Raw genomic sequence first — 69,857 nt, forward strand, 5'->3', positions numbered from 1 at the left:
TAAAGCCTAGCCTACATACAGATTTTGTACTGATGTAACTATTGTGGTTTGTGGTGTGTGTTTTGGGTTTTTTTTACTGAAATAATTATAGCCGTATATCCTCTAGGGTAAATGAAATTATGCCAGTATTAAAGTCCTTATTCTGGTGGAGCTTGTTTCCTTTCTTGTACAGCTTTCGATGGACGTTGATTTAACCTATTTTCTTCCCCACAAGCAGGATTTCCAATCTTCAAACTTCCTGTGATCTCCTGGATGGAGCAAGAGGAAGAGCCGTGCATCCTGGATATCCAGGGCTCCGAGGAAAGGGAGATCCAGAGAGACACACCCACAGGTGAGGAATGAGTGACATTGGCTCAGAGATTTCCCAGGAGTGAAAAGGAAAGCTGGGATCCCAGCAAAGCCACTGGGTGCCTCCCCGGTTCTGTTTTTTTCTCATCTCATCTCATTCAGTATCATCCAAGCAGGTGTCCTAGCCTCCTGGCACTCACAGCATAGGCCCCTGTATATTACTTTGCCATGGCATCCACACATTGACACAAAATCATGCTTCAAATTCCAATTTTTGTTTCACTCGTACGCTTGCAAAGAAATTCTTAAAAGCAAACCCATTATATTGATGCAGTGATGTCTACCTGACCCTGCCGACAACGTGAAACAATTGTGTGTTTGTGAATTGCCCCATTCATTGCAAAGGGGTATTGACTCTGAAACCTAACAATGGCAATTTAAATATTCAGACTGTTCACTATTTCACTGCTGATCATTTTAACAGAAACATCCAGCTAGTGTTCTTATTCCACTGTACCTGACTCCCCAAAAGCTACAGCTGCCTTTACCCACCTACCACAGCCTGCAGTCTTACTTCCCACACTGAAAAAAGTGGAATTAAACAAACAACTCGGGGATTAAATTATTTCTTTCCATAGTTAATGCATTCTTTTTAAAACTCCATTTAAAATTAATTAAATTAAGAAAATAAATAATGAATTTTGCATGCACTGGACCGCATGGAGAAGCCTGAGCAGGGCTGAGCCTTGTGGTCTGGGCGGTTTCCCTGGGATTGGTGGCAAACGCAGTGGCCAGGGGTTTGTTTGGCTAGCTCTGTCTGTGAGAGAGAGATGGAAAGCCAGCTGACAGGGACAGAAGAAGTTATATGCATGACACTGAATGGACTAGAGGAGCAGACTTGGAAGTAGTGAGCAAGGAAAGTGCCTATTGTTGTTGTTTTTTCTACTGTGTTCAGGGAAACAAGCCTTTGTGTGTATTCTTTGTAAACAAAGTGGATTGAACCAAAGAATATACCTGACTCATATGATCAATTTCTTCTCCTAATGGAAACAACCTGGCAAAACATGCATCCGATGAAGTGGGTTTTAGCCCACAAAAGCTTATGCTCAAATAAATTTGTTAATCTCTAAGGTGCCACAAGTACTCCTGTTCTTTTTGCGGATACAGACTAACACGGCTGCTACTCTGAAACCTGGCAAAACCTTGAATATTGTCTATCTGGTCAGGCCAAAGGGGCCAAACTGGTGTGAAGGTGAGATGGATTTTCCAGGAGAGAAACCGAGAGTTGTATTCCTGTTAAACCAAGCTGGAACAGATAATGGAGGTGCTTGCAGAAATCAAAGATGGCTAGAAGGAATTAAAACAAGACCTAAAACAGGAGCTGGAGCCTTCTCAAAAGGAATTAAAGCAACATCTAGAGGTTTCCCAGAAAGGACTGAGAAATGACCTGCATTCGGAGATAGTATCTTTGTTGGTACAGCAGTTACAACGTATTCGGGCAAATTTCAAAGCCCAGCTACAAAACATCCACTCCAGACTGGCAAGACAGGTCAGTGAGGTGACCAGCAAATTGACTATCATAGACCAAAAGGTTTTCCAGGAAATAGAGGAGACCAAGGAGGTTATAGCCAGCTTGGAACATGCTAACAGAGATGAGCTACAGCAAGGACTTGAGGAGCTAAAAGATCTCCTAAAGAAGGAATTTAAAGGGTCACAGACCACAGTGGAAGTCAGTTGCCTGGATAAGGAATCAGGCCAGCCAGAGAACTTGGGTAAGACCAGACATTTGTAACCCTCAGAGAGTTTGGACTGTCTGTCCCAGTCAAGTAATACAAAAGCCCACTATCTTTGAGGGAAAGCTCCCTGGGAGGGTTATTTGGCTCAGTTTAACATCCTAGCTCCAATGAATGTCTGGGGAGATGAACTGAGAGGGGGGTCTCTAGCAGCTGACTTGAGTGGTCCCGCTCTGATGGTGTGGCAGAACTTACCCGAGAAAAGAGACTGAGTTATCCAGATTTGGTACAAGCCCTTGTTTTCCGGTTTGGGGCTAGTCATCGATCTGAGCTGGCCAGGGCATAGCTAAGGGCTAGAAGAAGAGGGAAAGAAGAAACTCCACCTGAACTGGCAAAGGACTTGCAGAGATTTGTGTTCCTGGCTTACCCAGATACCAGTGAGGCCTTCCAGGATACATTAGCAATGGACCGATGTATAGATGCTCAGCTGGACTTGGACTTGCAGATCAAGATCAGCAAAAGAAGGCCAAGGATGCTCAGAGCAGGGCTGCCCAGAGAGGGGGGCAAGTGGGGCAATTTGCCCCGGGCCCCGCAGGGGCCCCCACGAGAGTTTTTCGGGGCCCCTGGAGCGGGGTCCTTCACTCGCTCCGGGGGCCCCGGAAAACTCTCGCGGGGCCCGGGCCCCCCGGAGCTTCTTCCGCTCCGGGTCTTCGGCGGCAGTTCGGCGGCGGGGGGTCCTTCCGCTCCGGGACCCGCCGCCGAAGTGCCCTGAAGACCGGCGGTGGGGGGTCCTTTCATCCCGGGACCCGCCGCCAAAGTGCCGGGTCTTCAGTGGCAATTTGGCGGCGGGGGCCCCCTGCCGCCGAAGACTCCAGGCCCCCTGATTCCTCTGGGCGGCCCTGGCTCAGAGAGGCTGTGGAATTTGCCACAGAACTTGAATCTTTCCTTGCAGGAGACCAGGAAGCAGCCGCTAGAGAGGAAGATGTTTCCCATGAGCTTTGTAAGTACAGCTCTATGTCTAATGTGCCTGCTGGAACAGAGGATTCTAATCTGGTTCATGACATTTTTGAGTGATTGGAAAAGTTGTTCAATTCAGTTTGTAAACCAATGGAAATTGGTAATAATGCAAAAATGATGGGTAACAGTTAATTTAAATACTGGTATTTGTGAAAAAAATTATCCACTAAAAGAATTGTTGTAAATTTAAGGCAAGCCGGAACTGAGCGTCACAAACACTTAGTGAAAATCCATCATCCAAACTGGGAAATGAGAAGCACCAAGATGAAGGGGGAAAGCTTGGAACTACAAGGATCAGCTCCACAGTATTTGCTAAGATCTGGGCAGTTAAACAACAATAATGGGAGTATGAACATGTAATATGATCCTGTTACATATTCATATGAATATGTAATAAGATCTGTGAAATGCATAAGAATAATGGACATTGGCTCAGAGATAACAGTTATTAGACCAGACGTGTTAACCATGTTACGGAATAGAGGATATAAAACTGAACCAGCTACGTGGTCCCAAATGGAGACAGTGACTGGGGAACATGCACCAGTCCAAAAGTAGGGAAAATTGGGTTTGAAAACTGGACCTCGGGAATTTGAGCAAGAAGTTGATAGCCAATAGAGTGGAGGATCTGACAGTTGGTTTGGATTTCATTATGGCTAATTACTGTAATAAATACCAGGAAAGCTGTCTTACAGATTCATTCTGTAGAAATTCCCTTGAAAGATGTGGCCTAGGTGAAACAAATTGTTTGTAAACAACTGGTTTGCTGGGAGCAAATTGTCCTACCTTCAGGGGGTAAAACCATAATAACAGCCACATGCGGTGGTAGCTTTCCAGCAAGGGGAAGATAGGGGGTAGTGAGACCTGCTTTAACACCCAGGGGGAATTCTAGCTGCTATAGTTCTTGTGGAACTGAAGCAGGAATGGATCTCTGTTCATTTGCTGAATGTTTCAGACAAACAGCAAATAGTACAAAAAGGGACCCACAGTGGCAAAATGAGAACCTATAGATCGAGTAAATGCCGGTATAGGGGAAAAAAACTAGAGAGGCGAAAGGGGTGAAGGTGAGCTCCCAGAGGCTATGTCTATACTACCGTGGTAAGTCAACCTACGCTACACAACTCCAGCTATGTACCTTAGGTCGAGTTACTGTGGGGTCTACACCGCAGGGGGTCGATGGGAGAAAATCTCCCATCACTTGCCTTACTCTTCTCGTCCGGGGTAGAGTACAGGGATCGACTGGAGAGCGATCTGCAGTCGATTTGGCGGGTCTTTACTAGACCCACTAAATGGACAGCCGGTGGATCGATCTCAGAGTGTTGATCCTGGCTCTAGTGTAGACCTGCCCAGAGTTTCTATTGAACTTGTTCCAATGCAGTGCTGTACATTTTAATGACTAACAGCAGAACGGTCTAAGAGACTTTCTGGTTAGGAATCTAATTGTTCTGAGTCTACAAAGATCTAGATTGTACTGCCCTGGTCCACCACAAGGTTGACATTTAGCAGCCACCTGACCATTTACCAGAAGCAAAAAGGGAAGAGGTTTTACAAGCCACTGAAGAAATGTATCCGGAAGATATAACTGAGCCTTCAACCAGTTCTTGGGCCTCACCCATAATGCTGGTTAAGAAATAAAGATGGCAGCACCAGATTCTGCGTGGAGTATAGAAAACCACTTCAAAGGATTCATTAAATAGATGATTCCCTGAATGCTATAGCAGGTTCACTTTGGTTTTCCACAATGATTCTTAAAAGTGGCTGTTGGCAAGTGGAAGTAGGAATGGAATTCACAGCAGGCCAAGGTCTGTGGCAATTTAAAGTGATGGCTTTCAGCACCCATCTAGATTGATCCCTGGTAGGAGCCTGTCCCATCCTTTCCTTGAGTGACATTGGAGCAGAATCCAGAGTCTGGAGGGATGGATTTGAGTCCTGGTTTCCACACTTGCCTGCTGTGGTTTAATTCTCTTCTTCTTTCGGCAGGTGACAGGGTGGCAAGTGAGGATGAGGTGAATCCTCAGCAGGAAGTGGAGCCGTGTGGGACGGTCTCGGGGCTTGTTCCAGCCTGCCAGAGCCAGGGTGGACCAGGGAGGCTGCGTGTGAACCCTCCGAAGATGAGGCGTCGCCGGTCTGCCCACCGTGAGAGGGGATTCATCAACCTGCTGGGCATCCTGGAGCCCCGGCGCCCGGCAGATAAGCCCTACCGGTGCACAGAGTGCGAGAAGAGCTTCAGCCAGAGCTCAAATCTCATCGAGCACCAGCGGATCCACACGGGCGAGCGCCCCTTCACCTGCAGCGAGTGCGAGAAGAGCTTCAGCCGCAGCTCTACCCTCATCGAGCACCAGCGCACGCACACGGGCGAGAAGCCCTACACCTGCCCCGAGTGCCAGCGCAGCTTCAGCCGCAGCTCCACCCTGACCGAGCACCAGCGCACCCACACCGGGGAGACCCCTTTCCACTGTCCTGAGTGCGGCAAGAGCTTCAGCCGCACCTCCAACCTGGTGAAGCACCTGCGCACCCACACGGGCGAGAAACCCTACGGCTGCAGGGAGTGTGGCAAGCGCTTCAGCCTCAGCTCCAACCTCATCAAGCACGAGCGCACCCACACCGGGGAGAAGCCCTTTGCCTGCGGGGAGTGCGGCAAGCGCTTCAAGAAGAAGACCCACCTGGTGTCCCACCACCGCACCCACACCGGGGAGCGGCCCTACGAGTGCACGGAGTGCGGCAAGCGCTTCAGCCAGAGCTCCACCCTCATCGAGCACCAGCGCATCCACACTGGCGAGAAGCCTTTCCGCTGCCCCGACTGCGGGAAGTGCTTCTGCGTCAGCTCCAACCTCATCAAGCACCAACGCATCCACACCGGGGAGAAGCCCTACGGCTGCAGCGCCTGTGGGAAGAGCTTCCGCTACAAGCCCCAGTTCACCCGCCACCAGAAGCTGCACCAGGGGGACGGGGAGGAGCCAGTGGCCGTCCTGACCCTGGGACCGTGGGCTGCGGCAGCCCCACTCATACAGATCACGGAGACTGTTTAAAGTGGGCAAGCTCCCACCCCGGGGATGAGGGGGATCAAGGACTAGAGTCAGCGTGTGGTTGAGCTCTGTTAGGAAGAGCTGGAATTGACGTGTGTTTCTCCAAGCTGTTTGGCCCAGCTCTGATTCACTTGCAGCTGGAGTTTCTCTGATTCCTGTTTTAAGAATATGGGAATTCCTGATGGGCTCGTCTAGCTCCGCATTCTTCCCCCAACACTCCCTGCCACTCCAGCGCAGACCGACGTGGTATTCCTTCTCCTGCTTTGCTACATCTAACCCTGTATCCCCACTCCTTGCTATTCCACATCAGACTAATGGGCCCATCTAACTTGATACGCCTTCTTCCCTGCTTCCCCAGATCAGATCAATAGGTCTGTCTAGTCAGTATCATCCCCCTTTCCCGGTGGATCAGAATATCTGAAAGTTTCCCATTCAGCTCCCTGCTGCCCCAGGTCAGCCCAATGGGACTGTCTAGCCCAATATTCCCCCTACTCCTTGCCATGTTGGATCAGACTAATGGGCCCATCTAGCCCAATATCTCCCACGCCCATCCCTGCAGCACCAGTTCAGACTAATGGTCCATCTGGTCCAGTATCCTACCTCCAAGAGTGGCCAATGCTAGATGCTGCTAAGGAAATGTTGAATGCACTTCACTGTGCTGTGTACCATTGAGGGAGAAAGCAGTTCCTTCCGGACTGCAACTGGCTCTCGGCTTCCATGATGGATCATGAGGGTCAAATGTCCTTGACATTTCAGTGTTTATCCTGTCCATTGTCACTGCAGGTGCTATTCTTATTCCTACAAACATCAAATCCTTTTTTTTTTAATGATTTAGTGAGATACTTGCCTCCATAATATCCTGCTGCAGGGAATTCCACAGGTTAACAATGTCACTTTCTATTGCCATTCCCTGTCAATACAGCGGAGGAAATCCCGCAAAGCAGGCTAAGTCCTTTGGAAGGCTGTTGTTTCTTAGGTCTTGACTACAGTTAGTTTGCGGCAGCAGGGTGTCAGTCTACTCTGTGCTAGCCTGCCACTGACTAGCTGTCCCTGTGGACCTTACTGACACGTATTAATAGTTCATTAATGCACTTTGATCTAGTTCAATTTCAAAGAAGACTTTCTGCCAACATTTAGTCTGCAGCAAGCTAGTGTGGCGTCGATTCACAACCCAGCTTGCCACAAACTAAATGTTCGTGTAGACAAACCCTTAGACTGTGGACAGCAAGTCCTTGAGCTGGCAGCCTCCGCTCTTACAGGATCTGGACAGGCATCTGAGGCCTAATGCCACTGCAAACGGAGCAAATGTCTGGAAGATCAGAGATTGAGTGGAAACCCCCCCCAGTGAAATGGACATTCTAGTTATTGCAAGAGGTGGGGACGTTGAGTAGGTAGCATGGCCTGAAGCCATCACCATTTGATGGTGTAGGAGTCCCTTACATGGAACGAGTTGACTGGGTCTCAGTCTTGTTCTTAGCAGGATGGGTGTGTCTGCCACAAAATCGCCATTACATTGGCACGAAGTAGCTCCGTTGTTGGCAGTAAGGCTAAAGCCTGAAAAGGGGCCGAATTCACCGTTGCCCCTTACGGAGGCAGTATCGTAATATGAGGCACAAAGGCGTTGTGTGTCCCTGTGCTACCCATTTGGGGGGATATGCCAAGAGCTTCGGTCTGGTGCCCTCCATTTCATCTTGTTTCATCCAAACGTGGGGCTGGAGCAGGATGTGGCCACGGCTCACAAAGCTGTGGGGAGCGAGGCAGAGGTGCCAGAGGGCAGAAGGAGCGTTTCAGATTCCAGCTCGGACTGGGATCCCCAGGAGCTCAGGAGAGGCCAGGAGACTCATGGCTTCTCCTGGGAAATTGGATGGAGTGATTTGTTAAGACAAGTGTCCTCTTGTCTTCTAGACATCAGCCATTGGGGGAAATAAACCATCTTCCTGTCTCAGATGGTTAGACTAGATGACCCTTGTGGTCCCTTCCAACCCTGTGGTTCTGTGATTCTATTTTTTTGGACAAACCCACAGGCACCTGCCAAGATGGAGCAAGTAGAAAGGTTTTTGCCTGTACACTGCACTGGTTCTGTCCCCCACCAAGGCTAAGAACGTGGTGCATGACTGGGCAGAGGATGCTGATGCTGTGTGAGAGCCTGTGAACTATGGGGAGATGGATTTGATCTGGACAGATGTCTCTCTATTTTCCTTTTTTTTACTGTAAAGCTTGGGAATTAATCTCTATTTGAATGGGGGGGAAGAGTTGTAGTGGGGAGTGCCTGAATGTTGAGGTCACCTAATGGCTCTCTTCAGCGACTGCAGAATCTCAGTTGCCTCCTGGACCTTCAGCCTGTAGGTCACTAATGCAAATCAGCCTAGGACAGTTGCAGTTAGCATTCCGGTGACCCCTTGTATGAAACGAGTCTGTTGAGCCTCAGTCTGCTTCCCAGCAGGCGAGCATCCACATCCCTTAATCACCAGCACTAATCCTTAGCTAAGGCTGAGGACTAAATGGACCACAGGGACTGAGCTCCCTTCTTGTTCTCCGTCCCCAAGACATCTCTTCAAGGCAGGGTTGAACCTGTTCTGAGAGTACACAGAGGATCCAGTCTCCAGGGCAGGGTGGGAGGGGCACAGGGTGCGTGTATTGGGCAAGCTCCATCTCACACTTCCCAGGCTCCTGTGAACGTGCCTAGAGAATCCAGTCTCCCAGGTCACCTTTCCCTGGGATTAAATTCACACCCAAATATAAACTCAATATTATTTTTAATAAAGCAAAATGTAAACTAGGGATAATTCAAAGAGGTTGCTTCTGACAGGAGTTAGCCCTGTGATTCTGGAGTGATGATCGCAAAGGTAGGTAGGTAGGTAGACAGGAGGTGACTCTTAGTGTAGGCTTTACTGTATATGGTTGCAAACCCCCGTATTAAGAGGGATTACTATATTAGACTCTTAATGGTTATAAAGACAGCATTCTTAGGCGCTTGATTGTGGTGTTACATTGCCATATAGACTAGTTCTTATGTGTTTTTACAGCCCTACTTTGAGATAATGTTACAGCTGAGATTTTAATTCTCACACAAAAGCCAGGTTGAAATTCAAAGCAAAGCTTTTGATCCTGAGTATTAACTCTACTCATTATGAATAGACACTAGAATAGGGTCCTTCCGTTAATATGATGGAAAAGAGGGGTGGTCTGAGCAGAGGACTGGATATCACGATTCCTGGGTTCTGATCTCAGCTCGATGAGAGGAGTGGGATCTAGTGGTTACAGTGTGAGGGGAAGGAGGGAGAATTGGAAATCAGGATCCCTGGATTCTATTTCTAGCTCTGGGAAGGGAATAGAGTCTGGTGGTTAGAGCTAGGGGTAGCAGGATCAAGATTCCTATGTTGTATTTCCAGTTCTGTTACTGACTTGCAGTGTGACTTCAGAGGACATATCTCAACTGAGTTATTCCTGATTTACACCTGTGTAAGTGAGAGCAGAATCAGACGCAGAGACCTTGCGATTTGATCCATGCAATGCACAGTTCTTTATATTTCGTTCTCAAAACACAGGAACATCCAGTTCCTCACTAAATATTCTGGGTAGTACAGTCCAACACGCATTTCCTAAACTAAAGAGTACTGTAAATAGACCTATGATTAGAGGACATTCCAAACACTAGATGGACAAATTGCTACATTACTTAGGGTCCATAGGCAGTGACACAAATGGCAACCTGATATTAAAGCGGGGAAACATTGCATATCCATTGTGGTAATGATTTAGCACATAGTGTCATTTAGCAGGATGCCATGGGAAATGACCCAGTGTTGAGTGATTATGTAATAAAGGATCATATTGTTTAATTTGATAAATAGGGGGCTCTTACCTGACCACATCAGTCTGGGTCATTCTGTCCAGTTCTGTTTTGTAAATGTAAATGTAACAGATTTTCTTTTTGTGAATTTTAATGTAAACTATGCTGACTTCTTGTTGGCTAGCCAGATTGCACATGCAGTACTGCCAACCCTAAGTGTTCAAAGTCCATGAATCCGTGTCCTCCATCCCCCAAAAGATAGGCTTAAAAACTCATGACTTTTTTAAAACATGAGAAATTTGTGGTTCTTTTTCTTTGCCTTCTTTGAGCCTTTAGAGGCCACCTTTTCACACTTTTCTCTGTAACCACAAAGGCTAGAAACTTATTTTTTGGAATGAAGCCTGAGATTTTTTACATAGTCAGATAAGTTCAGGAGTTGAGATGCTAAGAAAAACAACAAGTATTGTGTGACTTGCGATAAAATCACAAGAGCTGACAACACTACATACATGAAACATCCACTATATGAATCAATCTAACTCCAAAACCACTTGAGATGCTTATGATAACACAGGAGATTTAGCTTTAACTGTCAATACTACTAGGGCTAATCTCTCTGTGCATCGGACTCCTATGTCAGAGATGCTCTTGAATCCATTCATTAAATCAAATGTTACTGTGTCGTTTTGTGTTGGCAGACATAACTCAGGTTCTCCACTCTTGTGTCTCTGGTGGTTTTGTACTGACCGTATTCCTGCTTAACTGCTGCTGTTTTCTTTCTTTCTTGTAAAACATCAGTAGACTGTCACTGAAAATAAATGTGAAAGTCCCTGAAATGTCAGCTTTGTCTTGCAGTGCGCTGTGAAAGTGGTGCACCCTGGGAGAGTGGTGCCTAGTGATTAGAGCTGGGGTGAGTCTGGAGTCCTGGGTTCTGTTCTCAGCTCTGGGAAGGGAGTGGGCTCTGGTGGGTTAGAGCAGGGTGGGGGCTGGGAGCCAGGACTCCTGGGTTCTCGTCCCAGCTCTGGGAGGGGAGTGGGGTCTCACAACTAAAGAAGGGGGGAGCTAGGATACATGAGTTCCCCTGCCAGCTTTGGGAGGTGGTGATAAGGGGCAGATCATGCTGTGAAGGGTAACAGAGAGGAGGGAACATTGGGGGGGGGGGGGGGTTAAGAGAGAATGGTGCATGCTGGGATACCAGATGACAATGGGGCAACAGCTCATCTTTATTAATAACAGTGTATCCTGCAGGAACCAAAAGCAGTGAGGCCCTCTAGTCCTGTCTGTCTCCCTTGGTCTCCTAGCAACAGCTGCTCCCCCCCTTCCCCTTCATCACGTGACCCGGGGGCGATGACATCATCACCGGGTTCCCCCTGGAATGCTGGGCTGAGCCGATGGACCGGTCTCTGCAGGGAGCCCCGGCTGGAGCCTGGTCCCGCCCGCTGAGCGGGATTCCCAGCGCCTGCCCCGGTCGCCCACATGGAGCGCGGGGCCGAGCCGCGGGGCCCGGCTGGGCGGGGCTCTGCCGAAAGGGAGCTCCCAGGTGATGAATCAGTGACACCGGCTCGCAGGGTCCGGGGGAGGAGGGAACAGCTGGGACCCCAGCAGGGCTTCCCCCTTCCCCTTTGTCTGGCTCGGGACCTTATGGTAGGCTCCTGCCTGTCCTGAGGACCCCCATTCCCTGCCCCACCCCCCCAGGGCTCAGATGGGATGTTGGGGCAGAACCAGCCTCTCCTCTCCCCTCGGGGGAAAGGTCTGTCAAGGATTCGGTCCCTGTTGATTAGGGTCTTTTACATCCTTTGCCATCCCCTTTCTCCCTGCTGCAGGGTAGGAATTCCTTTCCCCAGCCGCTGAGCAGGTTACGTAGATCAACCTCCAATCGAGGGATCACCGATGGTGATGATTCATTAGGTGTATTACGATAGCCTCTATGAGCCCAGTCATGGGTCAGGGTCCCCCTGTGCAAGGTGCAGTACATTATGTAGTAGGTGTATTACAGTAGGGCTTAGCAGCCATTGTGCTGGATGCTGTAAAGACAGGGAGCAGACAGAGAGTACCTGCCCCAAAGAGTTGACAATCCAGCGCTTTGCTGGCCGTCAGAAGACACAATCACAGTGGTCCCTTCTATCCTGATAATCTATTAATCCTTCTTCTCCTGGCAGCTGTCGGGACAACAAGTAAAGCAGAGCCACGTGGGACGTCCTCCAGTGTCCATGTCCCGGGAAACCAGCAGAGAGACCCTCCAAGGAGGAGACGGATTAAACACGCTTGCTCCGAGCCGGGCTTCATCAACCTTCTGGGCATCCTGGAACCTCCCCGCCCTTCCGCCCGGCGGCCAGCGGACAAGCCCTACCGGTGCACGGAGTGCGAGAAGAGCTTCGGCCAGAGCTCAGTGCTGATCGAGCACATGCGGATCCATACGGGCGAGCGCCCCTTCGTCTGCGGCCAGTGTGGCAAGCGCTTCAGCCAGAGCTCCACTCTGCTGGGCCACCAGCGCACGCACACGGGCGAGAAGCCTTTCACCTGCCCCGAGTGCCAGCGCAGCTTCAGCCGCAGCTCCGCCCTGACCGAGCACCAGCGCACCCACACCGGGGAGACCCCTTTCCACTGCCCCGAGTGCGGCAAGAGCTTCAGCCGCACCTCCAACCTGGTGAAGCACCTGCGCACCCACACAGGCGAGAAACCCTACGGCTGCAGGGAGTGCGGCAAGCGCTTCAGCCTCAGCTCCAACCTCATCAAGCACGAGCGCACCCACACCGGGGAGAAGCCCTTTGCCTGCGGGGAGTGCGGCAAGCGCTTCAAGAAGAAGACCCACCTGGTGTCCCACCACCGCACCCACACCGGGGAGCGGCCCTACGAGTGCACGGAGTGCGGCAAGCGCTTCAGCCAGAGCTCCACCCTCATCGAGCACCAGCGCATCCACACTGGCGAGAAACCTTTCCGCTGCTCCGACTGCGGGCGCGGCTTCTACGTCAACTCCAAGCTGGTCAAACACCGGCGCATCCACACCGGGGAGAAGCCCTACGGCTGCAGCGCCTGTGGGAAGAGCTTCCGCTACAAGCAGCAGTTCACTCGCCACCAGCAGCTGCACCAGGGGGAGGAGCCGGTGGCTGTCCTGACCCTGGGTGGGGTCAACGTCCTCCTGACTTAAAGTACGTGAATTCCTTGGGCCTCCTGTCTTGGAGCACGGGAATTCTCTGTCCAGATTTCCTGCAGCTCCGGGAGTGGGGTCTAGTGTGGGGGGGGTGGAGGGGAGGCTGAGAGTCAGGACTGCTGGGTTCAATCCCTGGCTCTGGAAGGGGAGTGGAATTTAGTGGTTAGAGCAGGTGGGGGCAGGACTCCTGGGTTCTCTTCCTGGATCTGGGAGGGGATTGAGGTCTGGGGGTAGAGCAGGTGGGCTGGCAGTCAGGACTCCTGGGTTCTACCTAGAGTTCTTGGGGGGGGGGGAGGGGGGAGTGGGGTCTAGTGGGTTAGTGCAAGGCGGGGCCGCCAAGAGTCAGCACTAATGAATTCCGTTCCCAGCTGTGATGGAGTATTTGGGAATTTGTGTGGGGGAAGGAGGTTGGGAGTAGCTGAAAACTGATGTTATGGTGAGCCTTGGTTTAAGCTACCAGGACATCACCAGAGCTAACCTCCAGGTTAGTGGTTCAAATCTAGCTGAGGCAAGGTGCTCCCAGCCTGAGAGATACTAATTCAGTGTGTTGGAACCCTTCCCACAGCAAAACTGCCCTGGGATTCCCCTCCAATCTAGGGCATGGTGGTCACACACCTGTTCATGACTCCCCTGGTGGGGTCAGAGCTCCCGGGCTGGGAGCCTACACACTAGTTATTGTCACACTAGATAAAAGATCTTTAGAGTAGGCTTCACTTTATACAGTTGAGAACCCTTCCATTATAGCGACTAACAGACTGTAGACTCTCAACATTTCCAAAGGCAGTGTTCTCGGTCTCTTGGCTGTGTTATATTGGTTTGTATGCGCTCGTTGTGTGTTTGTGTGTATTGGTAAAATACTAACCCTGCACTGATAGCGTGCTGAGCTTGAGACGTATAAGTAGTTGCAGGAAGGTGAGGGGGGAATTAAAGTCTAAACTTCCCACCTCAGTATTAACCTCATTGCACCAAGTCATTGTAACAGGGTCCATCCATTGCAGCAGAAGAGAGGAGGAGTCTAAGTGCTTATCTGCATTGGCAAATTGACTGCAGTAGCTCCCTATGTGGGTTCTCTGTTCTGAGAGAAGAGGGATTTGATTCTAGAGTAAGGGCATGCTACACTTGCAGATGTAGAGCGCTTTGAGTTAAACCAGCCTTCGGTGAGCGCAGTAGGGAAAGCGCTGCAGTCTGTCCACACTGACAGCTTCAAGCGCACTGGCGTGGTCACATTTGCGGCACTTGCAGCGGCACTGGGAGTGGTGCATTATGGGCAGCTATCCCAGCATCTAAGTGACTGCAACGTGCTTTTCAAATGGTGGGGGTGGAGTGGAGTGTGACAGGGAGTGTGTTGTGTGTATGTGGGGGGCGAGAGAGTGGGGTTTTGGAGGGCGGAGAGTATGTCAGCATGTTGTCTTGTAAGTTCAGACAGCAGCAGACCCCTCTTTCCCCCCACCTCTCTCTCTCACAGCATTCCACAGTAATGGTTGCTTTGTCTCGGAGCAGATAAGCAGCCAGCTGTCAGAAACGGAGATTTGAAAGGGCATATCCGCATTCCTGCAGTGATTCCAAAACAATGACAAGAGTGGCCACTTGACTTAAGGGGATTATGGGGTGTTTCCGGAGGCCGATCAGAGTGCAGTAATGCAACACCCCGTTCACACTGTCGCCCGGGCGTTGTAGCCAAGGCACATCAAACATTACTCCACTCACCGAGGTGGAGTACCAGGAGCACTCTAACTGCGGAGTCAGAGCGCTCTACGTGCCTTGCCAGTGTGGACGGGTAATGAGCTAGGGCGCCCGGGGCTGCTTTAATGTGCTCTAACTCGCAAGTGTAGCCAAGTCCTAAGTGGTTCCCTTCAGAAGCTCACTAATTATTCCAGAGTAGAGTGGCCACCTGGGGAGCTTATTCCACATAGATTCTGGTCAGTTTCCCCATATAGACAAGCCTTAAAAGGAGAATTGAGAGCCAGTATTCCTGGTGTCTCTTGTCCTCTAAGGGTGGAGTGTGTGGTCTAGTTAGAGTAGAGAGGACTGGGACTCAGGACGCCTGGATTCTATTTCTGTCTCTGCTGCTGACCATAAGGGGGCAAGTAATTTCCTCGCTCTCAGTTTCCCCACTCTTAAATAGGGTGATAACACTACTGAGCTGAGTTTTTATTAGTTAATATTTATAAGCGCGATATAAGTATTAGTACTGTAAGTAGACCTACCACTAGAGGGCATTCAGTACACTATGTGGATGAATTATGATGTTATTTAGGGTCAATAGACAGTGACTCAAATTACTACCTCCTTGCATCTGAGGCTATGATGGAAAAAAGATGCATATCCCTGGTGTTATGTACTGTCCGGTGTTGTTTGGCCGAGTGCTATGCTCAAATGGGCCATTGTTGAGTGGTCACGTAGTAAAGGATCATATTGTTTATTCTAGTAATACTGGGCTATAGTCTTGGATCGTCCTAATTCTGTTTTGTGAATTTCAGCCTAGTGGGTTTTAGTTTTGTGAATTTAAATGTAACCCAAACAGATGTTCTGGTCATTGGCCAAACTATACCCATAGCTGTTGGCAACACAAATCAAAGGCCTAAAGACAATGCTTACAGTAATGTAAGAGATTCACTTTAGCTAGTTCTGATATACTGTTTGCTGGTCCATGAATAGAAACCAACAATTTAAACACATACTTGAGTCATTATGTTGGAATAAAGTTTCATTGTGTCATGTTTGGAGGGGGAAGGAACCTAGATTCTCTCCTCCCTGTCTGTGGTTTTCTTGTATTGACTGTACTCCTGGTTAACTGATAATGTTTTCTTTGACGTAAAACCTCAATAAATCATATATATTTCAAAATCCTTATCAAATTGGCAGTGTGTTTTATAGGCACTTTGGGAGGGGAAGTGGGTTGCAGCACGGGAGGCTGGGAACCTGGACTTATGGGTTATCTATCCCAGCTCTGGGAGGGGAGTGGGGTTGAGTGGGTTAGAGCGGGGGGGAGGGGAGCTAGGACTCCTGGGTTCTATGCAGGGGGATGGGGTAATAGTGAGGGGCGCAGGCTGGGCGATGGGGAGTGGTGCATGCTGGGACACGGAGGGGCACTGGGACAAGGAGCAATTCATGCTGGGATACTAGGGTGACCAGGTGTCCGGTTTTCGACCTGAACGCCCAGTCGAAAGGGGACCCTAGCGGCTCTGGTCAGCACCGCCAACTGGGCCATTAAAAGTCCGGTCGGCGGTGCTGTGGAGCTAAGGCAGGCTAGTCCCTACCTGTCCTGGCGGCGTGCTGCACCCCGGAAGCAGCCAGCAGATCCGGCACCTAGGCTGGGGGGGGGGCCACGGGGCTCCGCGCGCTGCCCCTGCCCCGAGCACCAGCTCCACACTCCCATTGGCTGGGAACCACAGCCAATGGGATCGGGGGGGGGGGGGATGCCTGCGGGTGAGAGCCACATGGCACAGAGCCGACTGCCGCACCTCCCCTTAGGAGCCGAACCTGCCGGCTGCTTCCAGGGCGCAGCGCGGTCAGCAGTGCCAGGACAAGCAGGAAGCCTGCCTTAGCCCCTCCCCCCCCCCGCTGACCAGCAGCTGCCGCAGGTAAACCTGCGTCCCAACCACACGCACCAACCCTGTGTCCCCCCAAACTCCTCATTCCCGGCCCCACGCCAGAGCCCACATCCCCAGACGGAGCCCTCACCCCCTCCCGCACCCCAATCCCCTGCCCCAGCCTGGAACCCCCTCCCGCACCCCTCATTTCCGGCCCCACCCGGGCCCTCTCATCCCTTCCCGCACCCCAATCCCCTGCCCCAGCCTGGAACCCCCTCCCGCACCCCTCATTTCTGGCCCCACCCGGGCCCTCTCATCCCTTCCCGCACCCCAATCCCCTGCCCCAGCCTGGAACCCCCTCCCGCACCCCTCATTTCCGGCCCCACCCGGGCCCTCTCATCCCTTCCCGCACCCCAATCCCCTGCCCCAGCCTGGAACCCCCTCCCGCACCCCTCATTTCTGGCCCCATCCCCAAGCCCACACCCCCAGTTACCCTCACCCCCTCCTGCACTCCAACCCCAGAGCCCACACTCCCAGTGAGAGCCCTGCCCCAGCCCAGTGAAAGTGAGAGAGGATGAGGGAGAGCGAGCCACCGAGGGAGGGCCTCGGGAAAGGGGCGGGGCTAGGGTGTTCAATTTTGTGGGATTAGAAAGTTGGCAACCCTATGGGATACCGGGGTGGGGGGCGGGGTATGATACACACTGGGACGCATGGAGATGGGGGGCAGGGGCGCGGTGCATGCTGGGATAGTGGGGGATGTAGGGATGGGGCGCAGCGCACGCAGGCACAGGGGGTCAGGGATGGGGCGCGGTGCATGCTGGGATTCTGGGGGACGCGGGGTATGATGGGATACTAGGGCCCCTCCCAGGCATCTCTCCCCCCCAGGCTGCCGCGGTCACGTGATGCGGGCGGAACGTCACCTCCGGGCGCCCGCCACGCGCAGGTTCTTGGGGGGGAGGTTTGTTGTCCCGAGCCACTTCCGGTGACGCAGTTCCGGCCTGTCATGGCGGCGGAGCCGGGCGGGGCAGGTGGCGGCGGCGGGAGCCCCCCCGGGCCGGACCCGCTGCGCGGGGCGGGCGGCGAGGAGGAGCGAGAGGCCGACGGGCGGGGAGCGGCCCGGCCCCCGAGCCCGGGGCCGCTCCGCGAGGCCGAGGTCACCGTGGAGATCGGGGAGACCTACCTGTGCCGGCGGGCGGACGGGACCTGGCGTGAGAGACCCGCCCCCCCCCCCCCCCCGCGGCGCGACCCCCTCTGACCCCGCCCCCCCCGCGGCGCGACCCCCCCCCTCGCAACCCCCTCCCGCGGCGCGACCCGACCCTCCAGCCTGGGCCCCCAGACCCCGCCCCTCGCCCTGGCTACAGCCCCTGCCGTGAGCCCCTCCCCCCACCCATCTCCGGGGGGGGGGGGGGGGTGTGGACGAGGCCTGGTCCGAGAGAGCCCCCGTCACCATAACCCGTGTTCCAATACAGAACCACAAGCCGGGACCTCCAACCCTCCCCCTTCGTCCTCTAGCTCTCCCCGCCCCTGGGCTGGCGCACAGAGGGGACCTGGGGTGAGAGACCAGCTCCTCTTCTGATCCCTCTCGCTGATCCCTCTGTTCCCCAGTACCACCTGCCATCAGACCTTCCCACCCCCTGTACCCAGCCGTGTGCCCACAGGACCTGGCGTAAGGCCTTTCCCACAGTGCATCCCAGACCCACCTCTGCTTCGCTACACCAGTATAAACGGACGTTAAACTTCCTCTGCTTCAAGCAGTTGTGAGATTTAGGACCTGTCTGCACAGAGATTTTGTGGGGAAGCTATTGCAAAATAAGCCAGAGTGTAAATTGAAAGCACAGCCATTATTTCATGCTAGCTCCATGGGTGGACGCTCTTGTTCCGCAGTAAGAATCCTAGAATATCAGGGTTGGAAGGGACCTCAGGAGGTCATCTAATCCAACCCCCTGCTCAAAGCAGGTCCAATCTCCTGGGGGGGGAAGAATGCTCTTCCCCCCCCCCCACCCCCCCAGGAGGACATGCCCTTAGCAAAGTGTTTGGTTATCCTTCTGTGGAATGAGGTTATCGTTTTCCAGGGCATTGCACCTAACCTGTTCCTGCTCCCCACAAGCATCTAGGCTGGCACTAACCTGGTGATTGCCTTGCAGACTCGGCCGAGGTAATCCAGTCACGACTCAACGAGCAGGAGGCTCGGGAGGAATACTACGTACACTATGCCGGATGTGAGTGCAGCTCTGGGTTCTGTTCCTGGGGAGAGGGATTCATGTAGGCGGCTATTTATTAGGCACACTACAGTAGCACCTAGGATTGTGGTGGTGTTCATTCCTTTCCCACCGTAGTTTATGTTCAGTAACTGCCTCATTTTCACCTTTAAAATGAGTTTCTCACACATACCCCCCAAATTGATGGAGAATTAGCCTGCAGAACTCCCCATTACAGGATTTCCTTGAGGCAAAGAGGACTTTGCCCTTCTGTAGCACCTGATAACTAAGGGTATGTCTACATTGCCTGGCTTTGGGAGGGGTGTGGTTTCTAGAGGGCTAAAACACCTGGGGATCAGGACTTCTTGGTTCCAGTGACCAGATGTTGAGTGTTTGGGGACATAGTGAGAGAGTCACTCTACAAAGTGAGGCTGGATAGACTTGTTCAAGGTTCCATCCTGTCCCATCCTAACCACAGTCAACAGGCGCCTGGATGAGTGGGTAGATAAGAACCGGCTGGCCCTCACCAAGACAGTCAAAGATGCGGTGCAGAAAAACACAGACCAGTACATGAACGAGCTGTCAGAGCAACCCGAGCGTAAGATCACACGCAACCAGAAGCGCAAACATGACGAGATCAACCATGTTCAGAAGGTAAATACATCCGGGGATGCTTTTGTGGCAGGGATCGGGGTTGGGGGGCTCAGTAAGGAGTGCTCTCCCCTTGCAGTCAGTGCTGGTCCCTATACCCTGTGCGGTGCTAGGGGGCGCTGTGCTGCAAGGGCTGGGGTGGAAGGTTCAGTGAGGATTCAACTAAAGTCTGTGTTACAGCACTGGAAGTTGCCTGATATTCTGCTGTTTTCCCACAGACCTACGCAGAGATGGATCCCACCACAGCTGCCCTGGAGAAGGAGCATGAGGCGGTGAGTGCCCCTGGGGCATTGGCGTGGTCTGGCATCTAAATGATTGGGACTCTGTCTCCTTGCTCTGATCGCTAACCTAGAGTGTCCTCCCTCCCTCTCCGCACTCCCAGATCACCAAGGTGAAATACGTAGATAAGATCCACATCGGCCACTATGAGATCGACGCCTGGTATTTCTCACCCTTTCCGGAGGATTATGGGAAGCAGCCCAAACTCTGGATCTGCGAGTACTGCCTGAAATACATGAAGTTCGAGAAGAGCTACAGGTTCCACCTAGTAAGTAAGGACCAAGTCCCAGTATTGTCGGAGCTGTGGAGGTGGGGAGCCCAGGGCAGTGGGTTGGAGTTGAGGGGCAATGGCGTATCTGTTGGGGGCGGGGGCAGCGGAGGCCCAGGGCTGGGAGAGTAGGTGGGGGGTTGGGATTGAGGGGCCCTGGCAGAGCTTTGGGTGGGGGAACTGACCTAGGGCTGGGCTAGCAGGGGGCTGCGTGTCGGGATTGAGGGGCCCTGGCAGTACTGTGTTGGCTTGGCCAGCGTCTGAGAGTTTCTCCATCTCAGGGCCAGTGCCAGTGGAGACAGCCCCCAGGGAAGGAGATCTACAGGAAGAACAACATCTCTGTCTATGAAGTGGATGGCAAAGATCACAAGGTGAGGCGGTGCTGCTGGCCATCCCATGTGTGGCCATTGGGGAATTCCCTGCTACCACGGTGCCTTTGTCCTCCTCTGAGGAGCCCGGCACGTCTCTGTCCAAACAAAGGCTGCAGGGCTGTAGATCAGAACTCCCCATCCAGGCCTGTCTAGCCTGTCCCCACCTGGGGCAGGCGCACCCCTGACATTGTTCCCCAGCAGAGATGGAGTCGCTCCATCAGGCCCACCTAACCCGTCCCTACCCAGGACAGGATCGTCCCCAGCGGTCTGCTCCCCAGGGCTCCCCCATTCTGGGCTCCCACTCCTTCCCTGTGGCTCGCTGCTTGTCTGTGGTGCCCCAAGCTGGGCGAGTCCTGTGCTGTCTGATGGCTGCTTTTCTCACCCCTGCTCAGATTTACTGCCAAAACCTGTGTCTCCTGGCCAAGCTCTTCCTAGACCACAAGACCCTCTACTTTGATGTTGAGCCCTTTGTTTTCTACATCCTCACCGAGGTCGACAGGCAGGGCGCCCACATCGTCGGCTACTTCTCCAAGGTAACGGCCTGGAGCCCACGCTGAGAGGCCGGCAATCTCAGGGCTGGGAGCTGGGTTCTTTCTGGTTTCTTTCCCCAGCTCTGGCAGGGAAGTGGAGTCTAGTGGGTTAGAGCAGGAGGGCTGGGAGCCAGGGCTCCTGGGTCCCATCCCCAGTTCTGGGATGGGAGTCAAGCGCTTAGAACAGCGGACTGGGAATCGGAACAACCTTTTGTCAGTTTGCACCAGTCCTCCCCCATTCTGCAGCGATTTGGGACAGATGTGAGTCATTTCTGAGCCCAGATGTGGAACGCTGGTTTCCCCCTCCTGTGCCAGTCTGTGCCCAGCCTCTCCCTCCCCCCTCGGTACGCTGCCCTGTCCTCCCCCACTCCTAGGAGCTCCGTTGGGGCTCTGCAGTAACCCAGTGTCTGTGCATCCTTTGTGCTCAGGAGAAGGAGTCTCCAGATGGGAACAACGTGGCCTGTATCCTCACCCTGCCCCCCTACCAAAGACGGGGCTATGGGAAGTTTCTCATCGCTTTCAGTGAGTAGCCCTGGTGTCTGCCTTTGTTGTGCTATCGGCCATGTGTGCAATGAGTTGGTACGTTCTCGGATGGGAGTAACCGGCTTCCCTCTTGCTCAGCCAGGGAGTGAGCTCCCTACTGCCCCCTATAGGAGATCCCAGCAGCACAGGGTGGGGATGATTTCTGTCCTGAGACGCCCCTCTCCCCCCAACCTCATTGCACACACAGTTCCCGGAGGGGAATGGCGTAGGGTCCCCGCACGCCCAGGCTGGGGGCTCTGATCTCTCCCCACCCCCTTCTTCATGCCCGTAGGCTATGAGCTGTCTAAGCTGGAAAGCACGGTGGGCTCCCCAGAGAAGCCCCTCTCGGACCTGGGCAAGCTGAGCTACCGGAGCTACTGGTCCTGGGTGCTGCTGGAGATCCTGCGGGACTTCCGAGGGACCCTGTCCATTAAAGACCTCAGGTGAGCGAGGGAGCGGGGCTGGGGGGCAGACTGCACCAGGGACCTGGATTGGAGAGCACCCCCCGTTGAGCTCTTTAGTGCCGCATTGGGGCCAGCACTGGCTGTGAGGGGAGAGCGCCCCCTGCTGAGCGCCGCCCCACTCTCTGCAGCGCCCCCTAGTGCTGCACTGGGGACAGCTCTGCCTGCGAGGGGCTCGTACCCCTGACTGAGCCCCACACCCACAGCTGTGGTCTCCCATCCAAGCCTTGAACCAGCCCTCCCTGCTTAGCACTCAGCCCCACCCTGGTGCAGGCCGTGGGTGCTGCCAACGCCTCTGCCCCCCTTTCTCGTGCAGCCAGATGACCAGCATCACTCAGAACGACATCATCAGCACGCTGCAGTCCCTCAACATGGTGAAGTATTGGAAGGGGCAGCACGTCATCTGTGTCACGCCCAAGCTGGTGGAGGAGCATCTGAAGAGCGCCCAGTACAAGAAGCCTCCCATCACAGGTACTGGGCAGGGAATGGGACCTGGGACCTCTCCCCTCTGGGGGGGCGCTGGCTCCATCCCGCCCGAGGGCGGGGGACTGGCTGGGGATTGGGACATGGAGCCTTCCCCCACTAGGGGGCACCAGCTCTGATGCGGCCCCAAGCTTGGGGGGACTGGTTGGCTCTTGGGGGTGGGGAATGGGACACAGGGCCTTTCCCCTGGAGGGAACATTGCCCCATTTGCAAAGGCTGTTGAGGTCCCTGGTGTGTATTTCTACTCGGCTTGCGTAGACCCAGAGAGCAGCGAAGCAGCATTAAGCCCAAAGACAATACGGCCCTGTTAGAGGCGGGCGTATACACACCCCATTGAACATTCCTTGGCTGCGTTCAGGTTTCTGGTTTCTCTGAAGCAGGACATTGTTTTCCCAAGGGCAGGTGACGGGCGCATCGGGTTATGTAACCAGAGGCTGGGAAAGGGGCACTCTCAGCGAGCCAGCTCCCTGCTTCCCTCTCTCCCAGGGAAAGCTCCAAGCTCTCCACCGGCTGCAAATGCAGGGATCGCGCACCCCTCACTGAAATGCGACCGCTCTGGGGTGGGACGTGCTGGCTAACAGCAACGCTGCACAGCTCACCCAGCTACCTCTGGGCTTGAAATGACAAGGTGGGATTGAAGGAGGAAGAAGAGGATGAATTTGGCTTGGAAACTGGACGGGAGACACTGATTACCCTGGAATCCTCTAATGCCATTGAAGTGTTGCTGAGCGGCTGTTAAACAGCTGCCAGAGCTGGCTGCATTTCAGTGCCGGGTAAACCATGCCCCTGCAGTGTTGCTGTTACCCAGCTGCCTAACCCCAGAGCTCAGCTCTGGGTGCGTTTCCTCTGTTCCAACACAGACTGCTTTCCCACGGGTGCAATCTGCTTCCCTGCAATAACTGCTAGAGGGTTTATATAGAGAATATTGCGGGGGTTCTTTATAAAATCACCGGAATAAACTTCTACTTGAAGTGCATTTATACAGCAGCCTTAAAGAGAGTCCAGCACTTCCCTGTAGCAGCCTTTAAAGAGCCAAAAAATGATTGGAGGGGTGGAGAAAGTGAGAGGCATAAGGAGCTTGGACTGCACCATCAGCAAGTTTGCAGATGATACTAAACTGGGAGGAGTGGTAGATCCGCTGGAGGGTAGGGATAGGATACAGAGGGACCTGGACAAATTAGAGGATTGGGCCAAAAGAAATCTGATGAGGTTCAACAAGGACAAGTGCAGAGTCCTGCACTTAGGACGGAAGAATCCCATGCACTGCTACAGACTAGGGACTGAATGGCAAGGCAGCAGTTCTGCAGAAAAGGACCTAGGGGTTACAGTGGACGAGAAGCTGGATATGAGTCGACAGTGTGCTCTTGTTGCCAAGAAGGCTAACGGCATTTTGGGCTGTATAAGATGGGGCATTGCCAGCAGATCGAGGGATGTGATCATTCCCCTCTATTTGGCATTGGTGACGCCTCATCTGGAGTACTGTGTCCAGTTTTGAGCCTCACACTACAAGAAGGATGTGGAAAAATTGGAAAGAGTCCAGCGGAGGGCAACAAAAATGATTAGGGGGCTGGAGCACATGACTTATGAGGAGAGGCTGAGGGAACTGGGCTTGTTTAGTCTGCAGAAAAGAATGAGGGGGGATTTGATAGCTGCTTTCAACTATGTGAAAGGGGGATCCAAAGAGGATGGAGCTCGGCTGTTCTCAGTGGTAGCAGATGACAGAACAAGGAGTGGGGGAGGTCTAGGTTGGATATTAGGAAAAACTTTTTCACTAGGAGGGTGGTGAAGCACTGGAATGGGTTACCTAGGGAGGTGGTGGAATCTCCTTCCTTAGAGGTTTTTAAGGTCAGGCTTGACAAAGCCCTGGCTGGAATGACTTAGTTGGGGATTAGTCCTGCTTTGAGCAGGGGGTTAGACTAGATGACCTCCTGAGGTCCCTTCCAACCCTGATATTCTATGATCAAAAGAAGACTGAGCGGTGACTTGATCCTGGTGTAAAAGTACCTCCCGGGGGAGAAAATGCCAGATGCTTACGGGCTCGTTAATCTAGTGGAGAAAGGCAGAACAAGAACCAAGGGCTGCGAGTTAAAACCAGACACATTCCAATTAGAAATAAGGAACCAGGTTGTAACAGTGCAGGTATCAGCCCTTGGAACAAACTTACACACTTGAAGGCAGAAGGGACCATCCTGAACTAGTCTGACCTGCAAATCGCAGGCCTCAGGACCTCGCCCACCCCCTCCTGTAATTGTCCCCTAACCTCTGGCTGAGTTACTGATGTCTTCAAATCGAGGTTTAAAGACTTCAAGTGACACAGAATCCACCATTGACACTAGTTTAAACCAGCAAGTGACCCGTGTCCCATGCTGCAGAGGAAAGCGGAAACCTCCAGGTCTCTGTCAATCTGACCTGGGGGGAAATTCCTTCCCGACCCCAAATATGACGATTTGTTAGATCCTGAGCATGTGGGTGAGACCCACCAGGCAGAAAGAATTCTCTGTAGTAAATCAGAGACCTCCCCATGTAGTGTCCCGTCACCGGCCATTGGGGATATTTGCTGCTAGCAGTCGCAGATCGGCTACATGCCATTGTAGGCAGTTGTGTCATGCCATCCCCTCCATAAACTCCTCAGGGCAATGCTGAAATGTCTGTCCCTTAATGGCTTCCAGTCCACACTGGGGGCTTTTCTTGAGGGTGCTTTAGTCGCTGGGTTTGACACGGGGGTAACGGGCTGAGAGTTTCTGGCCGGTGCTAGAGTGGGAGTCAGACGATGATCTGATTGGGCCCTTTTGGCCTGAGAGCAATGGAGGGTGGGGATGTTCCTAGATTCTGTCAAACTTTCCCCCTCCCCTTTTTCCCTCCTCAGTGGATTCCATCTGTCTCAAGTGGGCACCCCCCAAACACAAGCAGGCCAAGATCTCCAAGAAGTGAAGGAACGGTGGGATACAGGACTCCAAATGACCCCTCAGTTGCATGAGGATGTGGGCTGCACCCTGCCTGACCATAGAGCACCAGAGCAAACGTCCAGCTGGGAGGACTGGGCGACCCAGCCGGCTGTGTGTCGTTCATTAGGCCAGCGCCGATTCAGCAGGGCTGGTGTCCTGTCGCATCTCATTCCCCTTGAGCGTTGCACGGCAGAATAGGCCCATAGCTGAGTTTTGCCCTCCCTAACAGCACTAGAAAAGGGGGTTCCCCACACCACTGCCAGGGTCTGCTGCCCAGCTAGTCAGTTGCGTGCTGCACGCCGGTCAATATCACCTTGGTGGGCTGGCTAATTTGTCGGGGGGTGCAGGGAGGAAGTGGGGGTGCAGGCTGCTTCAGAGGCTCTGGTGGGCAGCAGCAGCTGAGTCGGGGGCAGGAGGAGTTACTCAGCTTGCAGGAAAGGGGGGGGAGAGATGTCCATGGGTGCTAATGGGTTAATATGACAGCATGGCATCGGGTGTTCTCTGCTGGGCAAACACTCCTTGTCCAGCTGATCCCCATGGCTGGCAATACGGGGAAGCAGCGCTGGGGGAAGGTCCTGGTATAGCTGTGCAGGGAGACTGGATCTGTCACGCATGCCATGGAACAGGCCAGAGGCAGTGTGAGATTCCCTTCTAACCTACAATCAGCTCTGGCGCTGTGCACCTCCTTCCCTGAGCTGGGGTCTCTGCGCGGGGGGCAGAACACCGTAGCCCGGACTTACCACCCCACACACACATGCCCCCGACATGCCCCAGCTGCTGCAGGTAGAACCCATTCTGGCCATGACGATGCCCCTTCTGCTGGGCCTCCTTCATGTGGGCGTCTCCCCACTAGGATCTCAGCTGGGTCCCCTCTGGAACCTTTCACGCCCCGGCTGCCACCCTGCTGCTGGGGTTCTTCCCCCCTGGCCTGCACTCCTTAGGCCAGGATTCCCCTCACCATCCAGGGCTCCCCATGCCCTGTCCCAGTTCTCTTTTCCCACCTCCACTGCTGGGATCCCTCCCTGATCTCCTATTCCAGACATCCTGGCCTCCCCGCAAGGGACTGGAGGAAAAGCAGGGACGTGGGGATGTCTGCTGAGTTTGGCTGGTCTCAATTCAGCAGCCAAGCGCTGCATGGGCCGAAGGCGTGGGGCGCCCTGGGCCAGGGATACACAGCAGATACTGTCTCAGGGCTCTAACCTCAGCACCGATCTCACACTCCTCCAATCCCTAGGCTGGGTCCACCAGCTGGAGGTGCAAGTAAGCGTTGCTGTCGAGGGGGCTGGAGCGTGGGGGAAGGGTTGGTGCAGACAGCCCCCAAGCCAGTCCCCACGGCTTCCCTGCACTCCTGCTCACTGCCTAGAGGTGTATTTTTTCTGTTTTAAGAAGCGTGTATTTTTCATAAATAAAAAGGAAAAGTCTGAACAACCCGTGGCGGTCAGGAAGCCTGCCTGGGACTGGTCACACAGAGGGTATGGTGCACACTTGAGCAGGATTGCCCAGGCAGGGGGGTGCAGATGGTGGGGGAGGGGATCCTGGTAGGTGCACAGCGTGGGGAGAACACCCTTGGGGGAGAGGGATCCTGGCCGGTGGGAAGCACAGAAGTTCATTCCAGGCTGTATTCAGCCGTCCCATCACTGCCCCAGCCACTCCCCTAAGAGTTAAGACCTCCCCGCACCCAGCCAGCTCAGTGCAGGTGCCTCCCCACCGAGACGCCTCTCCCTGACCCTGCCAGCAGGTTCCTTGGACCAGCTCCAACCCGGATTCACCGGGTGTATTAGCACTGCCCAGCCCTGGATTAACTGTTCCCAACACCCAACCTCTTGGCCAGCAAAACAAGGTGTAGCCAGATGTGGCCCATCCTTCGCTTTGTGGGGCAGGACCCCTGTAACTGAGTTCTGGGTGTCAGGACACCTGGCTTCTAGCCCCAACTCTGGGAGGGGGGTGGGGATTCCTGGGTTCTAGCTCCGCCTCTGGGAGGGGGGTGGGGCTGGGCGCTTGGATGCCGGGGTTCTAGCCCGAGCTCTGGGAGGGGAGTGAGGTTTAGAGGTTAGAACAGCACAAAACCTTTACAAAAAAAATAACAGAGCCTTTCCCATAATACAGGGCTAACACTCTCTTTATTAAACCCTCCCTCTGGAGTCAAACAGCTCTTCCATGCCCCACCCCTGACTTAGAACAAGCGGGAGGAGGCAGACAGTCCCATGTGCTAACAGCCCCTAGCTCACATCTGGGCACGTGTGATGAACTCCGCTCCCTTTAGAACCTGCCCTCCCTCAGTGACTCTCCCCAGGTGGAAAAACCAGCTGTGCTGGTGCCACACGGCCCAGCCCTGGGGGTTCGGCTGACTCTGAGGAGCCGAGAGCTTCCTGCCAGACGTGTCACATTAGATCCTGGCGGCTTGACTCATGCCGGGACTGAAACCCGGCTGTTTCTGCGTGACGTGGGTAAAAGGACGAGGGGAACATTTCCCAGAACACCCCTCTTCTGGGGCCAATCTGCCTCCTCCCAGAATCCTTTGGGGACAACCACAGTCAAAGGGCTGTCCGGGCAGACACCCTGAAAATAGCCTTCTGGGGAGGGGAAGTAGGGGGCAAAATCCAGTTCTACTGGGGTATCCGCCACCAAGTCGCTATGATCACAGTGGTGGATCCCGTGCCCTCAAGATCCCCTTCCCGCCTTGCATCTCTACACTTGGAGTTGGCGGGGGTAGGGTTACCCTGCCTGGACCAGGCTCAGAAAGGCCCAGCAGAGCAGCCAGGGGGCCAGGAGATGAGCAGCTGCCCTGGAGCACAGCCCCTCCTCAGAGACCGGCTCCAGATCCACGCTCACGTCGCTCAGCTCCACCTCTGGGACGATCTCCTTGATCCAGGCAGCATGGGCCGAGGCGCGGGTATAGACTCCGGGCCGGTTGGCGGCCCCACATGCTTCCCCCCAGCTCACCACTCCAGCCAGCAGCCAGACACTACCCACTTGGCAGGAGAGGGGTCCCCCGGAGTCTCCCTGGAAAAATCAGGGTGAGAAGAGGAAGATAGGGAGCTTGTCAGGCTGCCCTACGAGGTGTCATGGTGACAGAACCGGGCCTGGGAACGGGTTGGGGAGCTGCCTACCGCTAGGGCCCTGATTCTCACAGAGTGGGGCCCTGGGAGTCAGAGTGAGGCTGGACGGGTTGGCATGACCCTGGGTGCCAGAGTGAGGCTCAGGGGCTGGCGTGAGCCTTGATCCCAGAGCGAGACTCAGGCGTTGGCGTGAGCCTCGATCCCAGAGCGAGGCTTGGGAGAGGTTTGCAGGACCCTGTTGGCCAGAACTCAGGCGTCTGCAGTACCGGAGGCAGAAAGGACGTTGCCGTGAACAGGGCTGCTGCCAGCTCGGTGCCCTGAAGTCACGTCAATTCCCTGATCGTGACAGAGCAGCACAACACAGGAAACAAACAGGAACAATAAGGGGATGGGGCGGGAAACCCAAGTCTTTGAAATCTGGGGACCATCCTGCTGAGTTTGGGAGGGGGGCAAGACGCCCCTGGACTGCCTTAGCGGGGGTGGGGGTCCCATGCTGCGCTGACCTTGAGAGCAGGGGCGCTATAGGGCAGGGAGTACGTGAAGTAGCAGGCAGAAGAACAGCAGGCTGGCAGTGAGGATGTGGGAGGTAGCGTGGTCCGATGGCTGGTTGGGGGAGATTGGCCGGGGCCAGTCGGGATGGGGCTGGATGCCGTCATAGGGGCCAGGCCGACTGGTGGTGTTGGGACACAGCCCCTCCTCCGAGACTGGCTCCTGATTCACGCGCACGTCGCTGATCTCCACCGCCGGGATGATCTGTTTAATCCAGGCTGTGTGGGCCGAGGTGCGGGTGTAGACGCCAGGCCGGTTGGGGGACCCGCACGCGTCCCCCCAGCTCACCACCCCAGCTAACAGCCAGGCATTGCCCACACGGCAGGAGAGGGGTCCCCCGGAGTCACCCTGAAAGAACAGGGTGGGGAGAGGGAAATGGTATTAGGAGGGGGATTGGTGGCAGGAGTGGGATACAAATGACTGGTTATTACAAAGCTTAGCCGTGGTGGGTGGAGACTGGCAGAGCGGGGGTGGGGGCCTTGAGGTCAAAGGTCAAGGAGTGGCACCTAAGCCCAGAAGGGATGGAAAATCTACAGCCCAACCATTGGGCCAATGCTCATAGTACCCAGCACTGACTCCCAGTAGCCCCACCCTTAGTGCCATGCACAGATGGATGCCCAGCATCCCGCTCACCTGGCAGGCGTCCTTCTTGCCCTCAGCGTAGCCCGCACACATCATGTCGTCCTGGATCACGTGGGGATCTGCTGGGTTGGCGTTGATCTTGTAGAGGCAGCGGCAGGTCTCAAGCCCAATCACTGGCACCTCCAGCTGCTGCAGGGTCTTGGGATTGGGCAGGCTGACTGCATGGGGGAAAAGAAATCAGCCAAGTCCGAGTGGGCAGCTGACTCCTCAGTAAGGTGGGGAAAAGGGAGCCACCGGGGGGCGCTGTGGTGAGGGGGTGGGGAACGGGCCAAGGGACTCACTCCACAGTAGTCCAGGCTCTAAGCCAGACTTAGGGGGGAAGGGGGATTGATGTGAGTCCAGATCCCAGAGCAAGGCTCAGGGGCTGGTACACACCCGAAAATCATCCCTGCAGTTTCAACTGAACACACAATTCACCTTCACTTCCTCTCCAAAATTGTTGGCAGCTGTTATCCAGCTACCCCACCCCAGACACAGCTGCATCTCAGCACCAGGCGAGCCATCCCCCTGTGACATTGCTGGGCAGCTGTTATCCAGCTGCCCGACCCCAGACACAGCTGCATCTCAGCGCCAGGCAAGTCATCCCCATGTGCGACATCATTACGCAGCTGCCTCGCCCCAGAGCTGGCTGTATTAACCCTTCACTCACCAGAGGTAAGCACATTCCCCCAGCCAGTCACAGTGCAGGTCATGCCGCTGGGGAAGCTGACGGAAGCGGACGGCAGGCAGATGGGGCGAATGCTACGCGTATAGGAGACGGACTCTTTCAATTTCACCAGCGCAAGGTCCCCGCCGGAGCCCTCATCCGTGTAGCCGGGGTTCTTGTTGGCCTGCTCCACCCCAACCACCTTGATGGCAGCTGAGGGGCTGGTCAGCTGGAAGGCTCCCAGCGTCACCTCATAGTCGGTGATGGGGTTTTCCCTGTAAGGTGGGGGAAAGAGATGTGGGACCTCAGCAAGGAGAGAAGCCAGCACCTCAGGCTGCAGAAAGCTTCAGCTAATGGGGAATCTCCCTTAGATAGCAGCAATGTAGGGGCAAGGACACACGCCATGTGGCGGCAGAGTCTATGCTGTAGAGGGTAGTGGTACACATACACATTGGGAATGGGCTCTAGTGAGTTAGAGTGGGGGAGCCTGGGAATCAGGGCTCCTGGGTTTTCTCCCTGGCTCGGGGAGCTCAGTGAGGTCTAGTGGGTTATGGGGAGGGGGCTAGGAATCAGAACGCCTAGATTCTCATTCTATCCTCATTCTGGGACTGGAGTTTAGGTGGTTAGAGATGGGGTGGGGGCGGGAGTCAGGATTCCTGGGTTCTATCTCTGGTTCTAGTAGGGGAGTGGGGTCCAGCAGTTTAGAGTAGGGGCAGCTGGGAGTCTGTCCATAGAAACCCAATCAAACAGGTTTAGGGTCAGAAAGGGATGGAAGATGCAGACTCCTCCTGACTAGTCCAGTTTCCCACCCCCACCCCCCGCCCCAAGTAACTCTCAGAGCCTGGCCCAGCCCAGATGACCCTGTACTTACGGTGGGAAGCAGTGCGCTGCAGTGATCACCCACTGGGGGGAAATGAGGGAGCCGCCACACACATGAACACCCTGAAAATTCAGGCTGACTTGCCAAGGCCACTGCCCGGCCTGTGCGTCTGTGCCCCCCACAATCCGTCCCATGATAGCACTTCCACACGTTCCTGCACGGGAGCAGAGCAGCAGTGAGTGAATCAGAAACAGCCCCTCGCTCTAACCATTAGACCCCATTCCTCTCTTAGAGCCTGGGCTAGAACCCAGGAGTCCTGACTCCCCACCCCACCCCCTGCTCTAATCTGTTAGACCCCACCCCTCTCTCAGATTTGGGGACAAAACCCATGAGGCCCAAAACATATTTTTGGTTGGTTTTGGTTTTAGGTTGCTCAGCTTTTCCACAAAAGCATCTAAATTTTCTGTAGAGAACAGACCTTTCGGGGTGGGGGGAGAAATTTGGTTGAAAACCCAATTTTTGCCATCCAAAACGTTTTGAGAGACCATTTGCAACACAACTTCCCAACACAAACGTAACCCAGACTAAGGGCTTGTCTACACTTGAAACGCTACAGCGGTGTAGACGCTACCTAGACCAATGGAAGAGTCTCTCCCGTCGCTGTACTTAATCCATCTCCCCGAAAGGCAGCAGCTAGGTCAATGAAAGAATTCTTCTGTCGACGCAGCGCTGTCCACACCAGGGGTTAGGTCGGCTTAAATATGCCGCTCGGGGGGTAGATTTTTCACATCCCTGAGCGAGGTTGCTGGGTTGACCTAACTTTTTAATGTAGACCTGACCCCTCAGGGAGGATAGATGTTCATTCCCTTTCCCCTCTGGGGGGCGCCGTCATTCCCTTAGTGGCTGGCTTACATATGAGGTTAATGAGCCTACAATAGGTGCAAGTCAAGGGAGCTGCTCCCTTAGCTCCACTGGTAGCAGCTCATGCCTTAAACTCAGGAGATGGTGGGCTCAAATCCTCCCATCACTATGGGGGCTGGTTATACTGAACACAAAGATCCCCTATTGATGCTGACACCTGGCTACACAAATAACCACCAAGGAAAACGACACTAGCTGAATAAATGACTGAAGGGGGGGTTGGGGGGGAAATGATCAGGAGGAGAAAAGTGACCGTCAGGCTGCCCGTATAGGCCGCGTTCCCAGCCAGATCTTTACCTGATTGTCCGTAGGTCTCCTGTACACCTGTTCAGAGGAGGACAAAAAGAGGCACAATCAGGAATGCATCCCAGGACAACACGCATCAGCACCGGGGCCACGGAAATGAAGCATCTCAGGGGTAATTGGGGGAGGGATTAGAAAGGGGCACCTCCATTTCTGCTGGGGGAATAGATTGTCAGATTTCCAGGATAGGGCCCACTCAGTAGGCAATAATAAAGATGCTGATATAGCTATCAAGTAATAGCTAAGCTCTACCCACTGAATGTCACTCCCCTTCCAGAGCCCAGGCTAGAACCCAGGAGTCCTGACTCCCAGCACCCCCTGCTCTAATCCCTACAGAGACCCCTCTCCCTTCCCAGAACCAGGGCTAGAACCCAGGAGTCCTGTCAGACAGAGGGAAGAGCCCCACCTTCAGAGCCAGGAACACCAAGGCCCCTGGGTTTCTCCGAGCTGTCTCCTACCCAGCCCAGCCCATGTGATACAGCCCAGCCCCTGGGCCAAGGCAGCCACGTCACTGCAGACTGGCAGGGTTATTCCCTTTGGCCTTGTCTCTGTCTCCCAGCCCGCGCCACCTCCTTTCCCGGGAACTGCTCCCTGTTCAGAGGAAGGGCCCTGGTCTGCCAGCGTCATTCCAGATTCTCCAGCAAGTCGGCAAGTTGTCAGAGTTTCACTCCTCAAGGCTCTGCATGACTCAGGGGAACGGGACACGTGGACTTTTCCCTCTACGGGGCACTGGCTCCGATCCAGCCCCAGGGCAGAGCGACTGACTGCCTCAAGGCAGCAGGGAATGGGACATGGGGCCTTTACTCATAGACTCATAGATTTTAAGGTCAGAAGGGACCATTGTGGTCATCTAGTCTGACCTCCCGCATGATGCAGGCCACAAAAGCTGACCCACCCACTTTCCCTTAACTCAGCTGTTGAAGTCTCCAGATCGTGATATAAAGACTTCAAGTCGCAGAGAATCCTCCAGCTTGCGACCCCTGCCCTATGCTGCGGAGGAGGGGGAGCTAGCTTGGATCCGTATTGCTCTCAAACCACCCAAGCTGATGTCCCGTTCAGTGGCCTGTGTGAAGTGAATTTGCCAGATCTCAGCCCAGTTCTCAGGGGGCCCACAAGAGCCAGCCTCAGCCAGGGGCTCGATGGGCCGTATACGCCCATCTCCTTTGCTCCCCACAGAGAGGGCGCTTCTGATTCAGTATCGCCTCAAGTGACCTGCATTAGCCTGGGACCCAGTCATGGGCCAGTAGCTATGTGGCTGTCTGTCCGCCCAGCATTCCTCCAGCCTGAGCGGAGAGGCTAAATATAGAGCCAGACCCGCGGGACAGGTTACTTCGGCGTGACATAGGGACATAACCTCCTTTTCCAGAGGAGCCCGGGCCAGCTTCAGAGGCACTAGCAGGGGCGGTGGGAGCCCGGCCCAGCATTAGACACGACCCAGCCCAACCCACAGGCTGTACCTTGACTAGGTTCTGTGCCGTTACCCCAGGGAGCCACAGCCTAGCGGTGGCCATGGGGGCAGATCAGAGGCTGAGTTCTCTGTGCAACCCTAGGACAGGGGCCGGGCAAGCTCACACAGACCCTTGCTCACGTACCTCAGCCGTGGGAACATCTCCCATTCCCTGCTCCCCATCCCTCCTCATCCCAAGCCAGTTCCCCCTCCCTGGGGCCAGATCTGAGCCAGCGCCCCCTAGAGAAGAAAGGCCTCGTGTCCCATCCTCTGCCCCCCAGACTCAGCCAGTGCCCCCACCCTGTGGCCGGCTCAGAGTCACTGTAGCGGGGCAAGTCCCCGTGTCCCATTCCCTGCTCCCGTGAGCCACCTAGAGCCCTATTGCTTGCTGCATTGAGAACTAGGAGCAGACATAGCCTGCTGGGGGGGGGGGGGGGGAGGGAAGAGGGAGGTCAGGTGTTCATGTCTGTAGCTTGCAGACCAAGCTGAGCAAAGACTCACAACAACCCCAGGGGCTGATGGGCCATTTGCTGCAGTGCTTTGGGTTTCAGGGCCTTTCACACAGTGTCTGATTACAGGGAGTTTCAGGTGAACCTTAGGGAGTTTCACAGTCTCCCAAATACTGTTTGTACAAGGAGACAAAGGGGACCGGCTGGCTCAGGAGGTCTGGCAATGGGGCCTTACATCTGTATCCCTCTGCTCCAACCCACTAGGCCCCACTCCCCTCCCAGTGCTAGGAACAGAACCCAGGAGTCCTGGCTGCTAGTCCCTCCTGCTCTAACCATTAGAGATCACTTCCTCCAAACAGCTGGGAACAGACCCCAGGAGCCCCGCTGGCTTCGGATTTCATGCAAACGTCTCCAGACAGACAAAACCTCTTCCTAAATCAGGATTAACCGTCCCCGTCCCCCCTCCAAATCTGGATAACTGGGACCAGGGAAACCTGCCCTGCAGGCATGTACAAATCCTCAAACCAAGCAACTGCAGAACAAGCCAGAAAAAACCGGCAGGTGTTTTTCACTCTAATTCCAAAGCGACAGTGTCCATCACATCACACCTACCACACACCGCACACACACCCTGCGTGACACACACACAGCCTTGTAACAGGACACCAACGTCACCGGACACCTGTAACACAACGCGTGCATCACACACAGAAACACCCACCACCCCATCCCACAACACATGGATCACACAGCGCAGGCATCACACAGACACACACACCACCACCACATTGCATGACCACATACATCACAAACACCCACCCCACACACACTGCATCACACAGACCCACTCACCCATAACCCCCTTACACACACACGTGATTTTCAGCCCCATATTGCCCCCCCCCGAACAATTTGTATAGTGGGGGTGCTGAGAGCCATTGAACCTTGTAGATAATGGAAACCACTTGAAGCCAGGGGGTGCGGCAGCACAACCAGCACCCCTAGTTCCTGCGCCTATGGCCCTGGGGCACCAAAGGGCGCTCCGAGACCCAGCCCTGCCCGGCCTGGCCAGGTCCCAGCCCCACAGCTCCGCGCAGGGCGGGCGAGCTGGGACCCTGCGCTGGGCGACCGGGACAGACAGGGGCACTCGGAGAAGGAAGGAGCAGAGGAAAGGGGGGGAGGAGAGAAGGGGGTTTTGGGGAGAGGCAGAAGGGGGATTTGGGGAACCAGAGAAGGGGGGATTTGGGGAGAGGCAGAAGGGGGATTTGGGGAACCAGAGAAGGGGGAAGGTGGGGGCAGGGGTCGAGCGGCCCCCCCGCACTCACCCAGGCTGAGGAGGAGGCAGAGCAGCGCCCCCAGGGGCGCCCCCATCTCCTGGGCGGGCGGCGCGGGGTCCCGCTGGCGGTGCGGGGCGGTGCGGGGTCCCGCTGGCGGTGCTGAGCGGTGCTGGGCGGGCAGGTGCGCTGTCTCCGCACTGGCTGGGACACTGGGACGCGGCGCTCGCTCCCTCCCCTCTTCACGGCGCCCGGAGCCAGGGAAGCCGCCCAACCTGCTGCACAGGATCCACCTCCCGCCCGGGCCCGCCCCCGGCCCCGCTCCGGCCGCTCTGTCACCGGGCCGGGATCCGCTCCCCCGCTGTTATTGTAGGGTCTCTCATTACTCGGCTCTGTTATTGTAGGGACTCTTATACACCGTACACGCGGCTGCTTTATTGTAGTGTCCCTGATGGCACTGTCCATGCTTGTTATTGTAGGGTCTCTCCTTGCCCTGCTCTGTTATTGTAGGGACTCCTCTTACACTGCACTTATTGCTCAGTTGTTGTAGGGTCTCTCATTCCATTGCACACACCGCCTTGTTATTGTAGGGTCTCTCATTACACTGCTCTATTATTGTAGGGTCTCCCCTTGCAGGGCGCATATTGCTCAGTTGCTGTAGGGTCTCTCATTCCGTTGCACACGCCGCCTTGTTATTGTGGGGGCTCTCATCAGACGCCTCTGTTATGGTAGGGTCTCTCGGTGAGTCCGGGCACATTCCTGACTCTGGTTTCACGATCCATTAATGTGTGGCTGACTCACTCTCCTGGGCCGGAAGGGAAAAATTGTTTCCTGCCTTGATGCACGTGAGCCATGCCCCTGTCACCTCACCAGCACCCCAGGGATGGGGCCCCGCTGCATGGACAGGGGGAGGGACGGGCTCCAGTGATTTCCCTACACCACCCCTGAATTTCCCCAACCCCTCCCCCCCAGTTTTGTGAACTAGTTACATGCCAATTTAGTGACTGTCTGGAAATTTGAATTGAAATTGAAACATTAATACACACTTTAAAAGAATATACAGTGTATGATAAAATACATGTATCTGAAAAAGTATCATAGATTTCAAAAGTATGAACATAGACTAGCTTCCTTATACAGCTGTTGTTTTTTATGACAATGTCAGTGCATTCATTTCGGTGATGTTGGCCAATTTCAAATGATGATTTGTAAGCAAAGTCGAAATGAGCTCTCCCTGACAGCTAGTGATGAGCTGGGGGCTGGGGGGAAAGGCTTCAGGACCAGATTGTATTTACATTCACACCTAATCTACCTAGGTGTCCAGCAAACAGAGCTGTGTTGCCCAAGTGATAGATTTTGGCTGGGGTTGGGTTACAAATCACTTGAATGCGGGTGGGGGGCGGGGGGAATGAAATGTTGTTATTCGTATTGTATGAGTAAAGGGCAGTAGAACTGTACTCAGCCTGTGCTGATTGAGGGCATCAAGAGAGAGGGTGGGGACCTGTCCCTCTCCACTGTTTAAAGACAGAGCTGATTAGTCTCCATAGATAGTCTTTTGTTCTGTTAAGTGACCACTGCAGCTGAAATCACTGATAATCAGGTCTAAGTGCTTAGTCCTGCTGTGGGGACAGTGCTTCTGTGGAAGAGACAGCCCAGACTGCACTAGCAGCGAGGTTCCCCCACTGAGAGCTCAGCTGAAATCACTGAGAGCTGGTGGAACCTCAAGAGACCAACTCGCAGAGGTCACAGTGGCAGGTGGCAGCAGAAGGTGACTGCGCAAGGCCATTGGCAACAGAGCGATGGAGTGAACGGTGGCACAACGAACAGCAGTGGCCAGACCAAACAGTGAGCAGCTGGAGGAACAAGCAAGGTGCCTTCTTGCCCCCCACCTGGGAGGTGAACTCATGTGAAAGCACCTCTGAACTCTGAGTCTCCACTGACCAAAGACAACACCCGTGAGTGGGGTGCGGTGGAGGGGAAAGTGAGGGGCATGATAAATAAACATTTGTTTGTTGGACTATATTTTAGTGACTTTGCTCCAGAATGCTAGATTTGTGACTGGGAATAGAAACTTATATAAATATGTTTCCTAGTAGGCCAAGATTTTTAAAATGCGTTATTTGCCAAGGTTGTTATCTCACATCATTGCTATCTTGAGAGGTCATTATGTGGGGGAGTTTCTGTACTAAACATTTTTATTATTATAATTAATTTTTACATAAGAATGGTCATAGTGGGTCAGACTAATGGTCCATATAGCTTAGTGTCCTGTCTTTCGACAGTGGTCAAGGCCAGGTGCCCCAGAGGGAATGAACAGAACAGGTAATCATGGAGTGATCCATCCCCCGTTGCCCATTCCCAGTTTCTGGCAAACAGGCTCGGGACACTCAGAGCATGGTGTTGCATCCCTCCCCATCCTGGCTAATAGCCACTGATGGACCTATTCTCCAGGAATGTATCTAGTTCTTTTTTTAATCCTGTTATAGTTTTGGTCTTCACAGCATCCCCTGGCAAAGAGTTCCACCGGTTGACTTCATGTTGTGTGAAGAAGTACTTCCCCTTTTTTTTTTTTTTTTTTTTTAAACCTGCTGCCTATTAATTTCGTTGGGTGACTGCTAGTTCTTGTGTTATGTGAAGGATTAAATGACATTTCCTTATTCACTTTCTTGACACCAGTCAAGATTTTATAGACCTCTATCATATCCCCCCTTAGTCGTCTCTTTTCTAAGCTGAAAATTCCCAGTCATTTTAATCTCTCCTCCTGTTTCATACCCCTAATCATTTTAGTTGCCCATCTCTGTACCTTTTCCAATTCCAATATATCTTTTTTGGGATGGGGTGACCAGATCTGCACACAGTATTCAAGGTGTGCACATACCATGGATTTATATAGAGGCAATATGATATTTTCTGTCTTATTATCTATCCCTTTCTTAATGATTCCCACCATTCTGCTAGCTTTTTTGACTGTCGCTGCACATTGAGTGGATGTTTTCAGAGAACTATCCACAATGACTCCAAGATCTCTTTCTTGAGTGTTAACAGCTAATTCAGACTCCATCATTTTGTATGTATAGTCAGGGCCGGCTCTAGGTTTTTTGCCGCCCCAAGCAAAAAAAATTTTGGCTGCCCCCCACCCCAGCCCTGGGCTCTCACCCTCCCCACCAGTGCCCTCCCCCACCCGCACCCCCTGCCAACCCAGCCCTGGGCTCTCTCTTCCCCCCCCCACCCGCACCCCCTGCCGCCCCAGCGCTGGGCTCCTCCCCACCAGTGCTGACTCTGCCCGCTCCCCCCTCGCCTCCAGCCAGTCTGGTGCTGGCAGGGTCGGGGTAAGCAGCGAGGCTCCCGGGCCACGCCTCAGCCCAGGGTCCCTCCAGCCAGGGCTCCCACCTCCAGGACCGGCCGGGATCCTGGAGGGCAGAGCCGGGGGACCGCCCCGGCAGGGGGATGAGGAGCCGGGGCAGGGTAGCCCCAGAGGGAGCGGAGCCCCGGAGAGCGGGACGCGGGCCTCGCATGGCAGCGCCCCGCCCTCTATGGCCCCACTGCTGCTTCTGGCCGCCCTGCCGCAGTCTCTGGGCGGCTTGGGCCGCTTTGCCGAGCCCCAGCTGCGGCGCTGGGGGGCAGTCACCCTGCGGCACCTGCAGGCGGCTCCGTGTGCCCCGTGGGGCAGCCCCCAGCCTGAGTGTCCCCCGCTTGGAGCCTGCCCGGCCCAGCCACAAGGTGCAGGCGCTGCTCCCGCGGCACGAACCGCAGTGGCCCCAGGGCGCCCCCCGCGCATGACGCACTGCTGGTGCCAGGGCTGGCTCTAGGCTTTTGCCGCCCAAAGGAAAAAAAAAAGAGGCCGGAATACCGCCCCTGAAAATGTGCCGCCCCAAGCACGTGCTTGGTTTGCTGGTGCCTAGAGCCGGCCCTGTGTATAGTTGAGATTGTTTTCCAATGTGCATTACTTTGCATTTATCAACATTGAATATCATCTGCCATTTTGTTGCCCAGTCACCCAGTTTTGTGAGATCCCTTTGTAACTCTTCGCAGTCTGCCTGGGACTTAACTATCTTGAATAGTTTTGTATCATCTGCAAATTTTGCCACCTCACTGTGTACCCATTTTCCCAGATCATTTATGATATGTTGAACAGTAATGGTCCCAGTACCGACCCCTCAGGGATACCACTATTTATCTCTCTCCATTCTGAAAACCGATAATTTATTCCTACCCTTTGTTTCCCATCTTTTATCCAGTTACTGATCCATGAGAGGACTTCCCTCTTATGCCATGATGGCCTACTTTTCTAAAGTCAATTTAAATTAAATACATTTTTCTCAAACTGATCAGGCCTCTAGAGTGTATCAACATGCAGAAAGCCTTATAAGCCCACTTTCAAAGCCAATTTTAAAAGTACTTAATTAGGCTGTTAAGAATGCTGGAGACACAACACAGTTCATGCAAACAAACATGGCTGTGGCATACTACTTTCTATTTAAGCAAGAGACACCACACACTACAAACTGGAGGCCAATGTTAAGTGCATCCTGAAGTTGAACACTGGTTCCGAACAAGACCAGCAAATGCTCACTATCTTTCTGCAAGAAACTCAATTGACTGGCTAGATTAAGCATGCGGTGCAACAGTGAAAGACTCAACAGTTGAAAAAGTGAAGAACTCTCTCACCACATTCAAAACATTTGCATACATGGCTGATGAATGCACTGATGCAAATGGGCATCAAGTATTAAGTCATTGTGTACGCTATCTTGATGTCAGTGGTGTGATGGGTTAGATCACAGAAACCCCCTTGGGAGCTGCCACCCAATGTGCAAAGACTACCCCTGCTTCTGTTTTCCCTGCCAGCTCAGGACTCCAGCACCCTGTCTTGCTGAGCCGGACACTCCAGTCCGCTCTAACAAAGACTCAGGGTCTGAATCACTTGTCCCAAAGCTGCAAGTTTACCTGAAAACAGCTCATAGAAGTGTGCTTGTCTTTAGCACTCAGATGCCCAACTCCCAATGGGGACTAAACCCAGATAAATCCGTTTTACCCTGCATAAAGCTTATGCAGGGCAAACTCATAAATTGTTCGCCCTCTATAACACTGATAGAGAGATATGCACAGTTGTTTGCTCCCCCAGGTGATAATACATACTCTGAGTAAATTACTAAATAAAAAGTGATTTTATTAAATACAGACAGTAAGATTTAAGTGGTTCAAAGTAGTAACAGACAGAACAAAGTAAGTCACCCAGTAAAATAAAATAAAATGCGCAAATCTATGTCTAATCAAACTAAATACAGATAAGTTCCTCACCAGTTCCAGAATGCTCCCTTTTACAGGCTAATCTCCTTTTAGCCTGGGTCCAGCAATCTCTCACAACCACTGTAGTTACTGTCCTTTGTTTCAGTTTCCTCCAAGTATCCTGGGGGGGTGGAGAGGCTCCTTCTTTGGCCAGCTGAAGACAAGATGGAGGGGTCTCCCCCAGGTTTAAATAGACTCTCTCTTGTGGGAGGAGACCCCCCTCCTATGCAAAGTCCAGCTCCAAGATGGAGTTCTGGAGTCACCTGGACAAGTCACATGTCCCTGCATGACTCAGTCTTTACAGGCTGAAGCCATTGTCCACATGGTATCTTGCATGTTTCCAGGAAGACTTCTTATGTGGATTGGAGCATTCCAAGATGCATTGTTCCCCAAGTGTTTCCTGATCAGGTACTTAACCTGGCGAATTCCTTCCTAAAGAAGCTGACCAAATGCCTCCCAAAGCTTACTTAGAAACCGAGCAAGCATACAGCCCATATTCTTAACCTCAAGTAGAAAATGATATATATATGTACAAATAGGATGAATAGATATAGTAGACCATAACCTTTACGGAGATATGTTACCTGGCACAGGCAGCACAAAACACATTCCAGTTATGTCATACATACATTTATAAGCACCCCCTCCCCATAAAGCCTTATGGGGTACACTGTCACAAGTGGTAGGCCAGTAGATGCATTTCTAGATGTTCAAGTTATAGAAGACACATCGGCTGCATCTGTGACAACCCAAATCTTAGAAGAGTTAAGTGCTTGTCAATTGGACCCCAAACAGATGGCTGCTTGTGTATTTGATGAAGCTGCAAACTTCTCTGGAAGACATGGTGGAGCACAAGCTTTGCTCAGAGAAAAGTGTAACTCTAATCTCTCCTATACACACTGTAGAGGCCATCTACTCCAACTAGCACTAGTACGAGCTGCAGAATCTTCAAAAGACATTAAAAAAGCTATAAATTTAATGTCTTCATTATATTCTTTTTTCAGCAAGAGTCCAAAAAGACTGAATATCTTGGAAAATATAGAAGATACACTGGGACTGAAGTTCAAATTGGTCCAACCTGGGAAAACCCTCTGGCTTTCTCATGAGCGATCCTTGGCTGTTGTCTTAAAATTACTCCAGCCGTTATTACTGGCTTTGGAAAGTATCTACCAAGATGGGATGGATCTAAGTAGTGAGGCTGGTGGATTACTTTTGCTACTATGTTCAGAGAAGACTATTGCCATTCTCTCTCTCGTAAGTCTACTGTTGAAACCACTTGGGTCATTACACAATGCCATCCAGGCATCTGCTACAACAGTAGTAGATCTTTGTCCAGCAATAGAAGCTACATTTGGATCAATCAGAGAGCTATCCATTGAAAAAGTACTGGAAGAAGCAAAGACTTCAGTCCAGAAGTTGACTAATGAAGGCATTTATATTGAATCCTTAAGTGACGAAGACAAGAAGTGTTTGTTAAAACAACTGAAAAAGTACACAGACTTGATTCTTAAAACTCTACAACAGCAACTTCTAGATTCTACTCAACCTCTACGTAGCTTTTACAGATGCCTGTCCTATAAAACACCAACAGTTGAGTGGAGTGAGGCACTACCAGCAATGGGGCTGCCATGTGATCAGGACAGAATAGAGAATTTGAACACAGAGTGGAATATCATACGACAAATGAATGAAGATTTGACTTCAACTTCTTTTTTATCATCACTAGGGGCTCGACCCAATCTTTGTGTTCTGTTTCCTGGGATGAAAGAAGTAGGAATTCATCTCTTGCTACTCCCAGTCACAACAGCTACAGTTGAGCGATCTTTTTCATCATTGAATAGGATTTTGTGTTCTGAAAGAAGTCGCCTTCTGCCTGATCATGTGAATGAACTAATGAGCATATCAGTTGAAGGAATTGAAGTATCGGACACACGAGATGCCACCAAAGATGAACGCATTCCATTCAAGAAGTTCATTAACAGAGTTGTGCAAAATTATAACAAGAAACCAAGAAGGATGTAGACATAGTGCTTCATAGAAGGCTTGAGTAGCCAACATTAATTTGTGTGATGACTTTAAAACATGAGTTAAATCTAATAAAATCACCCTCACAGTCTCACCTCTCATCGGCCCTAACACCCCCCCTGTAAATTCAAACACCCCCCTAATTTCAATTCCTGGGGAAACCACTGACTGGATCACTACTGGCAGGGCCAGCCAGGCCCTCCGTCCCCCTCCCTCAGCCCTGCCAGGCTGCCTGGGGCACTGGGCCCTTAGCACTGTGCTGGGGAAGGAGTGGGGGAAGGTGGGTGGGTGTGGGAATTGGGTGTGGAATGTAGCATGTATATATGAATGGGGGGTGTGTGTGTGTGTGACTGCTGTGTATGAATGGTGTGTGTGTATGAATTGTGTGCATGTATGAATGCGGGTGTGTGAATGGGATCTGTGTGTGAGAGAGAATGCTGTGGGGGGTGGGGAAGGGTCTGCTGGTGTCAGTGTGTATGTGATGTGAGCAGTTCCCTTCCCATGGCCCCTGGGCTGGGCGCAGGGAGGGAAGGTGCTAATTGGGCTCAGCAGGGGGCGGGTTGGCTCTTTTCACACTTGCCCTGAAATGAAAGCCCTGATCCATGGGGAGAGGAATCCATCAGCCCCGCCCCCACACCTCACTTCCTTTGGGCTGGAGCGTGTGAACGACCTTAACATTGGGCCAGGGAGTGAATGGAGCTATGAGGCCAGGGCTGGCCCCAACGCTGTGCTGCGGGGAGCAGGCTGGGGGCCTTCTCCTGCTGCCCCTAGAGTTTGACAGTAGGTATTGCACCTATCAGGGTTGGAAGGGACCTCAGGAGGTCATCTAGTCCAACCCCCTGCTCAAAGCAGGACCAATCCCCAGACAGATTTTTACCCCAGTTCCCTAAATGACCCCTTCAAGGATTGAACTCACAACCCTGGGTTTAGCAGGCCAATGCTCAAACCACTGAGCTATCCCTATAACATGACCGCAACCATTGCACTAGGGGCAACCCCATTGCGGTGGCATTTCTCCTCTAGACCCAAACAAGCTGCTAGTGTGATGAGCTGGGTGGGTTTGTCCTAGGCCAGGAAGGGCGTGGTGAGTGTGCTTGTGGTTTTTCCAGGGCATCCAGCCAATTTGAAAGCCTACAAGGCAAAAGCACAGATTGGGGAGGGGATCTGGGGGAAAGCCAAGCAAATGTGTTGTTAAATGAGCTGTTGAAATCCCCCTCGCCTGAGATGAACACCTTGCAACTCAACTAATTGGACTCAGGGGGGTGTGGGAACTAAATATGAGCTTTTCACTTTTAGGAAAGCCCTGTATCCTTCCCCACCCCTGCCTCCTGAACCCCAGCAGGGTTGACAAGCCTCCAGGATTGTCCTGACATCTCCAGGAATCCAAGGTTAATCTTTCATTAACAATTCCGTCATGTGATGAAACCTCCAGGAATAAATTAGCAACCTTACCTCTGGGCCAGCCAAGCCCTGCACCCTGGGACTGGATCACAGCCCGTGCTCCCTAGAGGAAAAAAGCCCCATCTGCCATTCCCTGTCTTCCTAAACCAGCCAGTCCCCCCAGCCTAGGACTGGATTGGAGCCGGTGCCCCCTGAAGGGGAAAGGCCCCATGTCCCATTCCCCACCCTGCAAAGCCAGCTGCTAATGTCTTCCTCCACTCTGGGGCCTTATTGGACCCTGTCCCTAGGTTGAAGTCTCGGTTTTTATCTGCCTCCAAGCATAAAGTCTGGAACAGGTGAATAGGTAACTAGTTAGCGTCATTGGAGCCGGTTTAGCTGCCCTTGATAAGTGAGGCAGGAATGCGCTCAAGTGGCTTTTATCAGCAGTGATCTGTGAAGAATGTGACATTATCTAAGGGGGGGGGGGTGAATAGTTGCCAGGGAATGAGTACACACAGGTTCCTGCTGCACTTCTCACCGACAGGTGACACACAATGGCTGGGCACACACAGGGCCCCAGATCCTGGCCTCTCTCAGTTTCGGTGGCTGGAGTTTATGGGCTGGAAAAACTGACCACGGATTTGGGGTTGGGGGCTGAAGAGGGCACCCCCGGAAAAACTCGCATGGCCAGGGCAGAGTGGAGTCAGGATGCCTGGGTTCTAGCCCCAGCCTTAGGAAGGGAGTGTGGTCTAGTGGGGTGGATCAGGGTGGGGCTGGGAGTCAGGATTATCCCCAGCTCGGGGAGGGGAGCGGGATCTAGTGGGTTAGAGGCGCAGGGCTGGGGTTTCTGGAAGGGGATTGAGGTAGTGCAGGGGGAGCTGGAGGTACAGGACTCCTGGGTTCTAGCCCTGGCCCTAGAAGGGGAGTGGGATCTAGTGGATTAGAGCAGGGGAGGCTGGGAACCAGGACTCCTGGGTTCTACTTCCAGTTCTGTACATTTTATAATCTTCCTGCTACCTCTTATCACTGGTATCGGGGGCAAGGCCCTGCCTTCTCGAGTCATTTCCTTTTTAATTAATCTTTATAGCTTGATTTGTTTATTGGCGTCAGCGCAGATAGCCGGGAAAGCCAGGGAAGAGAAAGAAGGAGAGACACAGCACTGGCATGGCATGGACATTGCAGCCAAGTAGGGGGCAGTGGTGAATATAAACACAAATATGCCCAACCAGTGCAGTAGGGGGCAGTGGACCCACCCCCCCACAGCCACTAGGGGACAGCGGGGACAGATATACACCCCACCACCACCACCTGCCCCAAAAGGAGCAGCTGCCCTATCTCAGCCCTGCTGGGGACTGACACCCACCCCAGCAGGGTAGCAATGTCCCAGTGACACTCTCCCCATGACCGATGGCACCCACCCCCTCCCATTGTGTAACTGCTCACCATCACCAGCAGGAGGTGGTGGCAGCACCAGGACTGGCTCCCCCAGACACACACACCAAGCCAATGTATTGACTCCCACCCCCACCCCAGGGGCAGCCTATGTACAACAGCCCAGAGTGTTGCAGTGAAGGCTGCCGTACAGGGACGGTTCACCCTGTGTAGAGATGCAGCTGCCTCTGGGGAGGGACAGCTGGATAACGGCTGCACTGCAACACCAGGCACTCGGATGCAGCTGCCTGTGGAGCTGGGCAACTGCCGTGCTGGGCAAGCTGACATCTCTCTGCCCCTGCCCTCCTGTCCCATCCATCCCCGGCCCCCAGTCACCTGCACTGCATCACATCCCCGTGACTCGGCCCTTAGTCACCAGGGGACAGCTAAGGGATGAGCAGGTGTCCCAGCTGCCAGGGTTGACGTGCGGGCAGCTAACACGTACCTGCCTGCATCATGCGGCTACATAAACAGCCAGGCTATAGCCGGGTGAGTCCTCGGTCGCTGGGCGTGGATTCCCCAAGAGCAGGAAGTTTGTGATTACCCCAGGGCAGTGCATCCTCGCTGCCAATCATTGAAGGGTTAATGAGGCTGGTGGCTTAAGGGATCAGAAATGCAGTTGCCTCTGGGGTGAGACAGCTGGGGAACAGCCGCGCCGCATGGGGATGGCTCACCTGGTGCTGAGCACCTTTCAGCTGGAAGCACGTTTAAAATATGGAGTCACCTTAGAATTAGCAGTTTAGACGGGCAAGGCCCTGTGTCCCATTCCCCGCCCCCGAGCCAGCCAGTCCCTGCCCTGGATTTGGATTGGAGCTGGTGCCCTCTAGAGGGGAAAGGCCCCACGTCCCATTCCCTTGAGCCATCCAGCCACACAGCCAAAAAAATTCATTTCCCCCCTAGGTCAGATTGGTAGAGACGCTGAAGGTTTTCGCCTTCCACTGCAGTTTCAAACTCGTGCAAATAGTGAATTCTTTGTAATTTGAAGTCTTTAAACCATGATTTGAGGACTTCAGCGACTCAGCCAGAGGTTCGGGGTCTATTAAAGGGGGGAGGGGGGTAAGGTTCTGTGGCCTGCACTGTGCTGGCTAGAAGTGACTAGATCATGATGGTCCCTTCTGGCTTTAAAGTCTATGGGTATGAGACAGCCTAGAAGCACACCGCACCCTCCCTTCCACCCTTTCTGTCATGCTGCCCCCTGCTGGCCTTTGAGTAGATTGGTCACTTGAAGCATGTCGCTGGCCTTCTTCATTTATCCTACAAGCAGGTTGCTGTTGGCGTATGGGTAAGTCACAGCCCTGCAGAATCGTGCTCCAGCATCTCAGCTTGCCTTGGTTATAAAATTATGTCTCCCGCCCCCAAAATTGAAAGCGTGACCATTGTAGCAGCGGCTGCCTGAGTCTGCAGAGAGCCTGAGCCAATTACTCTACTGGGTGTGAACCACCCCTGCTCATCTGAATAGCATTGTTAACTCTGAAAACTAACGATGAGCTTTAAAGTTTCAAGCTGAATAACACTTTACTCCGAAAGCAGTAGCTCTACTCCTTGTAAGTCAGGGCAGAGAATAAGGCACCAGGTGGTGCTTCCTAAAATAAAATCCAACTCCAAGACCTCTGCTTGCAGCTGACACAGCCTGAAAGCAACCAGGACTGCAGCTCGGAGGCAGGCAGGTTCAGGGACAGGGTAGGCGAGCAGTGTGTGTGTGCAGAGGGGTGAAGCCCAGGTGTATTGGGGCAGCCTGAGCATAAATATGAAGCCATGAGTGAGAGGAAGCAAATTGTCCCATTTATACAAATGATGTTAACTCTGAAACCTAATGGTGGTGATTTAAATGTCAGCATTGCCATAAGGGGAGGTTAAGGCAGGGAAGAATGGTGGCAGCAGGGGGAAGGGGTGATCAACGCGGAGATGGGTGACACCCCACCAGGCAGTTCAGCAGAGGGATTTGAGGTTTCCACCTACTCCGCTGCCCTAGCTCCCATTTATGAAGTGCACCCAACTCCCTGAGCCACTCCTTCGGCTGGCTAGAAGCAGCTGGAGCTATTGGTGCCCAGCTGGAGCCAGACTCCTCCATGCTGGTAGGCCAAAGGCTCCCATCGGCAGGGGAGAAAAAACAACATGGCCCTAGTGGGAGGGGGGGGAGGAGGGAGAGAGAGAGAGAGTGAGTGTGTGTGTGAGAGAGTGAGAGATGATGACATAGTAACTCAAAAGTAAATGTCAAAACTGACGTGGGAGGGGGCTGTCAGTCAGGACTCCTGGGTTCTATCTCCAGCCCTGAGTGGGGAGTGGAGTACAGTGGGGTGGAACAGGGGCTTAGCAAGCAACATCCTACTATCCCAGCCCTCAGCTACCCCCTTCCCCCACAAAATCTGCCAGTGCTCCTCAATCCCAGCCCCCCACGCTACCCAGTCCTGGGCTCCCCCCTCCTAACTCACACAGCCTTTGTCGCTACTCAAACTCCTCCCTCTTCAAACTGCTCTGCTTGCCCTCGCTGCCTAACTCTGGAGAGGAAGGAAAAGTAGATAGTAGCCCTGGGACCAGACCACAACCTCTTCTAGCACAAGTAAAATTAATGAAAATGTTCTATAATGGAAAATTAATCTACACACTTACCCGAGGTTCCTTCCCCGGCGTCAGGCTCGCCTGTGCTCCACGGGCTGGACTGCAGGGGTGTCAAAACCAGGTCCTGGCTGGATCCCCAGTCACCCATCCCCCATACTCCTCTTTCTTGTCCACCACATCCTCCTCCTCGCTGTTCATAGCAGGGGCTTGTGATTTGGTTCTGCAGAGGTATCTGCCGTGCTGTTAAGGTCAGTGGTGGGATGGCGTGCAGCTCTTCGGAAAAGTGGCAAGTCAGCGGCTCGGCACCAGATCACTTGTTGGCTTCCCTGGCCTTCTGGTGGGCCTGCCACGGCTCCTTGGCTTCACGCAGCACTGCTGCTGGTCCCTGTCGTACCCCTTCTCCTGCATCCCCCGAGCAATCTGCTCATAGACGTCAACATTTCTACAGTCGGTTTGGAGCTGTGCCTGCACAGTCGCTTCTCCCCACAGGCCGGGGAGATCCAAAACCTCCTGTCTGCTCCGGGTAGGAGCACGTCTGGCGCGCGTGTAGCAAGCATGGGCAGTTGCACTAAACAACAGAGAGCTGCTAGATGTGCTCGCCAGGCCGGGTAACCAGGAAAGGGAATTTCAAAACTTCCCAGGGCTTTAAAGGGGAAGGAGGGGCTTTCGGCCAGTGGAGTTCACAATGGTGACCAGAGAGCTCAGTGTGGGGCCTTGTGGGACAGCTGCTAGAGGACAGTTTGAGTCAACATAAACTTACGCAGTGTCTACAGTAGCACTGCGTCAAACTAAGTACATCGATTGCAGCTCTACGCCGCTCGGGGAGGTGGTGGCGCTGTGTCTGCATAATGGGGCAACTTGCAGCGGTAGGAGACCCATTGCTGGACCTCCAGTGGGAGACGGTAGCCGTGAGCTCCTATGCATGGCCACTGCGGAGACATGGACCTGGCTGCCGAGTCCACCGCATCTAGGGCTACCTGCAAGGAGGCCCTGGCTATGGCCTTCCCCTCCTCCACCAGTGAGGAGAACTCCTGCCTGGACTCTTGGGGAAGCCAATCTCTGAACGTCCACATGGAGTGCCACACGTTGAAGTCATATCTGCCCAACAACACCTGCTGGTTGGCGAGCCTGAGCTGTAGTCCCCCAGTCGAATAAACCTTTCTACTGAAAAGGTCCAGTTTCTTGGGGTCTTCTGGCTTTAGGAGTCAGTCGCTCCTCGTAGGCCCTGCCCCTCCCTTTCATGGGCCGCAGAGACCACCAGGGAGCCGGGGGGTGGGGAGGAATGAGAGTATAGGAACTCATAACCCTGGGCGGGCACAAGGTGCTTCCTCTCGGCTCTTTTTGATGTGGGGGGAAGGGAGGCGAGGGTTTGCCACAGGGTTTTCACTGGGTCCCTAATGGCCTCATTGAGAGGTAGAGCCACTTTCGATGGTCCCACAACGGCCAGGATGTTAACCAGGCTATGGGAGGATTCTTTCACTACCTCTTTGACTGCAAGCCTAAGTTTGAGGTCACCGTCTTCAGTGGCTCCTAGTGGACCTTAAAGTTGTCTTGAGGAGGCGACACGTCCGGCCTGGTCTCTGCCTCGTCCAGGGAGGAGGAGGTGAACTGCACCAGCCTCCTCTCCTTCTGCGCCAATGGGATCGCACAGATGCCGCTCCTGAAGCTCAGTAGTGGGCTCGGTTCCAGAATCCAGGTCGGGTGCTGCCCGGTGGAACAAAGGTTCCCTTCTCTCGGAGGCCACCGAGTAAGAGCATCTCAAATGGGACCCTGGCATCAGGGAGAACCCCCATGGGTTCCACAAGTGCCATTGCATTAGCATAGGCTATTGACCACTAGGCCCAGCACTCAGGGGCCACGGCGGGGGTAAGGATGACTGGAGGGATAACGAGGGTGAGTCCTCAGACGAGAGAAGTACGACCCATCCTCAGAATCAGATGAGCTTTCCTCCAGGGACCATGGCGGTGCGGTTCCTTTCGGTGTCGGGGCGGGGAGGCTTGCACCAGGGCCAGCAAGGATGGTTTCCCTCTAGATGGTACCGCGGGGCCAGAACCGGATGGCAGCTGGGGACTACATGTTTCCCTCCTGTCCACCGGCACCACTGACTCTTGTACTGCCAGCAACGGTGCCAAAAGAAGCGCCAGTAGCTCTCTGGCCGCAGCAAACATCTCCAGAGTGGACAGCCCTGCTGTGGCACTTGTGCCATGCTGTCCCTCCAGTGCAGATGGCTCACTTGAGACCAGACTCAATAGTGTCTGCATATGGGCTGCAGTCAAGTGTGCCAGCCTGCAATGATGAGGCAGAAGTGTGGCCTGATAAGTCACACTCTGCTCTACTCCGTGTCTAACCTTCAGAGTTGGGGAGCGTCCCCTCCTGGCCAGTCGTGTCTTTCTCTGCACCAGCCATGGTGCACAGTGCCAGGACTCCCATACAGCAGAAAGAGCGCTCCGCCCCAACGGTGAGGTATTCAGTGCCAAGTCTGACCATCTCAGCTCAGAGGAAGGTCTGAGCGCTGCCTCTATCAATAGGAACTTTAACCTGGCCTCCCAGTCCTTTGGCATGAGTCTGGAAAGAGACCATTGTTGATCCTCTATCACAAGTGGTTTATGGCAGGTAACACAGCCACAACTGGTGCATTGCAGTATTCTCGGCTCACACTCCCTCTAGCATGGCTCAGCCCTACCTCAAAGCATTTCAAGCAGAGCAATTTGTTTCACAATCACTTTTTTGTTTAAAGTGAGTGGGGAGACAGAGATTGGAAGTCTGTGGCAGCTGGGCCTGAACTCTTGCTGCCTGGGACCCACACCCAACTCCAATTGTACCTGTAAATATTTTTCAAACTGGATTCCACTGAGAACAAGGTGATGCTTTCACGCCTGTACCACATTTCTGCCAGCAGCACTGACTAGGCTATGGAAAGCTTTTGCAATAGGACCAGACTCCCAAAGCAATCCATCATCCTGTTCTTGATTTGTGAGAACAGCAGCTATGGGTTCCACGCAGGTGGAGGTTAGTATCATGAAGTTTAGAGAGATCTCTTGCCTCATGTTTCATGGTCTCCTTCCTTTAAAACTACACCCCTAAAGTCTGTTGTAAGGCTTTTCCTTCATACCACCCCTTTGCAGTTGTTTCACACCCCTGACCTGGATTTTTAAGATCATGCAACATCTCACTACATCCTACACCTTCCATTTTGCTGTTTCTTATAGCGGAGCACAAGAAACTATCGCCTTGTTTACAAAGCCTGAAGCTTCTGTGAAATCAAGAAACATTTGAACAGTGATACACATTTATAACCTGTGGTTGTTTTTTATTCAGCATGTTTAAAAGTTAAAGTTTATTACATTCATACACACTGCAGCTCCAACCATAATAAGATGGACCTGGACAATTTGCTCCCTTGAAATTTTCTACAACAGCACTTTAGGAGTTTACCAGTCCCTGACACAGATGTGTCCACCTTTTACCCATGCCCATTTTTGTGCAAGTGGACAACAATGCTGTCTGAGCAACCCCTGGATAAGCTTTAACTGCTGGTAACATCCTTGCTCATGTGGGTTTAAGCTTACGAACGGATTCTAGAAAAACAGGGATGCTTTTTGTTCACCTAGTTGTGTAGCTCATCACCATAGCAGACTATTACTCCAAATTCACCCCAACAAGGGGAAAAAACCTCTTGTACACCTTAGGCCAAGGGATAAAATTTTGCAAACTAACAATTTTCACCAGTTTCACCTGTGCAGCTCTAGTCTGCAATAGGATTGCATAGGTGTGCACATAATTTGCGTATCTATTGGAATTTAATAGTTCTAATTATGCATGAACAAAATTTGTTGCATGAGGTGGCACTTCTACACACCTGTGTTAAACACATTCAAGTTTGTGTAGATTAATGTCCCTGTAGTTTGCATGAAGATAAATACACACATCTCATTTGTATTAGATCTTTATAGAATATCGCTTTCTAATTCTGCAGCTACCACACTTTCCATGGGGTAGCACAAAAACCCAGAAACATGGTTTTCCATCCATTCCCTGCCCCCCCCAAAAACCCCAGCAAGCAAACTTTCTATGTAGACACTGATAAGAGGGCTCACACAATAATAACGTCCCTACTAAGTTGACCACTCCTATGCTGGACAATAGTGCTTCAGGTAATAAAGATGAGAACTCAAATGTTAATGTACAAGTGTAAATCAAGAATTTCACATTTCAACCACAGATCAAGGTGTCTTTCTCCGCTTACGTCTGCTCAATTACATGTTAATACTGTTCATAGCATAATGTATTTACGTATATTAAACACCCATGGCTAGCATTGGGGCATCCCCAGGTTTCCGGTATAAACTGAAGTTGCCTTTATTGAAGCCCTGGCCCCAAAAAAAGCTACACACAGCAACTAAAACAATGAGGGTTTTTTAATGTAGGGGATTCTTCCAGATATGGGAGGGGAAAAAAAAAAAAAAAAAAAAAGGGGGTAAAATTGAGAGGGCAATACAAAGTTTTACACAAATGGAACGAGCTTTACACAGTCTGCAGCACGAAGTCTGACATACAAAATAAAAAAGTATAAGTCACATGGTCTGGGAATTTGTACAGTCTTAATAGGGTCTGTCACGGCGGTCTTGTCTGTGGTCACCCCTGTGGAGAGAAAGACAAAGGGTTAGGACAGGCGTGGGACAGAATAAGGGAAGTATTTTAAGCTTCACCCACAAGCAGCTGAGTGATCCTTATAAACAGAAACAAGTCAATAACTGTTTTAGATGTTGCGGCATTATCCACATTTTACAAGAGGGGAAGTGACTTGCCCAATTAATCTATGATAAGAAGGGACCATTATGATCCTCTAGTCTTGACCATCCAGTACAACACAGGCCAGAATCTCACCCAGCGATGCCGGCATCCAGCCCATGATGTGTGGCAGAGCTACAGCAGACATTCGAGAAAGGCACCAGGCTTGATTTAAAGACCCAAGTGACAGAGAATCCATCACAACCACCCTTGTAAGTTGTGCCAATGGTTAGTTACTTTCATAATTTAAACAAAAAATAACCCCGTGTCTGAATTTGTCTGCCTTCAGTTACCAGCCCACTGAATTGTGTGCCTGTAGAATGATCAAGCCACCCCCTAACCTTCTCTGGGATCTACTGACTAGGCGGAGATTGTCACCAGAGGGCAGGTTTTTCCAGACCTTGAGTCACACTTGCAGCTTTACAGAACGAGGAGTAAACCCCAGGACAGAGATATAGCATCATGCCCTTTCTGTGCCAGTCTGCTTTACCTGTTATCCATCTTTCCTGGTCCAAATCCACCGCCCCGATCTCCACCTCGGCCTCCTCGGAAGCCACCCCGATCGCCGCCTCGGCCTCCTCGGAAACCGCCACGGTCATAACCCCCTCTGCCTCCACGGCGCTCTTCCCCAAATCCTCCTCCTCCTGTGGAGGGAAAAACAAGCACAGGAAGTGAAATTGATGCCAAGAATAACTCCAAGGCAATAGCGTTCGGAGCATACACAATCTCACCCACCCACGAGGCCTGCCCCCTACTGGTGGGCAGGAGAAACAGAATGGTGTAAGTTACCCATGTGTGGTCCTCCGGGCCCATCCGGCTTTGGTGCCTTGCACTGGTTGCACTCATTACGCCACGAGAAATTCATGTTCTCACAGGCTCTGGAAGATGCAATGTTTGAGGAGAAGCATTAGTATCAGGTAAACCCAAGAGAGTTAACGCTTGGTTCCCCCACTTGCCAGAGCCTCTACTTACGGGTTAGGGCACTTCCAGTCCCCTGCGCGTTGCTGGCCACCGCCTCCACTGGGGAAGCCACCTCGGTTACCTCCGCTGGAGCCACTGTTGCCACTGCCTCCTCCACCTCCGCCACCAAATCCAGCACGACCCATGGGCCCTGCATTAAGGAGGGAGGTAGCAAAGGGGTCAGCCTCTCTGGAAGGGACATGGTTGTCTGCATCCACAACCCCCAGAGCACTGATCCTTCGTGCAGACCACTCCCCAGCTTAACCACAACAGCACCTGAGAGTTGGATTCAGCAGTCAGATCTCTTGTTAGCAGCCTCTGCTTAACTTACTACAACCAGATCATGACTTATTTCACTCTCAGCCACACCCCCTAACTGTGCTTACCCACTGGCCAGCCAACTCTGGGCAGCAAGGGATCCCACAATGCACTGTCCCATATGTTGTGTTACATCTGGTCACTCGTGCGGAGGCAGATTTTCCCAGCATGCACTGACAGATAAGATTATGCCGCAAATGAAGAGTGGATAAAAAAAATATGGCTGACCCATAGGTGTATTGTGTACCTATAACCCACAGGTAAGCACATGTGATAGGGAGGAGGGGGGCACTTAACAGTGATGACCTTTGACTGATCAAATGTTTAAAGTCTCTATGGCTGGGCCTTAGCCCACTCTCTGTTAATGGCTTCTAGACTTGGTTGGTTGTGTCCAGATCCTGAAAAACAGGCCACTCTCCTGATATGGGTGGAGCACCCATCCCCATCAGGAGCAAACACGTTTCTAAGTACCTCCACGGCCTCTGCCACCTCGTCCATTTCCACCGCCACGGTTGAAGTCCGCCCTCCGGGTAGCGAAGGAGACTTTGATGGCATTGCCGGAAAATTCCTTTCCTGATTGGAGGAAAGAAACCAGACATGTCAATTTCACCTTACACAGAGCTTTATGATTGGTGTTGTGATGGTCCAAAAGGAATATTCCCACCCCACTTTAACCCACAGCTGGTTGAATTTTTTTTTATTTATTTTTAAAAAATAATTCCTATCCTGCGATAGAAATTTGGAGATTCGATTTTGTCCCACATTGGGATGAAAACTTAGGATCCATTTTTTTTAAAATTGGGAAGTTCTGATTGAAATAACCTGTTTCCATAACTGACCATTTTAAAATCAAGATTGGATGTTTTTCTACATGCTCCAGGAATTATTTTGGGGGGGAAGCTCTCTGGCCTGGTGTCACACAGGATATCAGACTATATCACAGTGGTCCCTCTTCTGGCGTTAGAATTGATGGAGATGCATCTCCAATGCACAACTCCACAGCTGTGTTTTTTAGTCTGAGATACAGTGCATTCTGGTAGATGTAGTCTAGCCCAAGAATGAGCTCATGAGGCACCTGAACTACAATTCACATGATTGAGATTGTCATATTGATGCAGATGGATGTCCTGCCAACTAAAAATGGCTTTTTCCCTAATGGAAAACAAAATTCCAGCAGAACTGAAATATTCCCACAGAAAAAAACAACCCTCATTTCTAGGCAACTTGTTTTCCACTGAAAGAACACTGGCAGGATTCCTGACCAGCAGCACTTAAACCCCCTGGTCTCTGAATCAAAGCAGGGCACTACAGCTAAGAGTTGTCCACACACGGAGCTATTCCGAAACAGCTACAGCATTTAAAATTCACTTCCCACTTTTAATTTGAATTAATTTCCAAATGTAGACGAGCCTTAAGACATGGCATGAAGAATGAATCCTACTCATGCTGATGTCAACTGAAGCCCTGCCCTTGACTCGAATGACTGCAGCATCAGGTGCTGAAGTAGCCAAGTATTATGCAAGACGTAAGTATCATCCCCATTTCACAAAGAGAAAAATCTAAGATTCAGAAGGGAAGTGACTGAACAGATCACTACTAAAATTAGAACAACTCCTCCCATTCTAACCCAGTAGAGTAGATCCCACTCCCATCCCTGAACCAGGGACAGAACCCAAGAGTCCTGGCTCCCAGCTACACCATTTATGCTGCTTCTTCAGGAGCTCCTTGGCCCAGCTGGATGGAAGCAACTTACCATCAAACCAATCGATGGCTGCCTTGGCAGATGGGGGATCATCAAAAGACACAGTGGCTTCCCCCTTTAGCTTCCCGGTCTCACGGTCTGTGTACAGGTTAATCATGGGCTGCCCAGTTTTCTTGTTTGTCTGAAACACAAACAAGGGGTACATCTCATGAGTTTAGCTTCTGGAGATTAACCTATGGCTGAAGGCTACCCTGTCCACCTCCCTTGTTGGGTGGACTGAAAAATGGAAGGAAATATTCTATTGCTTTAGACTAGGGACTTTGAGAAATTGGCATATAAAGGATCTCTGAAAACCATCAACAATAAGTCATAAGTAAGGCTAAAATTGTGTCATGGTTATTTTTAGTAAAAAAGTCACGGACAGGTCACAGGCAATAAACAATTCCCAAAGCGAAAACAGGACACCCCCACCCGCTGGTCCTAGGCATCCCCATCCCTCCGTGTGAGGCTGTCGCCCGTCGCTATAACCCTGAAGAGGGCTCCCTCAGCCTGTTGCTGGACCTTGTAGGGAGCGACATGAGGAGGCTGTTGCCTTTTCACTGGAACCCTCCCAGGGCCCTGTTGGCTGCCAGCTCCAGTCCCACGGATTCCTGACTTCCATGACATAAACATAGCCTTAGTCATGAGGATTGGCAAGATGGTCACAGCAGGGACTACCTTTGTATCAGTCAGATCCACACTGGCGCTGCACCACAGTCTAAACATAAAGGTACCAGTAGTATCTGTATACTGCTTACTGAGCACCTTCCATCCAGATCATTCAAAGCTTTTTAACAAACTAAGCCTTGCTCATTAAAAGCGTATATCCCAGTTCTATGACGACAAAACTGGGGAGCTCAGCACTCCTGCATTGGACTCCATCTCATCTACCCTATCCCACAATACTCCCCCTTCCCTGAACCAGAAACACAGGAATCCTGACTCTCCTATTCTTAGCTAGTAGACCAAACTCCCTCCACAGTAAGAGTGCTTGGATTGTACGTTAAGGGCAGGGGGTACAGGATGACAAGAGTGCCATTTCACCATGCTGCTCTTGCAAACTCAGACTATTTAGTTCCCTGTGCTGGTACCTTAATGATTCCTATTTGCTTGAAGTAGTCAGCGACCGACTCGATGGTGACATTTTCACCGAGTCCCTGGACGAAAATGGTGTTGTTGTCAGAGTTATCCTGGTCAGAAGCTGCAAAGTAAGCGAGTGTCACTCAATTTCATACCCAAGGATCAAGAGAAAATTACCCCACTGTAGATGCTACAGCAATGGCTGCGTAACAGCGTCACAAGACCACACCTTAGTAGGTACACAGGCTACACAAGAATTTCATGCAAACTTTCAGTTTAAGCTGCTCTAAATTAGCTTTTCTTTTTGTGAAATGGGTATGATGCTTATGTCTTAGATCAACTTCAGATCATCTCCTTAAGTTAACACAAAACACTCCCACAACACAAGAGATAATTGACGCTGTGAACCCACAGTTCTTTGGGAACAGTCACGTACCAGGATCATGGCGTGGTCCTTGGTCCCGGGGCCCTTTTGCACATGAAAATAAGGAGAGATCTAGTTAGTCAGTGGAAACACAGACTCATCTCCCACACATACTAAACATATTAAAGACAGCAGGCCAGTGTTGGTACATGTGCTCTGATGTTGAGCCTACGTTTACTTTACTTTAGCCAAAGGCAAAAATACTGTGAAGTCAGAGAACTTAAGGTACTTTGAAGACAGTGCTGCAAAACCAGTGACAACTCCTTTTTCAGATGTCATACTATACACAGAAAACGTCTCTTTCCAACTCTACGTGGAGGGTCAACTACAAAAGCCCTCATAACACATGTTTAATTCTGCTTAGTATCACCTTCCGAGGTCTGTTTAAATCGAGACATTTGCGTATACAATTTAAGGAGCTGCTACCCAAAGAGATCTTTGTCCACATGTTTATATAAACCTTTGTCATTCACATCTTTCAGTAACATCAGGTTGTAGCATGATACCACTTGCCACCCTGGTTAGCATCACAGTATATAACCACACAGTTAACAGCTTTAAGATTTATGCAGCGATATAGTGGCTTTAGCCCATGCCACACATTTAAAGTGAACTAACCTTGCATAAATATAGCTTTGTTTCACTTAAACCATTATTTACCTATACAAACCATTTATATATTAGTATTTTTGCTATATTTAGACATTTCACCCATTATACCTTTAATCACACCCAGATCAGATCAATAATTATCTTAATGAACCTAAAAGCATATGCCCAACACTGGTCTCTTAAAACTAAATTGACCTGGTCAAGAGATCATTCATGCCAAACCCTTTTCAGCAAACCCATGGGAACTCTCCTGGAAGTGTTTAGATATATTTTGTTTGGTATGTTTGAGTGCAAAAATACCTTTTTTCTTCTTAAGATACAAGTTTAAATATAAACCATCTTTCTTAAGGTAAAAGCTTACAAAACCATGTAATGTAGTCAAAGGGAAGTTTACACAAGACCAAAAATTCATTCCAGTTTTTGGGGACTTCCCCCATTTTCTTGACCAGTAACCATAAAAAGGTACGTAAACTCTTTGCATCGTTATCCTCAGGATTGCATGCAATTCCATTACCATGTTTTAACCCCCAAAATCACCAGCACTTAAAGCTTCTTGTGTGTTTTGTTTTTTAAAAAGGAACCACACACAGACCAGACACTTCTAGGAAGTAGCACTTTTGTTTTCTTTCTCCAAAGCACACTTGTGTGTGTGTGTCTTGTTGCAAAACATTCAACCAAGATGTATTGGCACCAAGAACTTTGGTCAAAGTAGAAGCCCAGTGGACGTAGAAATACTAAGTGACACCATATGTATCTCAAGAACTCATTTGGTATAGAGGGCTGCAGAGGGTGCTCCCATAGGTTATATCTGATAAATGGTGGCTTTTCCTAACGCATAAAGGTTCTGCATATGAAAGACAAGTCTCTGGAAAATATATATATACTTTTTTTGGTTCAAGTTTTGAACTCTTTGGACTTACCACCAAACTTATTGAAGCCACCACGCTCACCACCGCTGAGGAGATAAGTTAGAAGATAATGAAGCTTTTTCCATGTCTAAAAGGTTCACTAAAACTACCAGATCTTAAAATCCTGACCAACACTTGTTTTTTCCAGTTCTTGCTGAAAGCCTAAAGAATGCTCCTTTCAACCTTGTTCTGTCCCTCAGCATATTTAGGCTTTTTATTTATTTAAATACACCCTTTTTGTCTTGTAAAAGTGGAATGGACAAATCTAACACGAGTGCAACTTTGGCTTCCAACCTTCTCCTATTACTTCAGCCGTCGTGATGTACACTCGAGACAACGCTGACTCCTCGATGCAGTCCTAGCGTGGGTACGAATCCATGAACCGTATATTACAACTTATTTGTACAGTGTATTCCCCCCGCCCCGGTGTTGATACCACCTAAACATAGATACGTAGGATATTTGCTTTGAAAGCATATAAAAAAAGCCAACCCAAGTTCCCTAGCATAGCATAATAAACTGATTGGCCACTAAGCCTGGACCTAACATAAGCTCTCTCCCTTCCTCACCCTTAGCTAACATGTGGAAGGTGGAGAATTGATAAAGTTCATTGACTTTCATACCTGTAGCACATAAAACGCAGAGTTTGTTAACAGATAACATGTAGTGTTAACAGCAGATAACAAGTAACATCAACAATACTTTGATTTCCCCCCCAATCTAATACTCACCTTTCTAAAAACACAATTTAAACTCCCGATCAACAGAGTTCACAATCAATATTATTTAGCATCTGTTTCTCAACCTATCGTTTCTTTTTAATAGACCACTGAGCAACCCTCTGCTGAGGGAGGATTGTTACACCAGGGCAGTTTAAGACACTGCTTTTCTGTGTGTATAGTGAGATAAACCAAAAGCAAGTCATATATAAATGTGATCACAGCTGCTGAAGCTGCTAATTGGGTGCCCAAATACATCCTTTAACCCATGGAATATCTCCAGTGTGTGGATTGACCACTGAGTTAACCAAGTTTGCTACACAGGTTGTAAGCAACCAGGTTGGAAAGAAGACACAACTTCTCCTCTGACTGAGGAGACTTACATCCCTTGTTTCTTACCAACATGACCCAGGTGCTTTCATGAACAGATTATAGCACCAGATAAATTGCAAATAAACCCTTGATGTAGAGATTTATACGCCCTTTGAATAGCAATATTTATAAACCTTCAGTATATACCTAGACAGGGTAACATGAAAGTTCAGCAAGCGCTTGGAATTCACATTGTACATTCGATATGTTAAGACACGTTTGATGTCAGACACACAACTCTGATAGTAACCACCAGTGGGGTAATTTTACCCCCATGCATAAATTGTCTACTGTAGATCTGAACCTACATTGGTTCTTAAGGTAGACAGTAGTGGGAGTCTGCCCCACACATACAAGAAAAGCTTTTATTGCCATTCAATCTCTACCCCCCATAAAACATTGCAACTCCCTTACCACACGCAGTATGAGGATATGGCATTCCACCCATACATACAGGAAGAGCTTCTACATAATGCAACACCCTCCCCAACATGTTAGTTTCAGACAGTGCTAGAGACAGTAAAATTTAAACCCACTCCCTCTCCCACCACAAGCGTCTCAACACCTACCCCATGCCTCCACGACCGCCACGGCTGCCTCTTCCGCCACGGTCAAAGCCACCCCGGCCATATCCTCCTCTGCCCCTGCCACCACGGTCTTGCTGGCCACCTCCGTAGCTGCTCTGATCCTGGCTACCGTAGCCACCACCGCCGCTGCCACCACTACCGCTCATGGATGACTGGTCCTGGCCGTAGCCGCTGGCTGGAGAAGAGAAGAACATGTGCTCAAAGTTACAAAAAAGAGGACAATCTTAGTGGTCAGAGCAGGGGCACTCCTGGGTTTATCCGCAGCTCTGGAAGGGAAGTGGGGTCTAGTGGGTTAGAGCAGCATTGGGAGTTCATATTCCTGGGTTGTATTTCCAGAGCTGCCACCAACTTGCTGCATAACCTTGCAACAGTCTCTCAACAGCCAAGCCTGCAGGCTGGGGAGGAGAGGAAATAAACTCATGGGGTTAAAATTAAGATGTCTGCATGAATGTACCTTAAAAAGAGGGTAACGTATCAGCTTTACGATACGTGTAATTCTCCTTTGAGAACAGTAGTGACTACAGTTCACCATCAGGTTGCACAAATTTGGATTCCCCCTACACCAAGTTTCCCCGGCTTTCAACCCTGACACATGGAGTACAATTAAGATCAACTCACATCCACTGCTGCCCCCGCCGCCTCCTCCGCTGCTGCTACTGCTGCTGTACTGGCTCTGCTGCCCGTAGCTTTGTGGAGGGTTGTAAGAAGGCTGCTGTCCATAGGAACTCTGTGGTTGGCTGCTATAGCTGGATTGCTGGCCATAGCCTCCACTTGGGGGCTGGCCATAGCTTGTGCTTTGGGAGCTGCTTCCATAACTACAGATTAAAAAAAAAAAAAAAAGATCATTGCCCTTTAAATACACATCAAGTCTCTTGTCAATCCACCAGGTATTTGGCTTGTAGGATACCTTGATCACTGAGGTAGCATTGTCTAACGGACAGAGCACCAGACTGATTCTTGGGTTCTATCCCCAGCTCTGGGAGGGGGAGCTGGGACTCCTGGGTTCTACACACAGCTCTGCCACTGACTGTGACCCTGGGCAAGTCCCCTCCCCCACAATCCGTAAAATGAGATTCAAACTTCACAGTAGGTGTTGTGATGCTAAATGTAGAAGTGTCTGCAAAGTGCTTTGAGATCCACAGACACAGGATGCTAGAAAGAGAAGGGACACATGTAGGGAGATCTATGGGAAGATTAGGACTCTTTAGCCGTACCTTCCAGTTGTCGAGCTGGCTGCCGGTGGCTGGGAGTAGCTAGGATAGGATGAGGGTTGCCCATAAGAGGTCTGAGAGGTCTGGCTGCTGCCGTATCCAGTTGTTCCGTAAGCTGGGGGTGTTGACTGAGTGCTGTAGCCAGCTAGTAAAAAAAAACAAAACGAAGAGCTCCTTAAAACATGGTGAGGCTGGGTCCCTTCTATACCTGAGCTGCACTGAAACAACTGAGAGGCACCAGCAGATCACTTCATGCCTCCACAGCTCCTTTGGGAAGGCAGTGTTACTTAGTGCGTCGAGAACTGGACCGCGACTCAGGAGACAAGTTCTATTCCCAGCTCTGCCACCAGCCTGCTGGGTGCCCTTGGGCAGTCTCCTTGCTGCCCGTGCCTCGGTTTCCCCATTTGTAAGACAGGGACAATGACATGAGATTTACTGATTTAAAGCACTAGGTAACAAATAAGTATTATCACCCTAAACCTCTACATATGGGGAATGCCTCTATCAGCCCTGAAATGCAGATACCTCTGGGGATGTGATACAGCAGCTGGTTAAGAGATGCACAATTCACAGCTTAGGGGAGGAAGCCACGCAGTGCAGCAAATTTTAGGCAATTTCTAACCCATACATACACCAGATGATGCAGAGACTCACAGTCTCACCCATGTAGGATGGAAGGTGATACGGACGAGCCAGATTTTGTACTATGCAGCAGGGGTGAAAAGTGTTAAAGGCACTACTATGATCTATTCAGAAAGCTGGCAACAGAGTAACGGTAGCCTTGATATCCAGGACCAAAGAGCATACACATCCTCGAGGCACATACCAGAGAATGGTTATACTGCGTTTATAATAGTTGCTGGGGTAGGGACTGAACCAGCAATACAGCTGCATTAACAAATGGGTTCTTTGATGGGATTGGCCATCTGGAGAGCAGATTGAAGGGCAAATACTTGGCTCTATGTCACAGAAGAAATAATGCTTAGCACTGATAAAGTGATGGGACATGCTGGCAGTGAAAACCTGCTTCACTTTAGCCTGAATTGATAAAATCCCCCAGAGGGCACCTGGATCCAGAGACTCTGGCACTTACAGTTTTGATTCTGGCCGTAGGAAGAACTGTAACTGTTTTGTCCATATGTTGAGGTGTCTGCAGACTGGCCATAACCGCTGTAGCTCTGCTGGCTGTAGGGCTGGCTGGTTTGCTGAGAATATCCCTGTCCCGGTGGTGCTGGGTAGGCCCCATAGCTGAGGGAGAATGATCAGAGAAATCCGTCAGTTCTGATATTCCGGATAGGAGGCAGCGACTCCGTAGTTAAGGCTGCAACAGTTTAGAGAGTTTTTCAAAGGCCCCATACATCTAGGCAGACCGATCTGGAAATTGCCATGACACATCATGGCACCGTATTTGTTGCAATTTGGGAGCAACCACAGCATGTTAGGAGCCATGAATGCTGGAAGCAGCCACAAATCAATAGATTTGAACAGCAGGGACTGATCGGGTTTGTCAATTGATCTACAGGGCAATAAGTAGAGAAGAGCTTTTTGCCATGTTCAAATATTAACTGATTAATCCTCAAAACCCAAAATGAGACAAGTTAGAACCTAAGACATGTGACCGAGCTGGACATTCCTAAGGATAATAAAAATATCCAGAGTTTAAGAGTACCCAGGAGTGCTGCAAGGGATAGAAAAGTTTCCAGTCCTGCCAACTAGCAGTCAGTCATGAACCTTTGCAATATTGTACTAGGTAGAGTCTCCACCCCAAAGAGCTCACAAATCAAGGGGGTAAATTCTAGGAGGCGGCTCCCTTTATGGTCAGGTTATTGCTTAACTCTCTGAGGTAGTGGGTGACTTTTCTCTAAACCAGCTAATGTTGGCCACTGTTGGAAAACAGGAGCTGGGGTAGATAGGTGCGCTGATCCCATCCAGGCCACAGGGAGTGAGACTGAATACCAGGCTAGATGGGCCCATAGGTCTAAATCCAGGGCAGCAGGGAGGAGTTGGGCTATGCAGGCCCACGGCTCTGATCCAGGGCAGGATACTGGGCTAGATAGTCCCACTGATCTAAGACACCAATGGAAGTGGGATGAAGGGAAAAGATTCCCAGGATGAATCCTCCCAATGTGCCAGTGATGAGCCAGCACTGCCCTCCTTTTGCAGAGCCGACTGACAGCTGGGCAGGAGTATCTAACACTCCCATCCTTCGCACCAGATACCAACACAAATCTATACCACGCCACTTCAGTAACAAAGAAGTGGGGACATTTACCTCTGGGTGGCCGGCTGGCTGTAATCTGCAAGAGACAAAAGAGGAAAAGGAACAAATTAGACCCCAAACCAATGCCCAGCTCCTGAGAGGGGACACTGCGGGGCAACTAGATATGGAGGGGGGAGAGGGGGTTGCTACAGCCATCAGGACTGCCCCCCCCGCCCTGACCCAACCCCGGGGCAGTGGGCATGGATCATCAGGGGCAATTCACCCTGATGTGGGTAGCACAGCAGTGGGGAGTGGGGGGACATACCCTGTTCCTATGGCCACTGGGGGGAGGGGTATTTACAGTCCCAGGCAGCTGTGGGTGGCAAGGGGGGTATTTACCCCCCCAGAGGAGCTCTAAGGGGACATTAACCCTGTGGGTGGGGGCACTACGGGTCCAGGGGGGCTATTTGGTGCGTCACACACTGCGCTGGGCGGCCCTTTTAAAAGCAAAGGGGGGGAACGAGGGGGACGACGGTTGGTTGGGCGGTTAGGGTCCAATGCGCCCGCGCCGCGCGCCAAACGCGATCAGGAGGGGCGGAGCGAGAAGTACAGTACCCGGATGGAAGACTGCGGCAAAAAAAAAAAAAAAAAAAAAAAAAAAGGAACAGCACGCATGCGCCAACTCGCGCACGCGTACCCAGGGCGGCATCCAACCCCCCCCGTCTCTGCCGCGCATGCGCACCTTCCGCTTTCCTAGCCGCGCGCAGACGCCTATTCGCCACACCGAGCATACGTTACTCTGCGCAACGCCCTTCCTTTTCTCCCCCACCACGCGCTCCCTGACCAGCCGCCCGACGCGCGCGCCTCGCGCCCCGGCCCTCCTCTGGCGCGCAGGCGCAGTTGGCTCACGCGCGCCGGGGGGGAAGCGGTTTCCTCCCCCCCACAAAATGGCGGCCAAAGGCCTTAGTGGCGCAGTTTAAAAAAAGGGGCCGACCCCCAAAGCGTAGAGGACGGGGCAGCTACAAAACGGCAACCACGAGAAGCACAGCAGGGGCCCCGCTGCTGCCCCACCCCTTTCCCACAATGCACTGGGCCTCCTGCCCCCCAGTACTCCGCAGCCCGGGCGGGGGTCACGCCCTGATGGCGGGAGCGCCCCGCGTCCCTCGCCCTCCGCAGCCCAGATCCATGAGCAGCGGATGCACCGCCCCCGGGGGGGGGGGGGGATGAGGCTCGCCCTGCCCGGGGGCTGTTACCATGGGGCAATTTACCCCCATTTCCGGGGGGGCGCACGGCTCCCTCAGGCCGCCCCCCCCCGGGGGTTTGATCCCGTCCCGAGCCCCCCAATGCACCCGGGGGGAGTCCGGGCGCGGCCCTTGCAGCACTTCTCCCCCCCAGCCCAGCGGGCTCTGTAACCGCCCCCCCGCGCCTCACCGTTGGACGCCATCACTGCTGCTACTGCTGCCCCGAGTCCCTTTCCACACGCTGCTGCTGGACTGAGCGTCCCGCCCCCCCCCGGGCGCTACATATACTCTCCCCTCCCCCACCCCCTGCCGCCGGCCTGTACCAACTCACCGGCAGCAGGGGAGGATTGAGCGTCCCCAGTGCGGCTGCTGCTGCTGGATCCCACCGAGGCCCCCCGCAGCCGGGCGCATTGTTCTCCATGGGGCGGGGGCGGGCGGCTTTTCTCTGTGCACAAAAAGCCCCTGTTCGCCCCCTCCCTCGGGCAGGGGAATGGTACCGGCCACCCGGGGGCGGAGGAATGAGGTCATGGGGCAGGGTGGAAGGAACCAAAGTGGCTGAGGATCCGGGGGGGGGGAGGGGGAAGCGGTTTTCGTGTGTTTTCTGTGTGGGCTTTTTTGGGGGGTGTCTCTTTTTGTGTGGCTGGATGCGTGTGAGGGGGAGGTTTGTGTGCAGGGTCTGTGCTTAGGGCAGTGTGTGCATGTAGGGTCTGTGTGTGTGAGAGAGACAGAGCTCTTTGTGCGGGTCTGTGTGCGGGGGGGATCATTGTGGGTCTGTGTGCAGGTGTGTGTGTGTGAGAGAGAGATATGTTTGTGGGTCTGTGTCCAGAGGTGTGTGTGTGTGTGTGAGAGAGATATTTGTGGGTCTGTGTGCAGGTGTGTGTGTGAGAGAGAGAGAGATTTGTGGGTCTGTGTCCAGGGGTGTGTGTGTGTGTGTGTGTGAGAGAGAGAGAGGTTTGTGTGCGTGAGAGAGAGATTGAGAGATATGTTTGTGGGTGGGTGTGTGTGTGTGAGAGAGAGAGAGAGGTTTGTGTGTGTGTATGTGTGTGTGTGTGTGTGTGTGAGAGAGAGAGTTAGTTATGTTTGTAGGTCTGTGTGCAGGCAACACTTGTCTAGCTTGTTATACCAATAAGAGCTCATTGAATCGGTTGAAGAAGGTGGATTTGTCCAGTTGTTTTGCTTTTAGGGCAGTGTGGAGTAGTAGCTAAAGCACTGGACCAATACTCAGGGCTCCTGGGTTCTAGACCACTGGCCTGCTGCGTTATCTTGGGCAAGTCACTTCCCCTTGGCGTGCCTCAGTTTCCCTAACTAAACCCATTATTAACTTCTTTGTAAAGCACTTGGAGATAGACAGACAAAAAGCACTAGATAAGAGCTAGGATATGTGTGTGTATATGTGGGACTGAGTACATAGGCTTATATAGATGGATAGGTACGTGTTTGTGTCTAAATGTGTGTGTGGATCCATGTTTGTCCAGGATCTGAATCATCCTGTCCATTTGTTTACGGTATTTCCAAAATCTGATTTAATCGGATTAATCCTGTGTTGACATACAGTGTGTTCACGTCTCCAGTCTTGCTCTTGATTCGAGAAGGTAAACCAGTTCAATTGCTTAATAAAGCTTAGTGGGAACCCTGGCTGACCTTTATTCCCTTGCTTGCAAAGTTCACATATCTAAATATTTATAGCAACAGTTCAGCTGTTTACTACACCTTCTTCTCGAATCCTAGAAGTGCTTTCATTCTATGATGTTCTGTGGGGACGTTTATTAATGAGCCAACCTCCAATAACAAACCAGGAAAGAATTAATGCTAATAAAAGTAAGAGTCGGTTTTAATGGTGGAATCAGGCCAAAGACAGGGAGATTTTAATCACTGTACAGTCCTTCCTCTGTAATAACAAACTGTCTTTGACCATTAGGTTTCCAGTTTTGCTCTATCCTCAGCTCTGTGACAACCAAAAATTGCTCCCATATGGCTCTGTTTTTTTAAGTGCTAATTTGAAACTGGATACATTTTGCACTGCCTGGTTCTGTAGTCACATCACACTGACTGTGCTTAGGAGACACAAGGTGGGTGAGGTAATATCTTTTATTCGACCGACTTCTGTTGGAGAAAGAGACAAGCTTTTGAGATTACATACAGTAGTCCCTAAGCTCAAAAATTTGTTCCACAAACAGCAGCTGGTCCAATAAAACCTCACCCGTCTTGTCTCCCTAATATCCTGGAGCCAACATGGCTATAACAACACTGCAAACAATAATTGTGCTTAACCCAGGGACTACCATCCTGGATCAGGCCCATGGTCCTGTCTAGTGTTCTGTCTATCATAGCTAGTATCAGACTCTTTACTGATCCAAAGCAGTTATTTGGCTAATTAACTCATTCTCCCAGTCCTGAAGAAGAACTTTGTGTAAGCTCAGCAGCTTGTCTCTCTCACCAACAGAAGTTGGTCCTCACCCACCTCATCTCTCTAATTAATTAATCGATCAATCCGTTACTTAGCTAATTAATCAGCATGATCAATCATTTGCACAGTGTGGTGGGACATCAGTCACTGGGTTTAACGAAGCTCATAAATGCCGTGATAGCTGTGCTGCAATACACGTACTCAAAAAGCCCCTTTCTGTATGCGAAGCCTCTGGATCCCTGGGGAAACAAGAATTTGGACAAGCCAAGGCTGGACAGAGATGCGCTTTTCTGCCCTGATGTGAAGGCAGTTTTTAAAGCATATGCTTTTAATGCAGTGCAAGACATTTACCTGTTCTGTTCATTCCCTCTGAAGCAGCTGGCACCGGCCACTGTGGGAAGACAGGATACTGGGCTAGATGGACCATTGGTCTGACCCAGTCTGGCCGTTCTTATGTTCTTACAGTCTCTGAACAAACCTCTCTTTCATTCAGATCGTCTTTTCGGTAACAATAAAATGTCGGGTTTTAAAAACACAGAACCGGAACTGAGTGGAAGTTTAATCAGAGTAAAGGCCTAATTCTGAGCCCATTTACACCAGTGTAAATCAGGAGCAACACCCCTGGTGTTGCACCAGGGTAAAACTCGTGTGAGCAGGGGAATCTAGCCCAGTCCAACTGTCAACCATCTAAACTAGATTTTCGCTCCATTCTATTTTAAACAGGGCTAGGCAGCTGGAGTGCTGACCACAACTGTTTCATTGTTTCTTTGTACTCCCCCTTCTACCTAGATACATTTGTTATCTCTCATCTTATACTTAGATTGTAAACGTTTTGGGGTAGGGATCACCGTTTAAAACAAACAAAAGGAAGTATTTTTTCACACAGTGCACAGTCAACCTGTGGAACTCCTTGCCAGAGGATGTCGTGAAGGCCAAGACTATAACAGGGTTCAAAAAGGAACTAGATATATTCATGGACGATAGGTCCATCAATGGCCAATAGCCAGGATGGACAGTGATGGTATCCCTAGCCTCTGTTTGCCAGAAGCTGGGAATGGGCGACGGGATGGATCACTTGATGATTACCTGTTCTGTTCATTCCCTCTGGGGCACCTGGCATTAGCCACTGTCGGAAGACAGGATACTGGGCTAGATAGACCTTTGGTCTGATCCAGTATGGCCGTTCTTATGTTTTGTTCTGTGTTTGTTACAGCCCCTGGCCATGCCAAGGGTCTTAGGCCACATACAGTCCATGACTATGGCCCAGGGCTGGATTTAGGGGCAGGCAACCCAGGCGACCGCCTGAGGTGCCGGGTTTGGGGAGTGCTGGGCTCGGGGTGCTGTTTTTGTTGTTAGCAACAAAAGGGAAGATACAATGTTTGAAGTAACAGGTTTCAGGTGTTCCGTACGTGGATTCATTTTTCACTGACCTCCTAGAATGTTCTGGACCTTTGTAGAATCTTGTGGAACCTTCTAGACTTTCTGAAAACTAAATTTTCCTTAAACCTCCTAGAGTGTTGTCAGTCATGCCCTCGCGAGTATATACGGGGTGGGGCATCACCAGGCAGTCAGTGAGATATGAGAACGAATTGAAGTGAAGTGAGAGCCCAGCTGTGATATTGTGAACCTTGTCTTATTGTGTAATTGTGTTTTAAGACTTGAAGAGTGTAAATAGCGACTAATAGAGGACATATTTAATGAGACGCCAGAGATATCTGTTGAACCCTTATCTATGCAATAATAGAAAAGAAGTACTGTTACTTCTTTTGCCATGCTTAACACGTCATGTTTGATGACAGTTCCATTTCTTGATGTTAGTACATTTCAGTTATTCTTAAAATTAAAAAGTTTCTATAAGCTTAGAGGAAACACTTTTTTTTATTTGCTTATATATGGCGTGAATAAATACAGATCCTATAACGTGCAAATGTATCGTCTTATATGACAGGGATAAATCATGCATGCAAATCGTGCATCAAAGTCGTGAAATGGGCTACATATGCAATAAAAAATAAGGTATTAAAAAGTTTAACAGATGGGGGAGGGAGTGGGCAAAGACACTCCTCGCCTGGGGCGACATTTGGTGTAGAGCCCCTAGACGCTATGATAACACAAATAATAATAATTATGTTGTACCCATCACCGGAGTATCTGATTCACAACTGTCACTGTAGGGTTTTTTTTAAAGAGCAGCATTTCTTTTAAAACCCTTCCGGATCACGGTCCATTCAGTGGCATAGAAT

General features: G+C 51.7%; 4 protein-coding genes across 4 annotated transcripts; 2 read left to right on the forward strand and 2 right to left on the reverse strand.

Moving 5' to 3' along the window:
* Positions 1-252: 252 nt before the first annotated feature.
* On the forward strand, positions 253-13,005 carry LOC135877965 (zinc finger protein 271-like). Its single transcript, XM_065403486.1, has 4 exons — positions 253-331; positions 5,019-6,061; positions 6,423-6,435; positions 12,017-13,005. The coding sequence occupies exons 1-4, from the start codon at positions 253-255 to the stop codon at positions 13,003-13,005; spliced, it is 2,124 nt and encodes a 707-aa protein (XP_065259558.1).
* Positions 13,006-17,443: 4,438 nt separating this feature from the next.
* On the forward strand, positions 17,444-23,239 carry KAT8 (lysine acetyltransferase 8). Its single transcript, XM_065402778.1, is given in 12 exon segments — positions 17,444-17,486; positions 17,489-17,749; positions 18,686-18,760; positions 19,218-19,393; positions 19,609-19,662; positions 19,773-19,937; positions 20,219-20,308; positions 20,701-20,841; positions 21,267-21,360; positions 21,653-21,803; positions 22,138-22,292; positions 22,791-23,239. Coding segments are annotated over 12 exon segments (1,497 nt in total). The 3' UTR covers positions 22,883-23,239.
* A 5,588-nt stretch (positions 23,240-28,827) lies between these two features.
* On the reverse strand, positions 28,828-35,456 carry PRSS8 (serine protease 8). The gene is made up of 6 exons (XM_065402785.1): positions 35,411-35,456; positions 32,184-32,210; positions 31,017-31,179; positions 30,149-30,420; positions 29,491-29,657; positions 28,828-29,205 (listed from the first exon to the last, which is right to left on the reverse strand). Exons 1-6 carry the CDS (start codon positions 35,454-35,456, stop codon positions 28,828-28,830), a joined length of 1,053 nt encoding a protein of 350 aa, XP_065258857.1.
* A 15,872-nt stretch (positions 35,457-51,328) lies between these two features.
* Positions 51,329-65,472, reverse strand: FUS (FUS RNA binding protein). The gene is made up of 15 exons (XM_065402776.1): positions 65,398-65,472; positions 64,039-64,063; positions 62,860-63,014; positions 61,770-61,911; positions 61,174-61,370; positions 60,538-60,730; positions 58,890-58,924; positions 57,370-57,402; positions 56,945-57,054; positions 55,866-55,995; positions 54,584-54,685; positions 53,807-53,945; positions 53,624-53,712; positions 53,325-53,478; positions 51,329-52,684 (listed from the first exon to the last, which is right to left on the reverse strand). Exons 1-15 carry the CDS (start codon positions 65,408-65,410, stop codon positions 52,645-52,647), a joined length of 1,557 nt encoding a protein of 518 aa, XP_065258848.1. The 5' UTR covers positions 65,411-65,472; the 3' UTR covers positions 51,329-52,644.
* Between the last annotated feature and the right edge of the window lie 4,385 nt (positions 65,473-69,857).

Source organism: Emys orbicularis, chromosome 4, assembly GCF_028017835.1.
Source record: "Emys orbicularis isolate rEmyOrb1 chromosome 4, rEmyOrb1.hap1, whole genome shotgun sequence".
Classification (NCBI taxonomy): Eukaryota; Metazoa; Chordata; order Testudines; family Emydidae; genus Emys; species Emys orbicularis.

Coding starts and splice junctions, on each gene's coding strand:
- LOC135877965 (XM_065403486.1), top strand. CDS start 253: ATGGAGCAAGAGGAAGAGCCGTGCATCCTGGATATCCAGGGCTCCGAG. Junction 332..5,018: donor CCAGAGAGACACACCCACAG/GTGAGGAATGAG, acceptor TTCTTTCGGCAG/GTGACAGGGTGGCAAGTGAG.
- PRSS8 (XM_065402785.1), bottom strand. CDS start 35,456: ATGGGGGCGCCCCTGGGGGCGCTGCTCTGCCTCCTCCTCAGCCTGG. Junction 30,421..31,016: donor GCAGCGCACTGCTTCCCACC/GTAAGTACAGGG, acceptor CCCACCTTACAG/GGAAAACCCCATCACCGACT. Junction 29,658..30,148: donor GGGGAATGTGCTTACCTCTG/GTGAGTGAAGGG, acceptor TCCCCCATGCAG/TCAGCCTGCCCAATCCCAAG.
- FUS (XM_065402776.1), bottom strand. Junction 57,055..57,369: donor AGGACCACGCCATGATCCTG/GTACGTGACTGT, acceptor CTTACTTTGCAG/CTTCTGACCAGGATAACTCT. Junction 54,686..55,865: donor AGCCATCGATTGGTTTGATG/GTAAGTTGCTTC, acceptor TCCTCCAATCAG/GAAAGGAATTTTCCGGCAAT.